This window comes from Chiroxiphia lanceolata, chromosome 6 (assembly GCF_009829145.1).
Source record: "Chiroxiphia lanceolata isolate bChiLan1 chromosome 6, bChiLan1.pri, whole genome shotgun sequence".
NCBI lineage: Eukaryota > Metazoa > Chordata > Aves > Passeriformes > Pipridae > Chiroxiphia > Chiroxiphia lanceolata.
The window spans coordinates 59860802-59931677 of record NC_045642.1 but is presented as its reverse complement, the minus strand read 5'-3'; the positions used below and the strand labels follow the sequence as shown (position 1 = coordinate 59931677).

General features: G+C 42.6%; 2 protein-coding genes and 1 long non-coding RNA gene across 13 annotated transcripts; 1 reads left to right on the top strand and 2 right to left on the bottom strand.

The window, feature by feature from the left end:
• Window positions 1-11385: 11385 nt before the first annotated feature.
• Window positions 11386-18238, bottom strand: LOC116788351. Of its 2 annotated transcripts, none has more exons than XR_004357609.1 (4): window positions 18062-18238; window positions 16945-17084; window positions 15372-15819; window positions 11386-12294 (listed from the first exon to the last, which is right to left on the bottom strand). It is a non-coding gene; the product is annotated as an uncharacterized LOC116788351 (long non-coding RNA). The 2 variants fall into 2 exon arrangements; XR_004357608.1 differs by having other exon boundaries at window positions 15372-15406.
• Window positions 18239-28261: 10023 nt separating this feature from the next.
• PCNX4 (pecanex 4) lies at window positions 28262-44486 on the top strand. Of its 9 annotated transcripts, XM_032691120.1 has the most exons (13): window positions 28262-28478; window positions 28947-29109; window positions 31044-31096; window positions 31738-32464; window positions 34122-34301; window positions 34390-34904; window positions 35726-35826; window positions 35975-36097; window positions 36338-36701; window positions 39861-39964; window positions 40417-41453; window positions 41985-42171; window positions 42524-44486. In XM_032691120.1, the coding sequence occupies exons 4-13, from the start codon at window positions 31776-31778 to the stop codon at window positions 42773-42775; spliced, it is 3552 nt and encodes a 1183-aa protein (XP_032547011.1). In that variant the 5' UTR covers window positions 28262-28478; window positions 28947-29109; window positions 31044-31096; window positions 31738-31775; the 3' UTR covers window positions 42776-44486. The 9 variants fall into 9 exon arrangements, with proteins under 9 accessions (XP_032547011.1, XP_032547009.1, XP_032547015.1 ...); XM_032691118.1 differs by lacking the exon at window positions 28947-29109; XM_032691121.1 differs by lacking the exons at window positions 28262-28478; window positions 28947-29109 and adding an exon at window positions 28516-28651.
• Window positions 44487-46363: 1877 nt separating this feature from the next.
• Window positions 46364-64665, bottom strand: DHRS7 (dehydrogenase/reductase 7). 2 transcript variants are annotated; one of them, XM_032691175.1, is made up of 7 exons: window positions 64512-64665; window positions 59542-59694; window positions 53841-53947; window positions 53284-53523; window positions 48914-49036; window positions 47289-47504; window positions 46364-46580 (listed from the first exon to the last, which is right to left on the bottom strand). In XM_032691175.1, the coding sequence occupies exons 1-7, from the start codon at window positions 64639-64641 to the stop codon at window positions 46545-46547; spliced, it is 1005 nt and encodes a 334-aa protein (XP_032547066.1). In that variant the 5' UTR covers window positions 64642-64665; the 3' UTR covers window positions 46364-46544. The 2 variants fall into 2 exon arrangements, with proteins under 2 accessions (XP_032547066.1, XP_032547067.1); XM_032691176.1 differs by lacking the exon at window positions 64512-64665 and adding an exon at window positions 60564-60609 and having other exon boundaries at window positions 46389-46580.
• Between the last annotated feature and the right edge of the window lie 6211 nt (window positions 64666-70876).

Below are 70876 nucleotides of genomic sequence, written 5' to 3'. Positions count from 1 at the left end.
ATTAAAAATATTAAGTATGGAAGCAGAAATGCAAGGGTAAAGCTGTTACTGTCATTAAATATATCTAAGAATTATGATATAAACAGCAATATCTTGCTACTACTGACTGTCAACAGCTGCAATGAGACAGAGTGTGACTGAATGCTACACCAGCTTCTTAACACACCAAATACTTCTCCACAACAGGGAAGTGAATAAACCTGGAACTTGGACTTTTACATTTCCATCTTGATTATTAATATTTACTCCCTAAAGAGATTCCCTCAAAATCAGCTGTGTAAGCCAGTGAGCTGATTCTTTCTGGAATCAGTCTGCATAGCTGCTTTTTGTGTAGGATTAATCTCAAAAAAGCAATTTTTCTCAGGTGTTTTTCGTACATTATTCCATCTATACACCATGGTATAAACTGCGAATTTTCCTTGCTAGAAAGATGTTTAAAAGCTGCAGGTCATATTTGCCAATGAAAAAGTGCTAATTAAGGGTTTGTTCCCAAAGGTATTTCTCCACAACCATCTTCAGACAGTATTTATTTACATAAGCACAGTGGTGATGGGAGCGGTTTCCAAAGGAACAAGTATTTCTGGTGACTGATACCACCAAACCTCTAGAGAGGAAACACTTTAAATAAACCTTATTTCAACAAAGCAGTGCTGTGCTGACTCAGATGTGGCAGATGAGAAAGCAGTGGTCAGAGGAAGCGATGTTACTCAGCGTGACCAATTTATACAGAACTCAATTCCCCACAGCCTTGACCTCAGCTGGTCTCTTCACAGGGCTGGGTTCTGTCTTTCCTTCACACTGTCCAGCATCCTGGTACAGGTACTTCTCTCAAGTATTTAAAATGTGGGCTTTTCTGGCTTAAAGTTCTGTAGGACTTTTTCCCTGTGTTGTAGATTGATCCTCACACATTAAAAAAACCCCAACATACGGATTTTGAAGTAAAGTAGACAAGCTGATGTAGTAACCATCCTCTATCAGCAGTAGCTTTGTTTGCATTTCCTCACATGGTACATGTGCTCTTTGATCTCCCACATCTCTCAGTCTGCTGTAACATTACAACACTGTGCTCAGTGTCTGGGTGTTTCCAGTTTAACTGTGATTTCTATTAAATCCTGCATGCTAAAATTAGGAGAACACCACAAAGGCACCTAGAGAGTAAAAAAAAAAACCACCAAAAAACCCCACCAGAAATGTTTGCCTTTGATTAAGCAACACTAGTCACATCAGGTAAAGTGATGTTTCAGGACAATTCAGACCTTTTTTAACTTTTCCCCTCATGGCATGTCTTCAGGCAGAGATAAACCTATTCAGGTGTCTTAACAGCCTAATTCTTACCTTGCCGTGGTTAAATTTATTTGAAGTACTCTGTTCCCTACACTTCTTAACTGAAATTATATTTGTAGCATCTTTCAGCATTTTACAGTTGCTCCTGATGTTTACTTATTAATTTCTATTTTAATTTTGTTTTTTTTTAATAATGGTAAATCTTGCACACAACCCTAAAGTAAAAATTAAACAAGAATGTTGTTATGTAATACTTTTCATAATTTCTGTTTACAGGATCTGTCTTTAAGCAGTACTTATTTTTTGTACTCCTGATACATCAAAGTAGGAAAACTACAGTAATCATTTAAGCTAAATTTATGGTTTCATTCCATCCCCAGAAACCATACAAACCCATGCATTTCTCTTTTATTCTTTGGTAGTCGCAGAGTTATTTTGCATGGTAATGCAAGTTCAACTTTGACTGTGTATTCTCTGTAGGGAGGGAGATCCCAGTTTTTCTGAGTCCAAAAAGTTTTCAGGTTGCTTCTGGTCTTTTGCCCACTCTCTTCCAGTGCCCAAAGTCAATTCAGTGTCCTTTGCTCCATTGATACTCAAAGTACCATGCAGCCATGAGGTTTCCTAGGACAGGAAGCATCCAATTAACAACTTTATGCTACTGAGCATAAAACACTTGGAAATATCACATGCAAATTAGCAGTGGAAGCCACAGCAGGAGTGGTTGATGGATGAATCCTAAGAAAGTCACCCTTTGGAGTTTACTGAATTTTTATCCTAGGTTTATGTGTGACCTAATTAACCATAACACATGAGTATTATTTGAATTAGTAACTTAAATTTACTGTAGACTAATTTATACAAGAGCACTCTATGTATAATATATAGATCTCCCTTGAAAGTTTGAGGCGCGTGTATTTTTCCTTTGCTATGATCAGAAGAAGAAACAACTCACATGGGAAGGCAAAGCTCATTGTACTTCAAAAAGTAACAAATGGATTTCCTTGAATTTTCTCATTCTATTAGAGAGATGGAAATGAGCTATTTAATGTACAAAGGCATGCACTGTTTAATGTACAAAAGAAGGAGTCTGGATCCTTGCTCAATATGGAAAACAACTTTGTTTTACCACTGGAGTCTTCCCTGCTTAAAAGAGAACGTCATGTGTGTCCGACTTTCTGAATATTAAGACGTTCCAGGCTTCGTTTTGTTCAGTTTTAAATATTTTAGTTGTGAAGTATATTTCAATAGAAGGCAAATTCTGGCAAAAAGGGGTGGTTTTTAAAAGGATAATTTGGACTCGAATGGAAACACCTGTGTTTGAAGAGTGTTGGGGTTTTATCCTTCAATGGCACCAAGCAGTAGGCTTGGAGTAAGTCATTCCACCCACCTGCTGCCTGTAGATGAGAGTGATAATGAGATAATATGTTATTATCTGACATGTTCCTTCAGGTCACCTTCTGGGGCACGTGCTCGAGTATCAGGTCAGTGCTGGTTTCATGTTATCACAGTTGGAACAGGGTTAAAAGCTTTCTCTTTACCCAGAGAAATCAAAAAGTTAGAGTGCAGCTAAAAGATGCAACAGGATGTTTATGAACCACTAACGGCACATTTCTCTGCTTGTTACTTGTGAATGATCTGTTCCTATAGGGAATATGATGGTTGATTTTCAGTAGAATTAGAAGTAGTAAGATATTGAGGCCTTGAAGGGCTCAACATACCAGGGTATGTTTATAAATCTGATCCTAAGGGAATTCAGTATTTCACAGAATCGTAGAATCACAGAATGGTTTGGGTTGGAAGGTTCCAACCCCGCTGCCATGGGCAGGGACACCTTCCCCTGAACCAGGCTGCTCAGAGCCCCATCCAGCCTGGCCTTGAACACTTCCAGGGATGGGGCATCCACAGCTTCTCTGGGCAACCTGTGCCAGGGCCTCAGCACTCTCACAGTCATTAATTGCTTCCTAATATCTAATCCAACCCTCCTCTCCTTCAGCTTAAGGCCATTCCCCCTCATTTGTTTACTACATGCCCTTGTAAACAGTTCCTCTCCAAATTTCTTGTAGCCCCTTTAGGTACTGAAAATTTCATCTTCTTTGTAAACAATCTCTTCTTTATAAAACAAAAAAAGTTCTAAAAATACTTGTAGAGGGATGTACTGAAGTAGATGGTGAAACCTTGGCTTGTCTGCATTAGCAGTAGAGCTCCAAGTTAATTAAGCAAAGTCCTGATTTCATCTTTGAAGGGAACATCATAAAGTTATTGTCATGGGGGTACATGATAGGACTGAATGTCATGTTACTAATGTATTAAATACATATTATTATGATTATTGCTTCTCTAAATTCATGGATTTTTTAAAAACAAAGTCTCTGTGGTTTGATGGGGAATTGTTTCCAGCATCTCCACCTAAATCAACCGTAAGAGTCAAAAAAACTGCAAAAATTAGAGAAATTCTAGAGGAAAAAAAAAATCTTCCTGATGATTGCTCCACAGACTTAAGTGGTGTTACCAAAGGGAGAATTTGGGCATTTGTACTTTCATTTTAATACAGTGATTGTGAATGCATAATGAATAAGCAATATCAATTATGTAATGAAATTATTTAATTCAGCGAAGCAACCATTTCTGCATACACAGAATACCTGTGAGGCACGGAGATCCCTTTGGTTTGTTCTGTTTTCACTCACCCTGGTAGAAATCAGCAATAAAATCTCAGAATTTAGTTTACAGTAAGTCTAAATTAAAATTATTTCCTCTGATTTGCACTGGAAAAATGAGAAGGCAGAATTTGATCCCCCCAATTTTACTACATAGTGAGTTGGTCTATTTTCCAAGAGCTTCATGATCTTACTTAATTTCTCGTATTTACTGAACTGGGAAAATACCATGTGAATTTTCATGCAAAGGTGAGGAAGAAAGAAAAACATTGCTACACACCAGCTCAAGGTTTTATGCTGGTACATTCACTGTGCAAGATTTTCTTTTGCTGTTCAGAAACAGTTTAATCACAAAAATTGCCACTTTGTTACACTAGATGATTCTTAACTGTATCTGCAGAGCCTTTCTCAGATATATGTGTGTGTGAACTGATGGAAGGAATGGCAATGAAACTACATCTGAATGTAATTATGGACTTTATTATTCCACTATTTTAAAAAAATAAATTTCACTTTTCATATTATATTTTTTTTAAAATATAGTGTTTGGGGTACAGTGTATAGGATTATATGGGGGGTTAACAAATATACTGGTATACAAAGTTATAAGCGTGTATCTGCTGATTTCTAATAAAATTATAAGTAGTTTAAAAGTAAATGTTGATAACTTACCTTGTTATAAAATTCCTAGAAGTTCTTAGTTCTTAGAAAACTTCAAAGGACTATCTCTAAAATAAAAGTTTGCTTCTAGATGTGATAAATATTTCACAGCATTCCCTTCGCCTATCAGGTCAAATTAAATTACTACTGGAATTATTGAGAGGGTTTTTTAATTTAATAATTTGAGCTCCCCTGCTAATTTGGAAGCCATCATCAAATTTCTTTGGATTATATTATTTAATTTTTACAATTCAGATAACGGGCTCAATTTACACGCATTAAGTTTTGTTTCTCCTAAGTGGTTTGAACCAGGGGTTGGTGTTAATTCTACTTACAAGTAGCTGTAGGCAGGAAGTGTGAAGATTGGTACCAGAGCAGACATTCCCCTTTCTGGCTGGTGAGTTCTTTGTCTTGCGTGTGGTTTGCAGGGCAGCCACGAGGTGTCTTTGTTGCACCACTGAATTTCTACATCAGGGACACCAACACACGCTAAGAGCGCACTGGGGAACAAGGACTCTCCCCTCACTTCAGCGGGGTTATGGCAGATTTGCACCAGAATAAATCAAATGTTTGGACCCCATTCTTGCAATTTTGGGTTTGTTTTGGTACAGACAACTTGAATCACATTGGTCACTCCTATGAACCTTTAGGTGTGTTCACTGAGCCAGGTCCTTTGCAGAAGGACCCAAAAAAGGACACAGTAGTGCCAGGGAAAACAGTTTGTACCTCTAAGGTGAGCCAAAAGGAGGGAGAATCACGAGTGTAGCTGAGGCAGAGGAACAACACAAATCAGAAGACAGTCCCTTATAGTGAACTGGTTGTAAAAATACAAAGTGGAGGAAAAAGGAGAGTAGAACTGCTCATGCAGCATGTGGTATCCATGGCCTTGTGTTACTGATCTCTGCACAAGGTCAGTCCCAGTCCCCTCAGGTAACAATGGGATTTTAAGGCAAGATTTAACCACTGGCCTTAGGTGGGATAAGGGGAAAGGGCTGAGTGAGCTCAGATAGTTCTCTGCAGAGATTGCTTGGAGCAGCTCTTTGCTCCTGTGCTGTTTGTGTAATTCTGACCCCTACAGAAAGCCCCTTGTATAATCCTCAGTAGAACTATTCTGTGCCTTAAAGAAGCCAAAGTTTCCTAAAGGTCTTGGAGCTTGGAGCCTGCTGCCTCCACTGCTCTGCCAGCCTGTTACAGGTGAAGAGCTCTCATCTCTGTAGGCTGCAAAAGCACAATGTGGTAAACATGAAATCTCAAATACGCCTGTACCCCCTATAGCTTGGCTTCTTTTTATTTCTCTGAACTTAGCTATGCTTTAATTCTCTTGAACTTATCTATGCTGCAAAATACTCTTTCAATTTTCCACCTCTGCCTATTGCCAGGGCTTCTTTAAGTGCAGAATTCTATAATGGAAGCCTATTTCTGTTGGGAGAGCTAACTGCACTCCATTTAAACACACTTTCAGTCCCTCCTGGTTTAGCAAAAGAAAATTTCCTTTGCAAATAACAGTGTCATCAAAAAAACAGTTAAATGCAGAAGCACCATAAATATACAGGGTACTCACATTATAAAGCTTTTAGAAGAGACGTCTGTGTGTCTAGAAGACAAAGTTAAAACACTGGATCTGGTATGTGAGTTCCAGGAAACACAGATTCAAGATGTGAGAAGTTTCTTAGCTCTTGGCTGTTGTTTCCCAAATTAAGTTAAAAGACTGAAAGAAAGGACATGGTGGGCTTGGCAGTGATGGGTTAGTGGTTGTACTCAATGTCCTTAAAGGTCTTTTCACCCTAAAATATTCTAAGATTCTATGTTTTAATAACATCTTGTTTGTTTTTGATTCACACTCCTTGCACACAGAGTAGCAGTGTGGCAGAGGGGTTGCAACAGGACACAGACAGAAGCCTTGTGGCTGTGGTCCTATTTCTGTGCTTCTGCCTTATTAATCAGGTATAAAATCCAACGTTATTGTAAGATTCTGTAAGTGATGTTGGAGCACACAGGATGATGGAGGTTTTCTCACCCCAGCTGACCTGCCTGAGTTCAGGACAAGCAGCTCCACCACAGCCTCTGCAGTGCAGAGCATTAGTCAGGTACCACCACCTCTGAAGCTGACAGTGCAGACCCAGACATAAGTGGCCAAACAGCCTGCAGACAGTTCAGCAGGCAAACTATCATTAGCTGACTGACAAGAAAAGGGATAAACCTTCAAGTAAAATCCCAGACAAGGATTTAAAGGCTCGCAACAGGGACATGATCAGTTCTTTGGCTGGGTTCAGCCAGGATTGTCTGCGTTTACTCATCAATCTCTTCTGAGGGAAGAATCTCAGAAGAAACAAAATGTTCTCAGAGCATCATTGTTGAACTTCACTCAGAGCTTACTTCCTGCTGGGAATGGAAGTGCCTCTGCACACAGCAGTAGAGTTTGGGCCCATGAACTGCACCGGGGCTACAGCAGAGTTCTGATCCCATATATGCATTGAAACCAACAGAATGCTTTGATAAAAGAATGCAGGAGTGGCCCTCGGTTTTTCTGTGACCCCTGACTCCAAAGAGCAGCAAAGTCTCTCTTTAGTACAAACACATTGTCATCCAGGCTTGCTGCATACACTCCCTGTAAGATACAAAATGAGAGCTTAGAGCCTGTAGAGCACAGACAGATCTGCTACAGAAGCCTTGCTTCTCGGCTGTCCCCTGGGCAGAACTGGAAATGCTGGAGTCTGTGTCTATTGCCACCTTCTTTAATTCTGTATAAAGTTGAATGTCAAAAAAAAGCAAACAAAACTTTGACTCTCCCCATCTGTGCATGCACACAGACATTTAGAGAGTCCTGGTACTGCACCATTTCAACAGCTTTTGCCTGCAAAGTGTCACGCTTTTCATCTACCATTTAATTCTCCTAAATGGATGTTACTCTTCTTCCCATTATGGATCTCCATTGCTTCCATGAAACATTATTTGCATAAAAGGAACTGAATAATTGATAGAGGATGTGAGCAAGAGCCAGCAGACAGCTTGGTAGGGGTTTGCTGGTAATCCCAGCGAGTCCAACACGTAGCTCATGGCTCGTTTAATGGGATGGAAGCTGACAGGGTTTCCTTGTAGCTCTGCCACAGAACTCAGTGCTGCTGCATGACCTCCTTGTACTCAGCTACTTTGCTTGTTGATCTCACTGCTCTTTCCCTCCATTAACAGGAGAATTCTTAAAGCAAGTGATACAGTCTGCTACTGTCTGCTACAGTCTGTGCTCACGTACACCATCAAACGCTGCCGCAGCCGAGGTCTGGAGCGTTTATTCTGTTGCTTTTATAAAATAAAAAGGAACAAAAATCTTAAATTCATCATATTATTAAAGGCAAAGCCTGGGAACGGTTGTTATTTACAACTTTTTTTTTATTCTGAATTCAAATCTGAGTTTGATTTCAGGGCTCAGTAGGTGTGGCTTTTCAATATTAAGATTTGGGGTTTTTTCAAACAGTCCTTTAAAACTGTAAAACTCACCCTATGCAGATTTTTTCGCTCCTGTTCTGCAACATAAGTCTTTTACTGAAAGTCTTCTGCATTTTAGATGTCTCCACTTAGTGAGATGACTGTCAGAATGAATATCTAAATTTCTGAAAAGAGAAAAAGCCATAGAAGTAATACATCTTGTAAATAAAACATGTTTGGCAGCTGTCTGAAAAAAAAATCTAAAAATAAACTAAAATCAAATAATTTTTCTTTTAGAGCTTTCCACATTTCTGTAAAGTCTGTACTTTTTAATGATAAGCAGCAGTATTAGGAGAGCCTGGAAACAGCTGGAACTATTAGTATTTTGTTTGGTGAGGAGCCGCCTCAGCTGCTCTGACAAGCAAGCTGCCATTTTCAGTGTAATCACTTTTGATTCCAAAGCACTTGCTTTGCTTTTAACTTTGTGCAAATCCCTCTTGATATTTCTCTTTTTAAAGCAGATGCATTTCCATATGTCCATAAAAGTTTCCCTGACAATTCAGCCCAGTGTTCAGAATGACTTCCCTGATTCCTGGTGGGGGATTCGTGAAATGAGGCTGCTTTGTTCATTAAGGATATGTGTACATAATGCAAAACATACTTTATATCCTTGACCACTGCACAGATGTTTTTGTTCTGAAAGGCACTCAAAGTTTCACCGACTTAATTAAGCTTTTTTTTTACCAATTTGTAGAGCAATTTATTACGAACTCCTCCTATTCCTGATGAATATGCTATTCCATGGTTCAAACGTTACTCTTAAAGAAAGACTTTACAGTATTCTTTGAAGAGAAATATTTGAGAGTAAAAAATATTTTTTACAACAGAAAATCATGAAAATAACTGATCCAGATATTCTGTTCATTCTGCAATTTTCTCTCTTCAGAACTGTGCCTGATGTTTTTTTGGAGAAAAGGCTTTCTGCAACAACAAGCCACTGCACAGCACATCTTGTTAACGTCTCAATATTTTATTCCTCAAAATGTTTTACACATGCTTTTTCTATTCTCATAAAAACAACTCGCAACAAAATACATATCAGTAGCATTTTTAAATTTCAGTTCTTATTCCCTCCCATCAATTTGGCTGAAAACAGGTATTTGCAAACACTGGTAGCCTAATTTCTTATGGCCTTTCATTTTTTATGAAGTGTTTTCAAAAGACTTCAATCAACCTTAATGGTGCGTTTTTAGTTAAGGAAACAGAATGGAGAGAAGTCAATTTAAGCTCCCCAATGAACAAGTGTGTACAGAAGAAAAAGCCATAAATGGGTTTAGAAAACAGAGCCAGTACAAGCAAAATGCAGCAAGCAGAGCGCTCAGGGAAGCCAAGATATAATGGAAAGAGTAAAATACTGCAGAGCTTTTTAAACTATATACAATTGGAACAATGGGCTGGACCCAGACATCCATGTTAAACTGTTAGGAGATAGGTGAAAAGCAAGCTGCAATTCTGTTAGCAGGGCTGGAGAATATGAGAATGAAAGGGCTTAAAGCTGAAGCAAATGAATGTGGGGTAGTTTAGCAGCATTAGAAATCAAGTCAAAATTGGCATATTTCACTGTTCAATGTACCATGTGAAGAATCATCTTCTGGCTTTCTGTATTAAAGGACTATTAGTACCAGGCTCCCTAATGAAGCTGCTTTTATGCCACTTGTGAAATAATAATATCTTTTTTTTGCACACTTATTTTTACCAAAATTCTGTAAAAGCACGGGGTAATTAAGTAATGTAGCCTCTGTGAGAACACAGTACGGATCTACAAAATACATAAAACAGAAATACACCTGGGAAACTATCACCCAGCGATCATTTAATTGTCTCTCATTATTTAAACATGGCATTAATAATACATAGAACATATTTTCTCAAGGCATCACAACCGCACCGGTAAAAGGGTAACTACATAAATATTAAAAATCCAGAGACTGAAATAATTCAGTCCTGCTAAACCAGAGTGATGCACTCTGTCTGGGCCCCACCACTGCTTTCAAACAAACTCCCGTACAGGGTCCCAGCGATTATCACCCCTTGTAGCGCAGCGTATCGGGTTATACGTGGCTTTTATGCATCTCACAGCTGAGTGCAGTTGTTTTCAGTGTCTGCCTCACGGTAGGATTCAATCCATTTGGGTGGCTTAATGCAAAGATTTCGTAATGTACACAGGGATGAGCAGCACTAAGGCAACGAACATCGTACTCATTATTCTTTTAACGGGAATGTCAACAAGGAGAGGAATTAGAGAGGAAATCGTTGTAACTCCAAAAGAACATCTGACTAACCACTACAGATGACATGTTTTTTCCCTTTTTATCCTCTTCATGATCCATAAAGCAGGATTTTTCCAAAACAATTAATTTGGTTGCCAAACCCTTCTTAATTCTAAGGAGATTTAAAACTCATCTACTTGGAGTCTGTCTCACGGAGTTAGACACAACCGGATTACAAGCTATTCCATCATATGGCTGGTGTTAGCCCAGTTGCTGCTATGTGGTACATAATTGGACTGTTTAAAAAAAAAAAAAAAGAAGGAAGACATATAAACCTCCAAGTCTTCTTTACACTAAGCCCATGCATCTCTGTATTTTATTATTTGTGTTACTTTCTCCTCAAAATAAAAGCTCAGCAGCCCGAAAGAAAGAGCTTCCAAGAACTTCCGAGTAATCTTGATATCCAGCTCCCACAATTAATTTGCTTTAAATTAAAGGAGCCAATCGACAGCACTGGGCTTTCCAATCCTACAGCAAAATGGAGGTTTAAGTGGTAAAATGGTCCTTCTTTGTGTCTAGTGTTGGAGAGCATATGGCAAATTTCCACCTAACAACAGCCTTGGTTTGCAAAACAAACTAATTCCCATGTTAATTCTTTTAATTATTGTGTGTGTGTGTTTGTGCACACACGAGTCTCTGTGTTGTTTTGTTTCTTTAAAGGGAATCAGTGACCTTAAAAAAGCCAAGGCAGACTTAAATCTCAGTTCACCCCTTTGTACCATCACTGACTTAGGGCTGGGGTCATGGTGGTGGCTTTGTCCTCTCTGCTGGTGGTGCACAATGTTCTGTGCTTGATCTTTGTGAGCCAAGATAGGGCCAACAGTTAGATAATGTCTATACTGGGTGCTGTGGCCTTGGGCCTCTGATGATCCAAACATGCTGAATACAACATGACCCTCATCTTGCCTTTATGTGGGAACTGTAGGGCCCAGGGAATATGGAGGAATATCCTGAAGTCTTGACCTGAGATGGCACTAGAAACATTGTCCCTTTAGTGCACCAAAAGAGACGAACCCAGCAATAAATCAGTGCTCTTACTTGGTAACAGTTTTCTGATTTATCAAACCTAAACCAATTCCAAAAACTAGAAGCTTGTGCCCTTTATCATTCCCTTCAATCATCCTGTCCCCTCCTAACTCTGTGACTGGACATGATACTGACTGCACTGGATGCATCCTCCCTTCTTTTTTTGGTGTTGGCTTTTTATGTCTGTTATTCCCAGGGTTAAACATAAACTGAATTCATAGGAGTAACACAAACAAAAGCAACCTGGAATGACCTGATTGCTTAATATGCATTACACTGGCAAAAAGACATGAGGCAGCCAAGGAATTTGAAAGAAATAATGAATCAATTACAGAGAATGGAGTAGAAGAGGTGTTTGACTTGCAGTTTGAACTGATTATTCGAAGATCGAATATGGTGCAGTCCAGACAAAGTATCTGCCTGGGAAAACCCTACCCATTTTGCAAACAGAAGGGATGAAATATTGTAAGTCAAGGGATGCTGATGCATGTGAGGACAAACCATTCAAATGCCAACAGAGCAGCTGAATTTTTACATGCTCTTGCATCATCTGTTTAGTTTGTTGTACAAGGAAATAAACTGCTTAAATCTGGATATTTAAATTTAGATAAGCTCTTTTAAACTATTTTATTAAAAAAAAAAAAATGCACTGGTAACAGATTTCCACCTTTGGGTTTCAGTTTTCCAGCTTGTAATAAAAGTTCAAGTTCTCCTGTGTCTACCCTTGTCCCAGGAAAGGAGTTGTCCCATAGTGCCTCTACCCCGATGCTGATCCTCCTGGGAGAAGAAGGCTGAAGTGTGAGTTTATGATGAATTCCAGCTCCTGAATCCAAGGTGAGATTTTTCTTCCCCATCTCCAATGTGCAGCTTTGACACTCCCTCTGCTGCTCTGCTCAGCAGAGATCTGTTTTGCCCTGACACAGGAAAACACAGGGAAATTCTATTATCATTTCTCATCCTCACTCTCTCCAGGGCTCAGAGGGAATGCCCCTTCCTCACTTCCTTCCTTTTGTGCAGCTCAAGCCACATTTACCAAGAATAAATAACAATACCCCTTCCCATCACTGGTTTGTTCAGCGGGTTACATCACCCAGAACCAAACAAACTGCGGCATTTCCCAAAACATAAACTGTTTTTAAAAAATTCAGGCTGGCCAGCTGTTTGGAATCTCTCAGCTAGGAATGCTGCCTTCAGAACCCACACTTGATGCTCCAGCACGGTCTCTGTGTTGCTCACCCATCTGTCCATCTGTCTGCGTGGCGTGTCGCCAGCTCTTAAGTTGGCCCGATCTTTATCCAGGGTACCAAAGCAACACGGATTTGGACTGACAGCCACAGTAACTGCAAGTGTCACTTCTTGTGCTCCAAGTCCCTCTGCAGTGACAGCACTGCCTTCCTTGCTAGACTGCTATCTCAGGTTGGTATTCTGCTCCCGCTGGCCTTTCTGCTCTGTTTCAGAGAGATATGGATGCAGAGCCACAGAGCTACTAGTGAATATAAAATAATAGACCCTGCATTTTTATACACATCATTTTTACGTATATAAATGTGTTTCTTATACTTAAAAGTTACATATTTGAGGTATACGGACACGTAAGAAAATTTAATTGTTGTATAATATGAAAACTCAGTCACAAAACTCCCATCAGTTTTATTGTGACAAGAATTTGCCTCTAAGGGGTAATTTTGCTAAAGCTGTTTTAAATCAAGCAGGTTAGGACCCAAATTTGCAGTCATTAGTTGAGTAGTACCATGCTCCAAGGAAGTCCCACCAAAATAAATGAAATTCTGCAAGAGACATTATCCACTGTGGTTCTGGGAACCAGGTTAAGGTTCTGAGTGCAGTGAGTGTGATTTTGCAGTATTTTTCTTTCTTCTATATAGTTCAATACGTGAATGATCTTGTTGGAGTTGTAAAAGGCTTCTTGTTGGGACGATCACAATTTATAAATAACTTCTAAAATCCCTGGCTCAGAAGCAGCTTGTTTTCTTTACAAATTCCTCTTAATTTCAGTGGGCATATTTGCTCTGCAACCCTCACAAAGCAACAAAGCACTGCTTTTTTTGTCTGAGATCTGAGCAGTTTATGTCTTGGGTTAAAGAGAGCATGTACAGATTGTCACTGTAACCGTAATTTATCTCTCAGACAATTGTTATACAGTGAAACATAAAAGTTTAAATCTTTAATCTGGAAATAACTGATTTAGGTCTTGTTTGCTATGACGACCTGGTTTATGCAGAGTTAATTGTATCTGAGTGGAGAGATCTCACAATAACTTTCTATCAATTAGCATTATAATTGAACATTTACATTTAGAGCCTTTTTCATTAAAATAAAAATCTTTAAAAGGAAGAAGTGCCCCATGGAAAGAAAACAGTAAGATAAGATAATTCCATGGGAAAGTTGCTGTCAGGGAAAGCTTCCATCACTTCTGTGGATGTACCACAGCCCCTCCATCTTACAGCTTTCATGACACTGAGCAGAGGAGTCAGGGCTGGTTCAGGGAAGGTTTGCTGGGCACCACATGGGCAGTCAGATGGAGTGCAGGGTCCCCCTGTGTCCCTCTGCACTCCAACCTGTGCTGGGGAACAGCAGCAGCTGGGCCAGTGTTCTCTACCCAGACAGGAGCCAGAGATGAGGGCAAGGCTCATTCCCAGGCACCATCACTTACTCTGGCAAACCAAACCAGCTACAAGAGCTCTGCAAGCTCACTGTACTCCTGTCTGTGGGAAGAAGGCTACAAAAGTGAGACCAACTCAGCACTTCAAGAAATTTCTGAGTCATGTACTGAAACCTTCCCGAGCCTAACAGAAAGTTCTTTAAAAAGTATCACTGGTGAGATGTGCTTTCTGCAGAGGGACAGGGGTATAATTAGACCTGAATAACTATTTCCAAATTTCCCTATTTTCATTCTTTCCATTTTTATGTCTTTGTTTTTATTTTCAGCTTGCTTGTATGCTCTGTTCTTTTGTTAGCACAGGGTCTCGCTGAGATTCTTCATCAGATTAAGCTTTAAGAGAAAACACATGCACAGCGTAGCTCACAGATTCTCTGCTGTTTCTGTAGAGAAACAACACAAAATCTGCAGTGGCACAGAGCCATCCTCAACCACCCTCGTCCTCACGCCGGCATTCAGGCTCTGTCAGTCTCCTTCAGGGGCAGTAATAACGTTATAATGGGACCCGGAGACAAAACTGTCAAATTCTTTCCAAGACAATCTTCCAGGCTCATCAGCATAGACAATCATTCCTTTCACTTCTGGAGTAATAGGAAGATTTTAAGCAATATCTTTTGATTTGAGTTGGACTTGAAAAAATGACATAGCTGGGGGCCTTATTTGAAAATGCAATGAGACTGAAATGTAAAGTGCAATTTCCCATGCAGTCTGCTGGGAGAATGAGGCACTTGTCCCAGTTCTCTTAATTGTCTCTGATTGCTGTTTGTGTAGCACAGTCACTTCCTCGTCTTCAAAATCACCTTCAAGGGCTCCAACATTTTTCACTTCACTGTTTTAAATCAAGGAGGGCTAAACGCCCACCCATTCAACCATTATGGCTCTTTTATGTTATTTGTGTGGTTTATGCTATTAGGCTTTAAAATTTGGTTTATTTAATTGGCCTTAACAAGTACTTAAGTAACAGGTTTGAGGACACATCAGTGGGACTCGGCACATGTTGATTAAGGTGTGCTTAACCTGACAGTTAATACTTTGTACCATTTTCCCAGCAGCCTGTTACTGTTATGGAAGAAGCGCTAATTTTCCAAAAATGGTTAGACCTTGATTATTATGTTGGTTCTTTATTCACATGGCTTCATTATTTTGTTGGCTCTGCTCTGTGAGAGATGAAGTAGTGCTATTATTTCTACTCCCAGCTCCTTTCAGTCTCTTGCAATCATTTAGGCACACGTGTGACATTACTCAGATAAGCAATTCTGTTTGCCTTCAATGAGAGTGGGCAGATGAATACACTCTGTAAAATGAGCTGCTTACCTTCAGGGCTGACCACAGGATTTTCTGGCGTACACCTGGGAATGAAAACGAGAAACAGTAAAAATCACAGTTGTATGTCCCACCAAATCTTCTGTGTTTAAGTAAAGAGCTTTCATTCACAAGAGATGTTCTGTCAGCTGGAAGCTCTAGAGCCTCTTTCATGTTTTGGGGAGCCTGAAGCAGCCAGGTAGTTAAAGGAGGAAAAAAGGTAAGGTATTCACAATGAATGGAAGCCAGAGAGGCCACTTTGGTCTCTAAAACTGGAAAGTCTGTTTCAGTCTGTGGCTGGAATATTAGAAGCTGGTACTTCCAAGTTAACCGACATAGCAGAAATCCAACTTAGCTTTTTACCTCAAATTATTCATGAAAGTCAGCAGGAGCTGGAGATAAACTATTCATTCTGTGCATATCTATGTGAAAGGGACTCTCAGGAGAGCTCCTCAAGGTCCTGCCAAGAAAACAAGTGAAAACATTTTAAGAATGGGAAGAAACATTTATAATTGAAATCACCAACAGCGTACTTTGATTAGTTAATTCTACCAGAATAAAGATGCCACCTTTCCTTAGATGAGGGGGTGGCACAAAGGAGAGCAGAGGAGGTTATGAGGGCAGGAGGAAATGTAGCTGTCACCCCAACATATTCTGCCAGCCTGCTTTTAAACATGACACCACAGGACCTCTGTGACCCTGATGCTCAAATCCTGACCAGAGAGTACCCAGGCACACCTACCACCTCCCTCCTTCACTTCTTCCCTTGCTGTCAGATAATACTATAATATCATCACACCACTGTCAGCATCACATGGAGATGCATCTTATCCAGCAACTCCTACCACCTCATACTCCAAAGAGTTTCCAAACCCATGTATTGAGTAGCCTCTGATTCCACAACAGAACAGTTGCAAATGAAAGGCAACACTACAGATGGAAGCCATCTCCTTTTTGTCCTTCTTTGCTGGAGAAATAAAAAGTGGAAATGGTCATTCAATGTTGCCTTATTTTTCCAAGGCTTTTTGTTATTATTATTATTTGTTATTATTCCAATTACCATAGCAATTCTGTCCGATCATGGATCTGAAGGAGATGACAACAACAGGGAGAAACCACAGATGGGCAAAGCCCAGCAGACCACAGGGAAGGAAATAATAAAATAAGCCTGGTTATCATGTGTTTGGGGAGACTCAGAACACCTGCAGTTTCACCTTAAAGAAAATAAAACTCCATCAGTATTAAAGACAGTGCCAGTTTCAGATCACTTAAGTTAACTTTGTTTTTTCCCCACAAAAAGAAAGTTAATGCCACATAAAATGTGAATTTTCTTTAAAGCCCCTAGTCTAGCAACAAGGAAAGCAAATAAAGATGTGTTTAAAATGAAAGCTTTTGCTCTAAACACAGCATTCAAAATGAAAAGTATTAACTGGTTTTTTTAATTTGTCTTAAATAACATGTTAAGGTGTTTCTTAGCAGTATTGGTGGCAATGCGAAGAAGTCAGGGTTAACTTAGCAGAAACCCCAACCCACACTTAGCTGTTCCCTTTTGTAACAGTGAACAAAGGTTTTATTAACATCTTACCCCTTGTTGGGCGCAAAAGTCCCTTTTCAACAAAACAGGAGCCTTGAGTCTTCAATTTGCAGTTCTGTGGAGGGGATTTGTGCTTTCAGAATCGGCATGTTGTTCAGCATTTGCTTACATTTATCCCCTTCAAAAGTTATCTATGAGAAGCAGAGATTTTTTTTAAAATCTGTATTTTTAAATAAATCATAGTGTACCCATAGCATGCTCTTCTCTAAAACTGGATGTCCTTGCCCCAGACTCTGAGCATCAACTCTATCCCAGTCCAAACCCAAACTGATTAATTCACTGCCTCTTGAGGGCCCACTATATTGCCAGTCCTTGCTCCTTGCTGGATTTAAGATGAGGCATTTTTGGAAGGATAATCTGCTGCCACCTGGCAAGAGATATTTCAAGACTGAGCATCTAATAGTCACTTTTACAGAGAATCCTGCAGTTTGCAGTCCTTCACAGTGAGGTGGTGATGACATTAAAGGCATTCAGACCTCCCTCACAAGCACAATACCCTCTGTTTGACTCGAGCCCTAAGGTCAGCCTTTCTCATGTGTCAAGGTTTCCTAATCCACTTTAATATCCAAACACGTCAGCATTTCCTGATGCATTTTGTGCTTTGCTTCAAGGGCACAAAAGCATGTTGTGGGAAATGGGTTCCCTTCCTTCATGGAAACAGCCTTTAACCTTGTTCATGCTCCAAGGAAATGCACCTTTGTGGCCCCAGGGCACTGTGAAGAAGCATTCCCTGTGCTTTTTGCATCCTTTTGAGTGCTTGATCTCACTGAAAAGATGGAAATAAAGAGACTGGCGTGCTTTTTTAAATGGGAATCAAAAAAATCCCACTTATTTTGCAAGGATTTTTACCAAATTTAATTTTTTTTTCGAAGCAAATAGCAATTTCTCAGCTTCTTCACTGAGGTCTGTGCTTCCAGCTTGTGTTCCAGCTGCTGTAAAACAGGGAATAAAAGGGGCTGCTCTCCTACCTCGAGAGGGCACCACGAGACAGTTGAAAAAAGGAATGGAAGCAAACAAGCTTTACCTCAGGCACCAAATATTCCTGTCATGAGGATGTTCAATTACAGTAATTAGCAATAATCACATAAGCAACAGGATCTTCCCTTACCTCCCTTCACCCCTCGGAAGAATGGAGTCAGCTTCATTAAAACCTCTGCTTCCTCCTTAATCCCAGGGACCCGTTCATGGGGGCTTCCTTCAGAGGGAAGGGAGGAAGGAAAGAAAACCGGAGGGCCGGGATTCACCAGTGCAGCTTCCCAGTGCTGCTGCCAAGACGCCGGGTCAGTGTGTTAACTGCAAATGGAAAAGAAAAAAAAAACGTATTAAGAATCATCTGACTTCAAAATGGAAGCTTTAAAAGAGGGGAAAACTGTTGAACATTAAGAGGACCTATTAAACACACTGTGTGACTGCGGCTACGCTTTCTGTAACGACTCTGACCCACTTACAAGAGATGAGCTCTGTCTATAAAGCAGGATTTGGAGTTTTTTTATAAATAATTTTGTGTTTTCCTTCCTACCACCTGGTATCCAACCAACTTAGCTGGACAGTACCTAATTTGCAGGGGGAAAGCTGAAGTTTTGGCAGATTCACTGAAGGTCACATGAAACCACATATGTTTAAAGAAAGGAATTTTTGACTTTTTTAGCTTAGGCACATCTCAATCCAGTATCTTAAACTCAAGGCCATTCTTCCACCCTCCAAATCAAAGTGCCCTGATGGGGAGGTGCAGGAACTTGCAGGGAATAAAGACAGAAAGGCAGCCCCAGGCAAGGCTGGGCTGTGTCCAGACACACAAGGAATGGAGCTAAGGGGTTCAAATCTGCAGCCCAGACCTCCATGAACCCAAAGTGAGTCATACTACCATGCCATGAAGACTTTCTGCCCTGATTTGCTTCAACAGTGAACTTAGGAGTGAGCATATCGTAAATACCCTAAATGAATTTCAGCAACATTTCTACTTTTTCTTTGCTACATCCCTTTATAAAGTTATTCTAGTTGTACACCCTCTTGACAAATCTAATTTTTGGTGCTATTGATAAATTTGCAGCATAAAACCTGAAAGAAAACCAAGAAATTTCAAATCAAAGGAAGTAAATTAAATAAAGTAAGTAAACTGTGTTAATTACTCTGTGAGTCTGGGTAAAGAAAGGTAGCTAGAAGGTTTTTCATGTGCTTAAATTTCTCCATGTGGATGAAAGAACAAGCCTGGATTCTCCTATCTCCAAACATTTGAAAATAAAGGCTGCCTCCAACACAAAGGCATTCTCCTTACTGACTTCCAAGAAACCAGGATTGTTCTCTTAATGTCCTTAGCTCATTGTCTGAGACATCCAATATAGACTGGAAAGTTTGGATTCAAGGTAAAGCCCAAAGTAACAAATTTCACAGTTGGGTGTAAATCCCTGTCATGAATCAATGACTGTCCCATGAGAATAGCAAAAGTAAAGGAAAAAAACAGGAGTTCTCAGACAGCTCCATTAGGCTCCAGGTCCCTTCTATCCCCAAAATAATATGCAACAGGATAAAGACAAAGAAAAAATTGGACATTTGGTAATCTGATGGCGATTCCAGTTGGTGACATTTCACAGCCAGGATTTTGCTGTATCCTGTGTACTCAGGACACCACATGGACACTCTGCTTCTCACCATTGGTGAGCTGAGGGCAGAGGCAGTGAGGCCTTGTTGTTGGAAAGAACAACCATGCAGAAAAAAACCAGGATACAGAGGAAACTGTGAATTCCAGTCATATAAATACACAGAAAATAAGTGGTTCATTCATAACCATGAGGATTCCATTCACACATGTTGCTTTTGGGGCAGAATTACTGTAATTGAAACAGAAGTGCTATAAATACAACATTTTAAGACTCAAATTACAACACAGAGAATTAAATAACTGCAGTTGCTCATTTCTGTACAGATTTACACAGATAGCACATGTATGGATTGCTTTTGTCCTCGTTTCAGATTTCTGACAGCTTCCAGAGCTCTGGATGATGATATGGTCTTACAGATGTGAGGGTCATGAAGTTAAAAAACTAGACAACTAATGATGTGTGCATTTGGTGGGGACCTCAGATACTTCAATCTCCATCCCTCCACCTCTGCCCCAAGCAGTTCTTTATAAAGATTTCCAAATGGGAAACAGCAATCTCATCAAGGGCGACTCAGAGAATTGCAAAGTCCTGCACACAGAGATTAACAACCCCAAGTACCAGTAGAGGATGAGGCCAACTAGTTGAAAAGGAGCTTTGCAAGGAAGGCTCTGGGGATCCTGGTGTTCAACAAGCTGCTCACGAGCCAGCAATGTGACCTGGCAGCACAGAGGGACAACAGCCTCCAAGGCCACATTAGGAAAAATACCTACAGCAGGTCAAGGGAAGTGATCCTTCTCCTCTCCCCAACACTAGTGGGGGTCACATCTCCAGAGCTGGGTCCAGTCCTGAGCTTTCCAGCACAAAAGATACATAGACATACTGAAATGAGTCCAGCAAAGGGCCATGATGATGGTTAAGGGACTGGAGAATCTGTTGTATAAGGAGAGACTGAAGGAGCTGGGACTGCTTGGTCTGGAGAAAGACAAGAGAATCATATCAGTGTATATAAACACATGATGTGAAGGAGTAAGAAGAGACAAATTCTCCTCTGTGGTGCCCAGTGAGATGACAATGGAAATGCAATAGACACTCGTGGCAATAGAGGAAACTCCATTTAAATATGAGAAGTTTATCCTGAGAGGGAAGTCAAACACTGGAAAAGGTTGCCCAGAGAGGTTGTGGAGTCTCCCTCCTTGATGATACTCAAAATCTGACTGGACACAGCCCTGAGAAACCTGCTGTCGTTGACTCTGCTCTGAGCAGTACTTGGACTAGACAACCTTCAAAGGTCCCTTCCAGCCTCAACACTTCTGTGATTCTGTAACTGCCTAGCCAGTTTTTTTTTCCCAAGTTATTGAAGTGTTTTGAAACAGGAAGAGCCACAAGCTGTATAAACAAACTTCTGCGCCTGGAAAAGCTGAATTAATTGCTAGAATCACACCAGTCAGCTGGAGAGAACGCAAGTTTCTGTTCCATGGCCTGCCAACATAAACATTATTGTTGCAGAATCCGAGCTGCAGCCGTGGGCCGTACGCCAGATTTCTTGATGTGTCTCTTGAACATCGACATTGTGAACCACGGTATCAGCTCCCTGATAAAGAGCTGCATGGGATAGCAGTGGGAGAGGCTGAAATGGGGATTGAGCCCCTGTCACCAGTTCCCCTGCACCAAAAGGGGTACAGATGCCTCAGCCCGGCCAGAAAATCACCCCGTGGCAAACAAGTGCCAGACATGGGAAAGAACTATGGAGATGGTTCCAGAGCATCCAACAGAGACACCTGGCAGAGCTGGCCTTCTTGTACTCTGGGGAAAACTGCCAGCAGCCCCCAGACCCTCCTGTTCATTTCTAGTCTTCCACCCAGCCCCTGGATGAGAAGCATTTCATGACCATTCATTTCAGCAGAAATATTGTGCTATTCTGTGACTGTAGTTGGAGTGGGAGCAATGGCCAGGCATCAGAGCAGGAAGAGGGATGAGCAAGACTGAACAGTTCTAGAAGAGGTGGGCTGGCAGTCACATGTATATTTGCTGTGGCGGGAGAGGATGAAGAGTTGGCTCTTGTTAGCACCACGTGGTGCCATGGGTGTGGGGGACAGCGTCCTGGGGACATCCACACGGTGGTGCAGCCATTCCCACCACCGTCAGGGCGGAACCATCCAAACCTCTGCACGGATGGAAAACAGGAATGGAGAAAGAACAGTCCCTCCCTTCCATTTCCTGGTTAAATGATGAGCTGTTTGGTCACAATAAGGGAGATTCTGTTGCCAGCTTTACTTGTTTGGCAGAGGGCTTTTTAAAGCTGCAGTTCCTGGAATACATATAAGCTTCTATTTTTTTTCAGGCCTAATGATTTCAGAAAAAGCAATCTAAATATAATTCCTAAAGACACAGAGCTGAGAAGCAAAACTCTTCACATCTCAAAATCATTCAGCCTAGTTTTTCAATCCATCATGTAAGTTAGGGGAGGAGGTCTACCTAATTATTTCATCTGCAAAGACAGATGAAAATACTATTCTAAAGTACGTGGAGTGTATTCCAAAGCCCAATTTTAGGTCTAATAGTGTGGTCTGTTACATCAATCATCATAGGGCTGTAGGTTCCATAGATTCAATTGCAATGCTTGTCTGCCCCCTTCTATAATGATGGCATGAAATGAAACAAACTGGAGATAGATACTAAGGAATTGTTTGTTTTGAAAAATGATTGCACATTTTTAATCATGTTCGCCATGGTTAGTTAAGTGGACTTGTTCAGGAACAAAATTAATTTTAAGGCTGGCTTTATTTTTCACTTTATAATATACTCTGTCTCTAAACGTTGAACTATAATTTATTTCTAACCACGGTGGTGTTTTTGTAGCGCACACGATAAACATCCAACAAAGCACGTCCTCTGCATTTTCTTACTGCTCAAGCAATTTTCACTTCAAACCATGTTACTCTTTACTCTTTGCTTTCTTGTCCAGTTCTGCACATCAGATGTCTATAATTGCCATCCCCCAAATTGCAAACACAGCCTGTTTATTTCTCACATCCAAAACAGAAGCACAAGAATAAAGGTTGACTAACACAACTATAATTGTTTCTCACTAGAACAATCCACCAAGATGCAAACCTAGCAAAGTTTGTAAGCATATATTTAATTTAAAACATGTTAGTATTTCCACTGCCTTTGAAAGAATATGTTTCTTGTTAAGGCTTCTCTATAGAAATTCTCACACTTGAATTATGCACAGGCTTAAAGACCTCCACTGAAGTCTGAGCACCTCACAAACTGAGCAGACCTACTTGCACAGAAATTAAATTCCTTTATTGTCTTTACACTGTAACAGACTCAAACTCCAATTTAAGTTTTAAAGTGGAGAATAGAAATATGACATACATGTTAAGTGAAATTTCAGATATAAGGGTTTCTGATCTGCAAAAAGCTTCACTGGAAGTGGTTTGTTCTTAGCAAATTACCTGTGACAAGTCAGGATTTCACTGATCAACCTCTCAAATATTCAGTGTCTGTTCAGAGGAGTATCTTAAAACTCATCATGCCCAGTCCTTGACGAGGAACAAGAATTCAATTCAAACTGAAAAGAGGCAGTGCTGGAAGAGGTTCTGACATTCAGAAAGGGTAGGAGGATAAAAGAGAGAGAAAAATGACAGACTCAGTCTGCACCATTACTAAAATTAGATCACTTCTTTTGTTCTCCTGAACCTTCTGCTCTATTTGCCAGGAATCATATTAGCAACAGAAACTGTGAGAATCTGTCCAACCTTATTAGAGAAGCTGGACACAAAGAAATTATGAAAATCTTTTCTAGATGTACTTGCACATAAAAAGAAAAAAGGCAGAGTTTTAGAATTCTGCAAGATTAGATCAAAACCCCACGTCAGAAAAACTGGACATCAAACTAACGAAGCTTAATTAACAGTATTGCAGTGTGCTAAGCACCAGCACGGCACAGGACTTTACCACTTGTCTCTCTATATATTGTTTTACTACTTAGGACAGACCTGGATAGCCTTAATCAGAGGCTGAGCTCTTCTCAAGAGCAACCAGTTCACCCAAAATGTTGCTCTCCTGTCTAAGCATACTGTACAATACCGCCACCCGAGAGAACTGTGAAGGGTCAGTTCTGCTCCTGGGAAGTATTGGGATGGTTGGCAGTGAATCCTTTCTCCACGTGGATCCTAAGAGTCTGTGATGCTGTAGGGACAAGAGATGATCCTGGTGTATACCAAGGCATCAGGGCTGAACCCCTTGATATTGTGGGAATTTCACCTGAGAATCCTCACACTGAGATCTTCCCTTGCTGCCTTGCTTTCTTGAAGACATAATTAAAAACAACAGGTAAGGACTAATTAATACTTTAAGTCAGGCACACAAGGGAAATGCCTGTCCTTGGTTGATGGGATCAGACTCCTTCTCTACTTTGATTGACTAGAATAGCAGATAATGGCTCTTCGATAGTTTTGTCCACAGCTCCATGGTTAGGACATTTTTCAGGAACAGCACAGTGAGCTAAGAAGGTCCTTGGCCTCCTTCCTCTTGGGGTGGGCAGACGCCAGCCCCCCTCACACAAAGCAGTTCCTGGCACCACACCACTGCTTTTTAGTATTTGTTAAGCAGGTACCAGCCCTACCAGGGGCATCCCTGCTCTGAGTGGATCAGGGTACTTCATGCACCACCACAAAACAGCTGCACTAAGACAGCAGCTCAGACCTGCTCCTGCAGAGATGTTCCCTAGTGACCCACATGGCAGCTCTCCACTCAGCGGGCATCCAGCTCCCTCCAGAGACACCTCCTTCACTCCATTCCCAATACTGCACAAAGCCCAAATGTCTTACGGACATCTCTGAATTTTCTTGGTCAAGAATCTTTTTAAGTTGTTGCGAAGTTGGATGCCTTACGGTGGTGACCCAAACCTGGTCTTTAACAAGTAGCACGTGTGTGTGTGACCATTTTTAATTGGGTGAAGCGCTCAAGGACACAGGACACGCTGCCTCGTAGGTGATACAAACATTCCTACTGCAATGGAAGCTACAAACTGTCCTGGAGCTCCAGCAGTAAAGGGCTGTGTGTCGCTGGGGCGGAGTGTCTCACACACGATCTGTCTCCGTTTATAACCACAACATCCGTGTGGCCACGGACTGTGGTGTAAATGACAACTGTGAAGGCTGCATGGCCACAGGACTGTTGCACCCTGTCAAACTAAAGATGCAGAATATCCCATAGTCAATCCTGGGCTGTCACTTACGATTCCAGTAGTACCACAAATCTGCAATTTGTAATTCTCTCTCTGTCCCTTTCTCCTCAGATCAGTGACAGATTCTCAAAACACAGCAATTGAAAGAGACTTCCACGGGAAGCGAGTCTTTCCCAAAACATAAAATATTTAACTAGATTGCTTCCAGAATCGAGATGTTTTCAGCACTAGATGCAAAGAGGGGAAAAAAAGGAAAACCTTGCTGTGTTTAACAACAAAAAGAATTCCGCTCCCAGATCCTGATTTTAAGAATATCCTACACAAACTGAAAGGAAATCTGCAAACTCAGGCTGCTTTATCCTTCACCGGGAAGAATACAGTTCTCATAAAATCCAAACCACGTTATACACAAAATTAAATTTATAAGAAACACATTCATATTTTAATATTGTAAAAAATAGCTAGATCGCAAGTCTGAAATGACTTGAAGCATATGCTTAGCTGCCAAACAGGGAGGGCAGCTGAATGGGAGCTGACACTTCAGTTGACAAAACTCATTACATGGATGTTCCCCTTGAACTCTTAGTGGTCACTCTTGAAAGTCATCAAAAGCCTTTGCCTTTGGGAAAACACAGGTATCTTCCACGTGTAGGAAAGGGGTACCTTTCCATAAAGTTTATTTTTAAAGGGATAAAGTCGCCCAGAAAGAAGCGAGCTCCTTTGCATGTTTTTCTGCCAGCCTAAGGCCACGTGTCAAAAGGCATTACTTCCAAGGGAGCCACAGGAAAGTAGTCATGGATAACATACATCCAGCACACGCAGCTTTCCACAGCTACACAGACAGATTCATCCCTGTAGGATGCGGGATAAACAGATTGAGTAAAACATTGAGTCAGACTCCACTCTGACATCTCCTGTTTGGGAATGCCAGCCTACAGATTGCAGTATAACAATAATTAACTTTGGGCATCAGGAAAAAGAGAATAAGCAATTCCATGATCTCATGTAAAAGTAAACTTTTTTTTTTACCTAGCACTAATTATCTTTAAAAAATAATTTCCTACAAGCTCTCTCTTCCTTAATAATCAACAAAAGCAAGAAAGCATCTGTTTCTCTTACCCCTATAGCTGCACACAAAGATGCATTCCAAACAGAAATCACTTTTTTTGTTTACCTTTAAAGAGAGGTCAGCAAGAAAAATATTTACACCTGCACTCATCACTCTAAACAAAGTAAACATTAAAAATATGGAAATGTGCATATTATTATCATTTGGGGAGTCAGAACTAATAGCTTTTTCACAAACTAAAAATAAGCAAGCCAAAAACAAAGTCCCAAATCTGGAAATAATTGCGTCATAACCAGCAAAGGACAGCTGGAGTTTGGCAAAATTCACCTAAAACAGTTTACTCTGTTTTAGCAGGTTTTATCTTATTTTATATGACCAAGAAAATTCTTAGAAGTCTTAAGAGAAATAAATTACTAAGCTCCATTCGCCACTAAATATCTTGGAGTTTGCACTGACTGAAATTCTGATTTATTCTTTTGAGCAAGAGTGAAATCACAGAAAATGATTTCTCAGAGTTTTGAAGAAGCTTTCTCTGAGTTCTGAAGCACAAGTGACAGAACTGGCAAAGAAACAAATACAGTGTCTGCCTCCCCCTGCTAAAAGTGTTATTTAGGCTTTACATATTCCAGAAAGGAATCATCATCTTTACAAAACTGTAACTGAAATGGGAAACTGGGACAGGATGAAACTCGCCAACCAAAAAGTAAATACCTGCTACCAGCCTTGAGGGAATCGCACAGAGATGCTATTTAATGCTTGGAATACCTGTGAGATGTACAAATAATTTTAATAGGATAGCAACAGATATATTTGAAAGACAGGATGAATAAATATTAGATCAAAAATACTGAAAAAAGCCTTGCATTTTTTTTAGATACCTTTATTTGTCTTCCAAAAGGAATCATTTGTACCACTGAACTTCATTTAAAAGAAATTCAGTAGAGATAAATGAGCATTTTCCTTTCGTAGTGTTTCCAAGGTCTTACACTGAATATTCCAACCTAACAGCCTTTTTATTATCTCTGAAGAATAAAGATATACAGACCTACAAAAAGGTTATGATGCTTCTGATAAGACCTGATTGCAGTGAATCCTTTGTCTATCTAAAATGCCAAGCACATGCCTTGTGTGTTAAATTAGGCATTCACATTAAAGTGGATATAACTTTTATAACAATTTGTATGGTGATTTTTTAACAGGTATTAAGGTAGACATGAATGCCCTGGTGTTCTAATGAGTACAGTGAGTTATACATTTTAGTATTATTGGATGTAAATTATATTAAGCATGATGACTCCACTAAATATTCCTAATGTTTAATAGGCATAATTTGAAGTAGTAAGTAGCATTGCAGTATTGGGATTTATATTTCAATTTCCCAGAGAGTGCTCACGTTTTAATTAACCTAGAAGAAAACTGAGAATGCATTTTGTTCTACCTGAGGTTAAAACCAGTGTCCTTATCTTGAACTAGTTAGACATAAAGGAAGGTCATTAATAGCCAAGATTAAGGGAACTGTTAAGTATTTTGGTATTATGTCAGAATGCTGTGGATTGAGTATTTGTGATTAATGTTTTAGTATCATATTAGAATGTTGCGTATTGGATCTTAATGTTAAATGTTGCAATAATTAAAGAAAAAACTAATGTGGTTGGGTTTGCACTTTTGTTAATGTGGGAAGATTATGAATAGGATCAAAAAGGTGATGAAAAATAAAGGCTCCAACACTTCCACACCAACTTTCAGGCGGGTCGGAAAGACACTTGAGGAAACCCAAGCTGCCTGGGTGACAAATTATTCACTGAGGGGTTTCCCTTGCCCTTCTCTCCGCTCCGGGAGCTGCTGCTCCGGCACAGCTACAGAGACGCCTCTCACCGCATTTTACAGCACAGGGACGATAGTTGTGTGTGGAAGCCGAGCTGCGAACGCCCCACCTGGAGGGGGCTGGAGCACAGGTCCCGTGAGGAGCGGCTGAGGGAGCCGGGGGGGCTCAGCCTGGAGAAAAGGAGGCTCGGGGGGGACCTCGTCGCTCTCTGCAGCTCCCTGACAGGGGGTTGTAGCCAGGTGCGGGTCGGGCTCTGCTCCCAGGGAACAGGGACAGAGGACATCGTCTTAAGCTGAGCTAGGGGAGGTTTAGGTTGGGCATTAGGAGGAATTTCTTCACAGAAAAAGCGATCCGCCACACCCAGGGAGGTGGCGGAGCCGCGGTCCCTGGAGGTGTTTAAGGCGCGACTGGATGTGGCGCTCAGTGCCATGGTCTGGTTGGCACGGTGGTGTTGGGTCACAGGTTGGACTGGATGATCTCAGTGGTCTTTTCCAACCTAATTAATTCTGTGATGCCGCCGCGGGACGCGCGGGGCGGCGGCGGGCTCGGGGCACAGCCCGCAGTGAGGGGGCTGGAAGGCGATCACCCCTCACCGCTCCCGAGGAGCCGCCCGGGGCAGCCCCGACGGCCCCGCGAACCGGAGCCATTTCCCGCAGGCAGCGGGTCCGCGCCGGGTGCCTCAGGCGGGCAAAATGGCGGCGGCAGCTGAGGGGAGGGAGAAGGGGCGGGGAGAGCACGGCCGCGCTCCGCCATCCTCCTCCTCATCCTCCTCCTCCCGCCGCCGGCTCGGCCCGGTCCCTGCTCCCCCTGCCCCGCTCCGAGCCCCGGCCACAGGTAGGTGCCCGCCTCGCTGAGGTTCTTTGTCGCGGGTTTGCCCCCCTCACCCCCCTCCGGCCTGCTGCCCGGCGACCCATCCTCTCCGGAGCAGAGATCACAGAGGTGTTTTTTGTGGTCGCTTGGTTGGGTCTTTTAATTTATGTGCCATCTGCAGATGAGGTGAGAGCGAGGTGGGTGCGTGGGAAGAGTGACGGCTGCGGTGGGAGCCCGCCTGGTCAGGGGCAGAGGTGCTTCGGGAGGAGGTGGCCTGTGACCTTTCCCGAAGGTGGTCCTGGGATGCTCATCCCAAAGCTGGATGGGGAATGTTGTCCCAAAATGCTGCGTCCCCAGCCTCACTGGGGAGTGGCATCAGCGCTGCTGAGCAGAGGGCCCCAGCCTGCTCTGGCTGGCTCCTGGCTGGAAGTTGGCCTGTGGAATCGTTAACCAGGGATGTCCAACCAGTGGAATCTCTGACCGGGGGTGCAGGTGTCCGGGCACACAGGTGGGCACAAGGTGTGTCTGGGTTTGCCTGGACAGGGGATGCCACAAACTCTTCTTTATCTTCCACCACCGTCCACCCTCCTGTGCTAGCAGGGGGTTTGTAAATCCTCACTTACCCTCACGTGAAAACACCTGGAAGACCACCGAGGTAAGTATTTTTAAACCTTATGTGTTTCAGCTGCTTAGGTGGCAGTCAGCCGTACACGTATTCTGTAACCTGCTGGAAATAAACCCAAACCAAACTGAACTGACCCACCACCAGCGTACATGAAGGATGATGTCCATTTAGACCAAAATTCATGCTCTCCTGTGAATTTCTACCTAAATTTGAGGTGAGATTTGCTTTGTTTCCTTCTGTAATAGGGACATAGAGAGGATATTGCAGGGGAGAACTGGTTAAGTGACTTTATGGTGTTGAAGCCCTTTTGCCATCCTTGTTGTGGCAGTATCCAAGTCGCATGGATCCCCGCTGGTGATGACAGACTGTTGTGTGAATTGTTTGGGTAACCAGGCAAGTTGTCAAAGTGGGACCAGGCCTGTATGTCAGGAATGTATATTGAAGCCAGGTCCTGTAAACACTCACTGATCTGTGGAGTCTTGTTGCTAGGGCTTTGCACTGGAATAAAGAGACACATACGAGTCCCTCTTTGAAGTCCTCATGTGCTACCTCACTATTTGGAAGCCAGGAGGATGGCTGCGGGTAGAGTTTCCATAGTTTGTGAGCTTCAGTCTCAGGATTTTCATTTATAAATAAATTCACGTCTTTCCGTGGCTCGTTTTGGAGTGGAGCCAAGCAGAACTATATTGTTTATGTGTGTAGATTTTTGTGTCTCACACAAAGATGCCTATTGTTTACCCAGAAACTGTAAGAGGAATGTTTTGTTAACATTTAGTTAGCAATATAAACTGACAAACACAAGCGCAGACCAGAAATCAAAACAAAAATAGCCCTTCTTGGAACAGAAAAACACAGCTGCCTGAAAACTGTTTTTTCAAGGAAAACTATGCACCTATTGGTTCCAGGTTTGTTTTAAAACTCAGGTTCTGTCATTTATGTGCCTATAAAACTTCAGTTGCCTGTAACTTTCACAGCAGCTTAGTCTCATATCCATGTACCCTCTAAGCAATGCTTATTTTTCTAAAGAAGATTGGCTGAATTGTGATTTTTTTTTTTTAAATTACATTTGAAATTTGTTTTTAGTTGGGTGTGTCACTGTTACATTTTCAAATTCCTGAGCTGACTGGGATGAATTCCCCTCTCCATTGTCAACATGTGTCTTTTCCGTTAGGACTTGCTGCCTTCTCCTTACTTTAAGAAACTTTCAGTGGCTTGAAATACTACGACCAAAAAATCCCTGTGTTTTAAATATTTTATATTTTAAAAAAAATAAATTCCACATCCTACGTGGAGAGTAGTTACAGAGCCCGTGGGGTCCTGCTTTTCATGGTGGAGTGTATTGAATTAGTGGACCCTGAATACAAATTTCCAGTTGTGATAATGCCTGTGAATGACCTTTAATCTCTCAGTTGTGCTGTTTCTGACTTCATTCCATGATGACCAGCATCTGCCTACAGTCAAGTGATTGATACCTGTTTAAATAAAAGGGGTAAATTGTTCTTAGAAGAGCCCCGAAGCATTTGGTATTTTAGAAAGAAGGGATCACAGCAGTTTGGCAACTCCATGGCAGCAGGGTGTTTAATTTTTAATGCCATGATGGCAATAGGTGTTCATCAGACTGCACAAGTCCAGCAGAAGAAAGTCAGAATTTCAGAACTTGCACATCTCCTAATGCACACCAACATCTCTTTTTTTTAGAATTATTATTAATGAAGTGCTTTGGCACTGCGTTTCTGTGCTGGTTTTTTTCACCCTCTTTCTTAGCTTGAGTATTTCTACCTGTCCTTCATAGACTCTTGCTTTCATGACTAGTAGCATAGAATTATATTTTAATATCATTGGTACCACCTTGCATTCATTATTTCTACACTGCCTGATCCTCTCGAAGTGAGTATTTGTACCCGATTCCAGTTTGATGGGTCATTGTAAGTGTTTACAGATTATCTTCTGTTTCCTTTTTTCAGCTTTCTCCACTGACATACAGAAGAATATATGCTGACTCTGCTACAAACCACAAGTACTGTATTTATTTTTTTAATTTTATGTGTTTGAGGAAGCAGAAAGCAAACTCTTTAGTTCATTGTACTGCTGAGTACAGTGAGATCCTGTTCTGCAACTGGGCTGTGTAGGGAGGACACTAACAATGCTGATGTGGAAAGTAATTTTTAATGCTTTTACTAATATTTTCCTTTATTGAATTTATTACATAAGGCTTTGATTTTTACAGGGACCTCTGTGTGCCTGTACCCTTGCACTTATGTGGCTACTCACTGAAATCCCTGACCCTTCTGTTTGTAGAAGGAGATCCTTAACAGGATTATTTGGAATTAGAGGTCTGTGGCAAGATGCAATTGGAATTAGACCAGGTGGGGAAAAGTGTCAGTTTTAGGAAGGTGTTCTGGTGTGGAAATGAGCTGCTTTTATCATCTCCCAAGAACAGGTTATTTGTTTTATTCGTTGCCTAAAGCTTCAGATTAAAGAATATGTTCACGTTTTAAAATAGGTGTTTGCTTAGTAGTTGTATTCTGGCAGATTCTAACCCTGACGTGTCAGAATTCCACTGTAACTCGGTAAATAAAAATAAGGCACGAGAATCCCCTGGGTTCTGAGCTGCAGAATCAGTAATGTTTCCGTATTTTCCTTTCTGTTCCCTCACAGGAAAGATGGCACTCAGCCAGCGTTCCTGAGTCACAAGGATGGGGCCAGATGTACCTCTGCTCAACGATTACAAACAGGAGTTCTTCTTGAAGCGCTTTCCTCAGACTGTGCTGGGAGGTCCCCGGCTCAGATTAGGCTATTGTGCCCCTCCCTACATATATGTGAACCAGATCATTCTCTTTCTGACACCATGGGTTTGGGGAGGAGTAGGAACACTCTTGTACCAGCTGGGAGTCATGAAGGACTATTGCACTGCAGCACTGTCGGGAGGACTGATGTTTGTCACTGCACTTGCTCTCCAGATGACAAATCTACATGCAAAGCAGAAAACAGTGACAGTAGAGAGAATGCAAATTCAGAATACCCTGACAGATGAAGATGAGTTTGAATTTTCCAGCTGTGTAGGTTCAGAGACAGTAAAATTTATTATTCCTGGCAAGAAGTATATAATCAACACTGTATTCCATTCCCTTCTGGCAGGGGTATTGTGTGGGCTGGGAACTTGGTATTTGCTGCCAAACAGAATAACCTTGTTGTATAGCAACATTGGAGGAACTGTTGTGATCTTTGTATTTGGATGGGTGACCATATGTATAGGAGAGTATTCATTAATCATAAACACAGCTACTGAAACAGCCACTTTCCAAGCACTGGATACTTATGAAATCACTGCTCTGATGAGACCTTTCTACATTTTTGTCTTTATTGCAGTGGATCTTGCACACAGGTAAACCTAATAATGCATTTAGCTAATTTAAGTAGTGGTTGTTCTGCGTATTTTTGATGAGAGAGATGAAATTATTCTTCTGAGGAAAATTTATTTTGGGGTTGTAATCAACTGTAGAAACTTCAAAGAAAGAAGACAGATATGTATATGGTAAAAACTGAGGCTCTGTGCTGTGTATAAAAGGTTCCTAAATTTTTACAGCATTCCATGTAAATTAGGAAGAACAGTTAAAGCAGTTTGTACATATGATACAGGTAAAATTGTCTTCTACCATGTAGTTTTTAGTATTTTTGTACCAGAGCATTTCCATCACTATCCTTTTAAAAAATGTGTTTTGAAAACACATGTTCCTCACCTGGAGTTGTAGATGTGAACACTGCAGACTTCAGGAATACTGGATTTATGTCCAGATTTCATCCTGGAGTATATTCTCATTTAATCTCTGCAAAACAATTGCAGAGTGTTTTAGACAACAGGCAAAAAAAAAAAGGACTCTGAATTTGGTTTTAGTGAGTGGATAAGCAAATGTGAGCATTGCTATATCGTGGTTGTATGGATTTTGAACTTGAATTTTTAAATGCTCTTGTAATACAAAAGAGCTGTGTAATTCAAAAGAGCTACAAATAGGAGACTTCTATATTTCTGTTTTTTCAGATGGGTTTTTCTTAACAAGTATTTGCAGAATCTCTTAAAGCAAGATGCTTTTAGATTTACTCCATGCATTCATTCTCCCTGTCGAGTGATATTTATATCACTTTGTCACATGTACATATTTTATGGTTGGGGTACTTCAGATGCATTAAAAAAAAAAAAAAAGCATGTTTGATTTTACTAGTTTTGCACTTGGAGATGTCTGTGTTAAAGATTTACCCTCATTTCCACTTCAGTTAAGTTAGGAGAATTATACTCCAAATTCTTCTTTTAATTTCCTGAGGAGAAAATTCAGACATTGTCTAAATTCCTGATAAAATTCCTTTGAGGCTTACTTGCTTATTTATTAAAAAGTAGAGAGAAACCAAATATCTTGGCAGTCCACCTTTAACTGAATTAGCTAGCTGGTGAACTACATATGACATAGAATTTATGCAGATTTCTGACGCTGATCTTTGTGTTTTTACAGGACGATTTTGACACTTTTATATAGAAAATAATATTTTATATTCCTAAAGAGAGTTTAGGTGTACAGGCAACATGCCAGTTCTTCCAGTGTTAAGACTTACCTCTTGGGTCTTGGACTGGCATAAAATTTTGCTTTTGTGATTCTGAAAAAATACTTTGCACTTTTTTTGTTAAACTATTGAGGTTTTGGAACCTGTGGACCTTTCTTTTTGCACAAGTATTTCTTCGATGTATTATCACAGCAGTATCCAAACAACTGGGATAATTGCATCACTGGATTCATCTGCATAATCCAAAGACTTCAGATCTCTTAAATGGAAAATTAGGCTGTGTTCTGATGTTCTAATTAATGTGTTACTGCCCCAAGCATAAATGTATGTCCTTATTTTTCCCTTTAAAACATCGTAATTGAGGGTTTGTAGGTTCAATATGTAATGGTTTTGCTTTGGGATTTACTGTGTATTTAAACGAAAAGTCTTCCCACACGTAAGTTACCCTTTCCTTCACAGAAGTCAAATCCATTTCTTCTTTTATCCAGGTTTGCTGCCAACGCACCCATTCTAGAACAGACAAACCAGATTTTGCACATCCTATTTCTTTTCCTGCCATTCTTGTGGGCAGTGGGAATTCTGCCCCCGCTTGACGCACTTTTTCTGTGGGGAATGGAACAACTGTTGGAGTTTGGACTAGGAGGTTCACCTATGTCAAGTAACACAAAGTAAATGTTTATATGATTGTAAAATATATCAGTGTTGTTCATAACCTTTTTCTTTTCAAGCAAATCTTTTTTATTTTCTCCTTCACAGGTTATTAGTAATGTTTCTCATTTCTGCTGGAACAGCAATAGCATCGTATTTCATTCCCAGCACTCTCGGTGTGATCCTCTTCATGACTGGATTTGGGTTCATACTGAGTCTTAACCTAAGCGAGATTGGTTTTGCCTTCAAACACACCATGATCAGCCATTTAGCCTCCAGCAAACCTAAAAATATGCACAGAGGTCTTAGGATGCAATTTGGGTGGAGGGAATTTATTTTCTATTTGACTGTGTTGACATTTGCCCTCACGGAAGCGAGTCTGCTGCACCGATTTGCAGGCTCTTCATCATTCTCCCAGGCCAGTCCTCAGGCCATAGCAAGTTACATTCTGATCCTATTACTTATAATTATGTGGATTCTTAGAGAGATTCAGAGAGTGTACTTGTTTGGAGTCTTCCGAAACCCCTTTTACCCAAAGGATGTCAGGACTGTGACTGTGTTCATGGAGAAGCAAAGAAGGCTAATGAAAGTTGGTGTTGTCAGGAGGATTTTACTAACACTAGGTAGGAATACCCACTGTCTGTTGTTTGTGAGATGATGCTTGTAGGGAGATTGAAACAACACTAGAACTGCTGTGTGTGCAAGATTCTGTAAATGAACTGAAAAACCAAATAGCTTGAAATACTTTTTGATGTCTTGGTAAATTGTGCATTGAGGTCAAAGCTACTGGTCCAGAATATTTGAAGATGATTTTATTTATTTCTTTTTTTTCAGGGGTGAACCTAAAAAGTTCAGTTTTTTAAAAGCCCAGCTCAGAAAGCAAGGCCTTTTAAAGGATTTTAGTTATGACTTAAGTACTCACTTTTGAAAAAAATGGCACTTGCAGATTTTTTAAAAGGTTCTCACAACAAAGTGATCTAAGAGTTTTCAAGCTGACTAAATATTTGGTTCTTACAACTTGCTAGGAAAGGGAACCTCCTTTCTGGTAGGTCAGGGAAAAATGCATCTGCTTTGAGGGAATAAAAATTTGATTTAAACTATTTCATAAAGAAGCATTAGTTTGGGAAAGTAGCTTGATGACTGCTATTCCATGTTTATTTTTACTTATTTGAGTATTCCCATTCTCTTGGAGAAACAAGTAAAGGCCAGAAAAACTGTAATAGCAAGTAACAACTGAGCACTGATGTAAATGTTTGCTGTCCTGGGCCATTAGTGCAAACAAGCTGTTCAATATCCTGAGAGAGTAACACAAAGAGGAGTTTGATAATGAAGGGAAGAGTTTTTTTTTTATTAATATTTCCATTCTGCAATAAGACTGCTTACCTCTGTAGACTTTTATTATGTTTCTGAAAGGAAATCAATGATTCTTTTATTTCAATTCCAGTGTCTCCGTTTGCTATGATAGCGTTCCTGTCACTAGACCGTTCGCTACAAAACCTTCATTCTGTGTCTGTTTGCATTGGATTCACGAGAATATTTAGGATGGTAATTTGAATTTTAAATCTGTTAGCCTAAGAAATGCTCTTCTGCGTGATTTAAGTATTAAGGTGGCTTGGAAGAAACGTTCCAGGTCATGAAAGCAGAGATAAATAGATACATTTTTAAATGTGTGTCTAACATATCTCTGTTTTAGGTCTGGCAGAATACAGAAAATGCCTTATTGGACATTGTGATTGTGTCAATAGCACAGATGTTGGTGTTTAATCCAGACCTCTGGTGGAACAGAAGCCTTGATACAGGAATCAGGCTCTTGCTGGTAATTGTCATAATGTAAATTTAAGCAGGTAGTTGTCACTTAAAGTCCTTATTTCCTTGCTTTCCCCTATTAGAGAATTACAGAGCCCAGAAGCTAAAAACTGTGTACTAAGATAAATAGTAACACCAGTCAATGATAGCCATGCTTAATTTTCATAAAATCATTGTAGCCAAGGCAGCTCTGGCAGTGCTGAATATGACACAGGCTACAAATGACGTGCTTGTTGTCTGTACCCCGCAGATCGGTCTCCTCCGGGATCGGCTGCTCCAGTTTGTGTCCAAGCTGCAGTTTGCCTTGGCCATTCTCTTGACGTCGTGGACGGAGAAGAAGCAGCGCCGGAAATCCACCGCCACCCTGATCACCCTCAACGTGGTTTTCTTCCCCCTCCTGCTGACCCTCATCGCCGTCTCCGCCCTCCTTTCCTCCCCGTTGCTGCCGCTCTTCACGCTGCCCGTGTTCCTGGTCGGGTTTCCCAGGCCTGTCCGGAGCTGGCCGGGACCTGTGGGTGCCACGGCCTGTGTGTGCCCCGACACCGTGTACTACCAGCAGCTGGTGCCCAGCCTGGCTGTGGCCCTGCAGTCTGCACTGGCCACTGGGAGCCTGGGTAGGTGCACAGCAACACTGATGAAGATAAATACCTTAGGAAAGGTGATTTTGCTGGAGAATGGGAGAACCGTGGTTTAAACCGCGTTTCACGGCGTGGGTTAAATCTGATGCTCAGAGATTGTTCAGTTGAGGAAAAGGGGGGTACCTTGATCCTTCTTGTACAGTCAACCAGCGATAGGACAAAGGGAAACGGCCTCAGGTTGCACCAGGGGAGGTTTAGGTTGGATATTAGGAAAAATTTGTTCACTGTAAAGATTGTCAAGCATTGGAACAGGCTGCCCGGGGAAGTGGTGGAGAAAACAAGCAGATGTGGCACTTGGTGCCCTGGTTTTAGTGGACATTGTGGTGTTCAGCCAAAGCTTGGCCTCTGATGATCTTGGAGGTCTCTTCCAACCTTAATGGTTCTATGACCTCTACTTGTTACATTCCCATAAAAAAAATAACTGTGGTTTGTTCCCTTTAAGGAGAAACTAGATGGTGATGAAACAGTCTCAATCCTAATGTTTTTATACTGAACAAAAAGGATGGAATGTGTTCATCCCACCTAATTGGAGGCAATAAATTGAGTTCTCTTGCCAGAGAGCACAGAGGAGGATGTGTGTCAAACTGCTCTCTGTGGCCGTGTCTTTCTCTGCATCAATCCCATTGCTCAGGATCCAGAAGCTGGCTTTGCTGATTTGGTTCTGTTAATTGGTTATGGTGAATATGGACTGGATGTTTGTAAAATACATGATGCAGCACAACTAGCAGTATTCAGTTGAGAACAGAACCAGTTGATAAAACTTAATGTCATATCTTGTGCAGGCAGTCGGGGTAGGATTGTAACAGCACTTGTGGGTTTACAGCCTGTGAAAGGCATCGTGAGGGGGATTTCACAGAATTACAGAAACAGAGGTGAAGAAATGCCTGGTCTTTTTCCCAGCTGGAGACAGGATAACTGTTAAAATTGCAAGCTCGTTGTCTCGAGGAGCAGCCTTTGTGTAACCTAAATAATCAGAAGATTGCTGCCCTTAGACAAGAGGCAAGTATTTACATAAGCCTCTTAGAAAATGGCTTATGATTAGACAAAATGGACTAATATTTGAAGGCAGTGGAAGTTAGCCTTAATCATGCTTTTTTGAAGAATATAACCAAGTGCTTTACTTTTACATTTGCTGCACCGTTAGTACTGATTAGAGGGAGGTATTAAACTAGGAAGTGTTTTTCCTCTAGAGAAAGACACTTCAGTTTGCCTACAGCATCAGCCCATCTGTGTTTTATATATACAATAGATATATTTATATAATATATATATATTTATATCTCTCTTCTGTGTTATGTCTATACATATTTTTATAGGGGTTTTTTTCCCCTTTGCCATAATGACTGTGATGGCATGTCTGCCTCAGAATAAATAATTTAAAAGACTAGTCTTGAGGGGGGAGAAAAAGTCTCTTCTTTAATGGGAAAATCTGTGAATGAATGTCTTCAAGCAAGAAAAAATGTGGTGTTCTCAGATGAGTTCAAAATGAAGCAGTACCACTTTGTGTGTCACTAATTTAAACCCATACTTTTTCTCTGTGTAGAGGAGTTTTAGTAGCTTTAACAGCTAGCAAGAAAGGAATTAAAATCTTTGCAAAATGTTAGCAAGAAAATGCACTTCATTAGCTCAGTGGGATAGAAAAGGTTACTTAAATTTTAACTACAGCTTAATGGTTGGTTTCACTCATTTCATCTTACAACGTTCTAAAACTAAAATTCTCTGTGCAAGTGAGTGGTCACTGGTCATGAGTGACAGCAGAAGCAGGTCATAAACTGGCAGCAAACTCATGCTTAAGGATAGAACAATTGTTTTAGGAAAGTTGACATTAGGCTATAATTCAAATACAGTATAACAACCAGTTCTTAGAAAGTTTGGCCTTGCACTTTTTATCGAAATAGGTAGAAAAGAGAAAAGGTACCTTTTGTGTGGCTTTTTTGGACACAAGTGTCACTGATTTTTGCAGTGGGATTTTTGAGTACTGACTACTTTGATGTCGTTCAGAACCCCATTTTCAAATTCCGGTTTATTTTGTGTGTCTGTATTTTTGGCAATGTCAAGCTTAATACAGTGGGATCAGATTTATTTATGCACAGACACACAAAGGTGTTTCAGATTGACTGCAGATGATTTCCTCTGTATCTGCTGTTCGTGCTCAATGTGTCTGATGTTGATGCACAAATATTTAAGGATGAGCAGGTGCTCTTGCCCTGCCTTTATTTATGTGTCAGTAATATGGGTGTGGTGTTGTGTCACTGGTGAGCTGACACTTGGCAGAATCATTTACACTCTGGATTTCACATTGTAGGAGATATTTTAGGAAGAAATATAGAAGATACTTCAGCATATTAGGAAGAAATTCTCGCCTGTGAGGGTGGTGAGGCCCTGGCACAGATTGTCCAGAGAAGCTCTGGTTGCCCCATCCCTGGAAGTGTTCAAGGTCGGGTTGGCTGGGGCTTGGAGCAGCCTGGTCTGGTGGAAGGTGTCCCTGCCCATGGCAGGGAGTTGGAACTGGATGATCTTTAAGGTCTCTTCCAACCCCAACCATTCTGTGATTCTGTGATTTCCTAATAATGCTGGAATACAGACAATCAGTTTAGGAACTGGTGCTGTAGGTAACAAATCCTGATTAGTTATGTATTTATTTCTCCCATAACAAATTAACTTCTTACTCCACAGCAAATTGGGCCATTAGGGTACTCATGTGCTATATCATGATTCTTTAATGCACTCAGTCATAAGAATTTTAGGTCTCCAGAGAACATCAGTGGGCACTGAGTGGTTGGAAACACAGCCAAAGATGACCTTTAATCATGAAAATCATCTCTACAAAGGGAATTAAGAGTGGAGTGGCTTAACCCTAGTGCAGTATTAATATTGTAGCCTGCAGTTGTGTGAGGGTTTCCCAGTTTTCCACAGCTTTTTTCAAAGTTAACACTGCAGTTTCAAGACCCAGCTTTGGAGCTGGTTTCTTTGGGATTCTAAGGTCCTAGTTAGCCAGTTTTAACTGGTTGTGATGTTGATGCAGAAATATTTTGTGTTTGCAGTTGAATCCTTTCACTGGCAGGGAGAAAAGGTTTTCATCACTATGATACCAAAGTAATACATAGTTTTTGTTGGGTTTTTTCCCTTGTCTAGGTCTCTCTCTACCTGGATCACATTACTTGTGCCGCTTTCAGGACAGGCTGATGTGGATATTGGTGCTGGAAAAAGGCTTCACGTACTGTGGTGTTAACATTAAGGTAACTGTATGCTGAGCACTGAGATATTCATGTTTGGAAATCATGAATACATCCTGCTGTGTAGCATTTCATCAGTGTAACTGATTTACCTGATGCTACAGTTAATTTTTTAAGATGAGGGTGATACCAGCCAGTCATGTGTAGCAGATGTGGAATTTATCATGCAGCTTGTGACACAGTACCTTCAATAGAATGGCTAATAAGATCTGCATGGGGCAAAGATTCATTTAAGACATTGATCTGTGTCTAGTATTGCAGTGAGTGCTCTGTTATTGCATCTGCTCATCTAGCTGTTCTCTCCAGTTAGATTTATAGGTTCAGTGCTGGAAAGTATTGACAACAGAACATGTATTTTTATTCAGAAAAAATGTTGTTGGAAGCAAACAGCTTGCTAGCATATAAAGACATGTCCTGGTGAAACTAAGAGGAAGTTGTTTTCATGTGTGCTTTAGGGGCTAGAACTGCAGGAAACATCCTGTCACGCTGCTGAAGCTCACAGAGTTGATGAAATTTTTGAAATGGCCTTTGAACATCAGGAGCGCAGGAAGATTCTCTCTCCCAATCCCCATTTTGGACACATCCTGACTCCTTGTACTGTGGTACCTGTGCGGCTGTACTCCGATGCCAGGAATGTGTTATCTGGAATCATTGACTCTCATGAGAATTTAAAGCACCTGAAAGATGATTTCATTAAAGTGCTTGTGTGGATGCTTGTCCAGTATTGTTATAAAAAATCAAAGATGTGGGAAAGCCCAGGCAGTGCCAACAAGAACAAACAAGGGTCATTTCCAGAAAGTCAGCACAGCAGTGCAGTAGGAAGATCCAGGGCTCCAAGGGAAGATGACAGCTTTAGTATGGATACAGTGGAGGACTGGACTGATGATAGTGACATTTTTGATTTTGAACCCAGTGGCAGAACAAAAGACAGAAAAGAACCTGGGCAGTTGGGACTGACACCAAAAGTGCACCTGTCCATTCCAGGGTCTGTGGAAACACAGAGCCAGGACTTCACAGGAGAAATGTCACCAGAAGATAAATTGTACAGGGCTGTGGTGCTTGGGCTACCTGCTGTAGACAAAGGGAAACAGCCAGAGGTGTTGCCTCGGGTTGAATTCAGTTGCTCTTACTCGGAGCTGTTGAGCATCCCTGAGGAATGGAGAACAGCACCGGTACCGCCTTCCAAAGTCAGTGAGATGAGGCAGAGGTTTCCAGAGGAATGGTACCACTTCGTTCTGAGTCAGCTGGACTTTTTCCATCTGAAAGAAAAGCCTTCCAATTTACTTGCAGACCTCATGGAAGATAAAGCTTTGAAGGACTTGTACATCCAGGGAGTGCTGTCGTGTTGCTTTGGTCTGTTTGGCCTGGATAACGCTGTGCCTGCCCCGAGCCACGTGTTCAGGGCCTACACTGGGGGCATTCCCTGGTCTGTGGGTTTGGACTGGCTAACAGGCAAACCAGAGCTATTCCAGCTGGCATTAAAAGCATTCAGGTAAAAGAAAAACATTCCCTCATATATATGAAAAAATTAGAGAGTCCTGTGCTTTGGAAGTGAATACCACTTCATTGAAGTTACGTTTAACCCATGTCATTTAAATGTATTTGTAGCTTCTCCCTACATAACTGTTGCCTGTGACCCCTGGCAGTGAAGCCTGTGGTATGGAGTTTTCTTCTTTCCTCCCTTCCCCACAGCAGCTGTCTCCAATCTGCTGTGTTAAGTGGGGAAAAAACAACCCATTTTCATTGTCCCCACATCTAAGAGAATTGTGATGGATTTAGATTTTGGCATTTTCCATTATCAGGCAGCAGGAACGGTGTTGGAGGGGAATGAGAGAAGCTTAAGCTGATGTGTTTTAGATCTGGGTGGGCTAAAAGCACAGCCAGACCGACTGGCCGTGGCTCAGCTGACAAGGGTAACTGACAGGGTTTGGTGGAGCCTTCTTCCACCTTCTGTGGCCTGAAGAGCCTTTCTCCCTCCTGTCTTTGCTGCACAAGTGATCATGTGGTGTTCTGCACCTTTCAGATACACTTTTAAACTTATGGTGGACAAAGCCAGCCTGGGTCCGGTGGAGAACTTTGAAGAGCTGGTGAATTATCTGGAGGAATATGAGAGCGATTGGTACATTGGGCTGGTGTCAGACCTGGAGTGGCAGCAGGCAGTTCTGCAGGAAAAGCCATACCTTTTCTCACTGGGGCATGACCCAAGCATGGTAAGAACAAAAATTACTAGTGATCAAGATCTAAGTTTGGTTTTCTTTTCCACTGCTCTTTCTTTTCCCTTTGTAATTGTGTTCCCTAACGGCTGTGCAAAGTTTATGTTTGTACTAGAGAGGAACTGACACCACTGTTGTTGAAAATCACACCACAGATGCAGCAGTATTTCCTGCTTATCTCCCTAGATGAAAGAGTCAAAACCAGGAGAATGCTTTATATACTTTGCTGTGTTTAAAGGGATGATATTCGTGGCATGTAGCCCCAAAGTTTCATTGAGCTTTGTAACCAAACTGCTCGTGTCTTGTCTCGGAGAGCGTGCTGGACACCGTGACCTGTTTGTTCTCACAGGGAATTTACACCGGGCGAGTCCTCACCCTTCAGGAATTGCTGGTGCAAGTGGGAAAGCTGAATGCTGAGGCTGTCCGAGGTCAGTGGGCCAACCTGTCCTGGGAGCTGCTCTATGCCACCAACGACGACGAGGAGCGGTACAGCATCCAGGCACACCCGGTGCTGCTGCGCAACCTGACGGTGCAGGCTGCCGACCCGCCCCTGGGCTACCCCGTGTACTCCTCAGAGCTCCTGCAGCTCCCTCTGCTCTAGAATGTCCTTTTCTTTTTTTATTATGACTGTTGGTATTTTGTATTTTTCACCTGCATGTTGGGAATCAAATGCTCGTGCTCCATTTGTGCACTACAGATCAGGTTTTTGTCTCGGTGGCGATGCCAGGCCGGCACATGTCCTTGGCACAGAGATGGTGCTGGCCAGAACCTTCAGCAGGCAGGAAGCTTGGAATTGTTTTCCTGCTGCTGGAATGTGAGACACCATTGCCTGTGTGGCTGACGAGCCAGATGCTGAAATTCTCTTCTCCAGTTTAGAGAGGAGCAGCACGATTCTGATCATTAACTATTTTTGGTGCATTTTTACTTTTTTTTTTTCTTGGACAGGTGACTTGCACTGCCAGTCAGGTTACAGCTCCCTGTAGTACTGTCTACCCCAGAGTTGGCAACCAAAGTGTACATAGGACTATTTATATGAGGGGTTTTTTATTCTGGCCATTTTTTATTGGACTGAGTTCAGTTCTAGCATTTGTTATATGAATTTAACTGATCTTCCTTGGTTGTTTTAAGTTCTCAGCCATGCTTTAACAAAAGTGAGTTCCAAGGGGCAATTTTTACAAAAGTATTTGTTTTGGTAAAGAGAGTTTATATAAAAGTGTGTGCTCTAACACACTGATAACCTGTGTGACCTACTGATGAAAGAAGTAAATGTGTATAATTAGGAGAGTACAAATGGGATAAATTTCATCTCCTTCTTCCAGTATCCGTATGTATGATGTATATTATATATATTATGTTATTTGCAACCTATATCCACCTCAGTAACCAGTCTTCCACAAATACAGTGAGAGCTTGATGATGGAGGGGGGGAGGTGGAAATCCAACTCTCTATGCCAGAAGTAATTTATTTTTTTAACCTTACCACGTTGGAACAGACTTTGGCAGCTAGTTTGCAATATTAGTCTCCTTGAAAGCAGGTCTGGGTCCAGTCTCCAGTGGCTCGTTGATCCTGTTCACTACCACCACTTAGAACATAAATGTGCTTTCTCTGTAGGTCAGTAGTTACAATGTAGGTACTGCTGGCAGATGCTGAGCAGGGAGTAGGTAATTATATTTCCTTAACCTACAGAATGAATTTAAATCAGACCTGCTCCTTAACTGAAGTAGAACTGGTTTAGAACACCCAGCCTGGTCTGATTTGGAGAATGTTTATTACTTTTACTCCTCATTGTCACAAAGCAGTGTACTTGGGTGCTGGCTGTTTCTTCTGGTCAGTGACTATAAATGATTTTTAAAAACTATGCACGTGGTGTAGTGGAATTCCAAAGCAGTCAGGAGACACCTGTTTGGTGCCATGCTTGGCCCTGAGCTGCATCTGGAAATTCAGAGTCATGGAAGAGATCTGGAAGGGGCTTGTAGAGAGAACCTATTTCAGCTCCCTCAGAAGGAACTACCCTGGCAAATGTTTACTCTGATTTAAAACTTCCAATACCAGGAGTGCCACGAATCCCTCAAGTAGTTCACTCCAGTTCTCTGCTGTTCTTGCAGCAATTGGAAAGTTGGGAGTTATTTCCTGAATCTAATTAACCCTCCCTGCCTCATTGTAAACCTCTTAATACTTGTCTTCTGTACGGTCACAGAAAATTCAATGACCTTTTTTTTTTGCAGCAATCTTTTATTCAGAGATAGCTGTGATTTCTGCCCTCATTCTTTGTCTTTTGTAAACTGAATAAAGTAGTTGAGAAGAAAAATGAGAGCTGTGATGCTTTTCCCTTGGTTTCCTCGGGTTCTCTCCATATGGTACCCAGTCTTCTTGAGGAGTGTTGCTGGTAACTGGCCCTGGAGTTCCAGCAGAGATCCTGATTGGTACCAGATGGAGGAGCACAATTAGTGAGGGGCAGAATTCCTGTTTGTGCACAGGAATGTGGGGCTGGGCTGTAATGCCCTGCAACATCCTGTCCCCTGCTGTCACAGGCAGTGTGTCCCACGCCCCTGACTCACTGCTGCACGGAGCCATCAGCCCATCCCAGCATTTTTTGCAGCAGCGTGATCCCAGTTCCTGATGCCCTTTCCTGTTACACTCTTTTATATTCTTTTTTGGCAGAAACAAAGGTTACAGCCTCTTGTTCTGTGCAGCTGACTGCCCCTGTTCAGTGTGTTGGTTTGTTGTGTGCTCTTGAACCGTGTCCTGTTTGGTTTGGAGCATTTCTTTGATTTACCAAGAATTCAGGAATCAGGGCACCTTCCAGCCTGGTCCTGTCTGTGTGCACAGGCTCCTGTTGAGGTTACCACTGTACTGCACTCAGGATGCAGGACTGGGCTTGGCACAGGCCACCCCACCACTTCCCCCTGTGACTCCTGAGAGCTGCTCTGCTTTGTAACCACGTGTGTGCACCAGCTGTACTCAACTCCAACCAACAGCTCCTTGCTTTAGAGGCTGTGATGTTCAGCACACAAAGGTAAGTGTAAGACACCTTCATCGTGGCTTTGGAGAACCTTTATTTAAATGAGATCAGTTTTACATCCTTACTAGAGGCTTCTCATCCCCTTTTTTGAGGGGGAAGAGAAGGTGGGAGGGAGGTGGGAGGTGAGGTGTGAGGTGGGAGCTGGTGTGTTGCAAGTGGAGTGAACCCTCCACTCAAGACATTTGCCATTTGATTAGGGGTTTTGGTTTGGGTTTTTCTTCCTAGACAGTACTTTCCATCTTTGTCATGGCATAAACATGATTTGCTCTGGTTGGAAACTTCCCATAATTTACAAATGGGTTGTTATTCTTTTATTATCACTCAGTGAAGTAAGGATTTTTCTTACCTGGATAGTGTGTGGCCGGAGGTACGTCCAGAGATTACTGAGGACTTTGTCAACAGCAAGGTCACCAAGGGTATAAGAGCAGGTGAGTTAACCAATGCAGAGGAGTGGTAACTTAGCCAAGGGCTGAATTAGGTGTCAGTGCCATGGTAAACATTTCAAAAGTGAAGTTCTTGCTTCCTCATGGCTGCTGCTGCCCAGTGCACCACCAGTGCTGCTGAGATTGGCCTCTGCTCTGTACAGGAACTAGAATTCAGCTTCTATTTCACACTGTAATTGCCAGAGGCTGTTCTGCTGCAGGAACATTCTCTGCTCCTCGCTCCTGCTGCTCTGTAGTTTTAACAAGTGCCAGGTTTAGCACAGGGCTAAGCACTGCCTAAAATGGGTTGCAAGAACAGCATTGCTCCCTCCCTTCCCCACTGCCCCATCCACTGTTAGCCTTCACCAAAAGCCACAGGACTGAGGCCTGTGGACCCTGGAGGGGTGCCAAGACCCAAAGATTAAGTAACTTCTAAACATTGTTTCAGAACTTCAGGGATTTAGCCCTCAATACCATTTTCCTCAAGGAACATTTCACAAGCACAGACCAGACATCCCAACCTACAGCAACCTACTTGAGGGTTTGTTTTTTTGCTCAACAAGAATTAGGAATGAAAGTGAGGGAAACAGGATCCTGGGGTATATAATTTTTAGGCTGCTCACCAGGTATTTGCCAATGTCATAGCAGCAGAAAAACAGCATCACAGCAGCCCAGCCTCTCGTGTGCCTCAATGCTTGTAAGCTTAAAAATTCAGCCTGTGGGAACTTTGACATGAAACAGGTATGTTTAGAAAGATTTTTATTTACTCAAGTGTGGCATCAGCTTGATAGATTTGTCAAGATAGAGGATGATAAAGATATAACAAAAAAAAAAAAAAAAAAAAAAGCTGTTGCTTGCAGTCACACAGTATGAAAAGTTTCTCAGCCTTAGCACAAGAACAGCACGATGTTGTACAGGCCCATCCTTACTTATTCTTTCTTGTGTAAGAGGCATCAGCATCCTGAAGGGAGAAGACATTAAATCAGTATTTCACCCCCCACTTTCTGCTCTGTTGAAGTTCTTCACTCACAGTGTTTTTTCTTTGAAAGAGCTTGTGACAGGGGGCAGTTACACTGTGGAAGTAGGAAGTTTCATTTTCGCATTTCCTGCTTCTGGAGTACTTTTAATGTGGGGGGGTTTTTTGTGCCAAGTTCAACAAAAACAGAGTAATAATAAATAGCATCTACCAAGCAGTACTGCAGGGACAGAAGGCAGCACATCTGCCCCCGGGGCTGCCAGTGTGGGTGAAGAGCCCTGACAGACAATAGCACTGTGTCACACCCTCCTGGGAGGTGCTCAGGTTACGTGCCTGACACAAAAACTAGACACGACCAAGGGAGATTTTTTCCACAGTCCTAATTCTAAGATGCATTAAACAATTTACACCAGTGACTTATAACTCTGCATTAAGGGTGAGTCCTGAACTTGCAGCCCGTGTGATGGAGATCAGAGCAAGCCCTGGGGCACTACAAGATGTTCTGACTTTGCTGTGCTGTGACCACACCGTGTAACTCTACACTAGCAGGCTGCAGGGATGGACTCTGGCCGGGCATCAGCTGCTATGGAAGCGAGGAGGGGAAAAAAAAAAAACCCACAAACAAACCAACCAGGAACGGATCCAAAATGCAATCCCAACGTTCCCTTGGCCAAAGAGTCAGTCAGCACTCACCACTCCGCTCTTGAAGTTCTGTATCCTCCTCTTGCCCATCCTGTTCATGAGCCACCAGGCCCAGGTGGGCGCGTACTGCCACAGGTAGCACACGGCCAGGTAGGGGTGGTCGCTGATCCAGGCCTCCTTCAGGTCGTTTGCCGTGCTCACCAGGGTGAGCCGCGCACAGCGGTCAGTGGGCATCTTGTGGGACTGGTCACCGCTGTTCTCCAGGGACTGGGCGGGAGAGAGGGCAAGCAGGGATTAGAGCCGGAGCCCAGGGAAGGACACAGGCCAAGCTCTGCGTGACAGGCATACTCCTCCCAGCCTCCCCAGCCAGTACGGCAGAGGCTGGGGCTGGTCTTCACTGTGGGAACACTTCCCACCTTCCTTTGGCTTAATTAAAGCACCCTTTTAATTAATGCCTTGATTGATGGGTCAAAGGTTTAAAAAAAAGAAAAAAAAAAAATGGATCTCCAAGTTCTGCCCTGCTTCAGCACAGCTTCTACTGGATGGTGACACAGATTATTGGAATAGGTTACCCCCCTTCCTGCAGCTCCAGGAAATGGGAACACCCCATGGGAAATGGGAGCATTCCCAGCTTTCTGCCCCCTTCTATGCTACAAGTTACTCAGTAACCAAGTTAGCTGATGAGGACACATTCCCCATTAACTTAAATATTCCTGCCAACTCTCCCTCCATGGGTAATCTCAGCCAAGGGAAAAGCAGGAGGCTGCCTTGGAGCAGGGATGTCTACCCCAGGTCTTGTCCCCATGTATCACTGAGTGAACATAAAACACCCCTGTGAACTTACACACATTTCACTGCAGCACAAACACACTTCTCTAGCAATCTGTTCTTGTTTCCCAGGGCAGAAGCAGTTCTGGTCTAGATTTGCTCTTCCTCCCTGGTCTTCTGCCACGCTGAAATCTGAGGAATGTGTTTTGCAAGCTTTCCCCATTGCTCAGAGTACATCTTTTCTTTCATGCAATTATCAAGCTTTGCAAGCCAAAAATCCTTCCAGAACTGGATTCAGCAATGGGAGAACCCCTCCCCCTCACTGGTGGGTTATCCTGAGCTTCAGATTGATTGAATTTAGGGCAGATTACAGTTTGATGTATCACAGTGGCAATTTTTTGCCAGCTGCTTTGTTAGGACAGCCTTTATTAAAGGCCACTGTGCAGCTGGAAGGTTTTGCTTTTCCTCCTGGAACAATCCCTAACAGGAAAGGAATGCACAGCTCCTGTCAGCTGAGCTGAGGCTGTGCCAGCAGCAGCGTCACCCACCAGGGCACAGCGTGACCAGGGCAAACAAAACCCTACCTGTGCCCAAGGACAGTGTTCTGCAGGCAGAGCTGAGCTGTGTCCAGAAAAGCCTGGACTTTCCCCCAGAACTGCAGCACAGTGGCTGTACAGTAAATTTTACCAGACTTGGGTTGTATGTGTTGGAAGAGAGAAGGCATAAAACAATTATCAAACTCAATTTTTTTATCATACAGACTTGACAGTTCTGTACCACTCAAAGCACTTCTTGGTAAAAAGATGAGGTCAGTGTTTGCTGGGAGGAGAAAAAGAAAAGAAAACCACGAAAGGATCACTGGCCCTGCAGCAAAAATTGGATTTATAACAACAGAACTGAGTTCTTACCTTTGCAAGATTCTCTGTAAAGACATTTTGGATAATCTTGGACTGCACAGGCCCTGGGCAGATGTTGATGATGCTGATCTCAGGGTAGTCAGTCAGCTCAGTCCGCAGGGAATTAAAAAACCCCTAGAAGAAAAGAATATAATGAAATCTTCCTTTTACCATGTTTTTGCAAGGTTTAACTGACTACATCTTTTCATACTAATTCATGCTGTAAAAATTTAACAGTATTCCACTAAAATTCCTCCTACTTTCTTTGACTTTCCACAATCAACGGCTAATTTAACATCTTATCAGCAATCACAGACATTGACATACAAACCAGTGTGCAGTGTATTGTCTGTTTGGGAAGACAAGGATAATTTTGCTGAACCACATCCAGATTCTGCTGTCCCTGAGGACAAGCTTTGCTATTCAGTAGTGGAAATGCCACCAATTCTAAGAACTACAATATCATGGAAATTACCTTTTCTAGGTGATTTGCTCTTTGTGGTGAGATTAAAGGTTTCATATGGTTTCTATCAGTTAAGTGGCTTTACGGAGTAAGTGGCTGGTTTTATGGCAGAGAAGGAGGAAAACTTTTCAGCACAGCAAGTCAAAGGTGCACCCTGACAAATTTAGAGGGGGCAATTCTGCACCACTGAATTCACTGCAAACTTTGAAATCTGCATCCACACAGATATAAATCTTATTTCAGCTCAGGAATATGACACCAGTGTATCCAAGTTAAACTGTAATTACAAAAACCTGCAAGTACTTCTTTTCTTTAAGCTAACAGGATACAAGTTCTCTGAATCTGGGTAACATTTCACATTTACATGGCAACTGTTATGGGAAACACGAGCAATTCTGGAGGGCACTGGTCAGGCACTGGTCAAGTACTGATGATTTAGCCAACACCCCATCATGTCTTATCTTTGATCTGCTTAGTAACAGTTCCCTGTATTTATTCCAACATGAAATTTTGTGTCACAGCAGAGACAGAGAGTGAGCACAGGCTGATAAACTACCACTGTAGTAAAATGTTATCACTTGTACTCCCCTCCAGCTTGGGAAGAGGGCTGGCTGACCCAGAGCAACTCACTGGGTAGCAATACAGGGTTAAAACCAGCCAGATAAGAGCCTGTGATGACACAGAAGCATCAGCTGGGACAAGCCACAGAAGCTTTTGCACACTCTGACCAAGAACATGAGCTCCAGTTTCCCAATTGCTTGTGGCTAATTCCAGTGTATGGGTTGCACACAGGCTTTGCAGCTCGGTTCCCTATAAAAACCCTGACAGCATATTTGAAGTCATAAGTACCTGCAGGCCCCAGAGCTGGTGTCAGACCTTCCTTCACAGCATGGCAGCAAAGCCTGGAGAGGACTAAGTTCTAATGTTAAAGACACTTATGTGCCCAGAAATCTGCTCCTGGACCACAGGAATCTGCCAGCCACCCAGATTTTTTGGATTAAAAAGCCAGGCCCTCCCTTGGATTACCTCCTGCCCTGAGAGGAGCCTCCTCCAGCCCACTGAGCACCTTCAGATGTGGCACCAACACAGCTGTGAAAACCAGAATCTTACATGTACTCAGGTCCCTCTGGAGGCTCTATATACAGCTTGTACATGCTCTCTAATTCCAGCACTTATCTTTGATATCCAAAGATAGCTGGTATCAAATTCCTCCACTTCCTCCCAGGAGACAAGCTTTAAGTTCCTAAGAAAGAAAAGCAGTTGCTCTCTGAATTCAGGCAGGGACAGACCCAGATTTGGGAGCAGTAAAGGAACTCAAGTGCAAGAGGAAGAACCTGAGTGTCTCCACCAAGCCCAGACTGCAGCCAGCTCTGCCACACAGACACAGGGTGTGTGGGACAGGAACTGCTCCCAGCCATCCCTGGGCCTTTCCAGCTTGGTGAACAAATCCCAGAAGATGCTGAAGAAGGCAAGGCTGAAATGACTCCTATGACAGAAACATTTACAGATTCCACTGATGACCAGAGAACTGAACAAAAAGAGGAGTTTTTGCTGCTCAGTGCAGTCTATGGACTTATTAGGCAAGTTCCTGATGAAGGGACACTTTGAAGGCCACTCCACACTGATCCACTCCATGTGCCACCAATTAGATGAATTACAGCTGGATGAATGGCACAGGATCTCCATGAGCATCACCTCACCAAGAGAGAAACTGCATCAGTCAGATGCAGACTCCCATGGACTCAACTCAGACTCTTACAGCATTGAAACAAAGGATAATTTCATCACTAGAACATTGTTATGAAGAATTCCAGTTGGCATGAATCAAAGCGTGATTGTTTCAAGAACAAATTCTAATTCTAAGCAGAATTCCTTCCTTCCTCCTCCAACTGCCATTTAAAAGAATTTAAAAAACAAAACCAGAACAAAACCAGCAAAAGGAGGGACTTTTCCACAAAAAGTATGATTAAGATTGCAGCATTAAGGGTGTCAGCTGTGATGGACTCCAAGGCATGAATTAAAAAAACCAAACCAAACCAAAACCCATAACAGATGAATTCATGTGAGACAGGCTCACATACTTAATAACTAGTGGCCAAAATGCAACCTTCATTTCAAGAAGGTCTTAAAATACAGGTGGATACATGCTGGGAAAACACAACAGGAAGAGCATCACTTTAAGCTTTGTCTTATTTTTCCCCTCCCTTCTCTCCAGCTTTGTGGGTCCCTTCCAACTCAGAATATTCTGTGATATCTGTGATTTCTTCTTGGTCACCATCAGAGATGGGCTACAGGGCTATCTGAAGAGGGCTGCCACTCTTGCAGACTTCCCTTACCTGAACTGTACTGGTGAAGTTCAATATTCAAAAAAAGCTTTTCCTAGTTTTTGGGGCTTCCTGCCCTCACTTAGCCATAGCTCCAGACCAGGAGAGACTCTCAGACAGAGTCTTTTTGAAATCTATGCTGCAAATCACAAGTTTCAACACCTGCAATTGGTATTTGTAGAATTACTGTGAAAGAAACAAGAATGGAGGTTAAAGCCTGGCCTGGTTGAGCAGAGGGAGAAGCTAACGAAGATATAAGCAATTCAGAGAGCATATTTTAATTAATTTCAGAAATCTATCTCTTTAAAGCTCTGTCCACGCTCTCAATCTTAACATGAGATTCAGAATTCCGAGTATTTTTAAAGCAGCACATGAATTCCTTGTGCTCTGCAATTAATTAGCCCTGCTTAGCCCAACTGCACCACACCCAGAGATAATTCAACCAAAAGAAAATTTAATAAATAAAGGAGCATGAAGGGGATCCAGGCTTCTGCTCACTGCATTCTTCTAATTTAAATCTACTAGACTTAACCCAAAAGTTGGCCTCTGATGGGCAATGTCAGCACTGCTACTCCAGTGAAGAGCAGCAGATCCCTCCCCACCACTAAGGGAAAACTTTGTCAGCAGAGACCTGTCACCATCGTCTACCCCTCCATTCTTTCACGTAGCTTTGCAGTGTCAGCCACTTGTTACATTTTTGTTGTTGTTAGTCAAATTATCAAAAAGATATTGATCCCCCAGGTTAAGCAGTTATTTACTCTGTTGACGTGCTTAAATGCAGCAGGGAGGGCAAAGGTGCCAGTTATTTAAACCACCACTGAGCACAGCTGAAGTTTGTTTTACTGAGACCAAAATGTACATTAGCAGGAAGACAAACAGTGGTGAAAGAGGAATATGTCTAAACAAATTTACCAGTTAAACAAATGATTCCTCAACGACACAGGCAGATACTCTTCTGAGCTCCTCTTTTATGTTTTTCCACTCAAGTGACACTACTTTCAAAAACCCTTTCCAAGCAATACTGAAAGTTAAGTGTTAGGCAGAAGAAACTTCCTAGGACACTGTGAGCTGCAAGTTCTTCACACCAGAACAACATTCAGAACTGTTGGGAAGATTTGTTCAGATATTCCCAGATAGATCAAAAAATTCTCCTTTTCCTAGGTAGTTTGCTTTACCACTTACTGTTCTCACTTCACTGCCCTAAAGGCTTCCTGTAGTCTTAGAACTCTCACCAGTGACTTTTCCTCCCTCACTGAGTTGAGAACTTCTATACAGAATAATCCTCCTCTTTAGGTATTCCCTCATCTGAGGGCCAGAGGTCAAGGTCTTGTGTTTCACAGTGGAATTTTACCCAGGTAGTGGTTAGAACCAACTAAGATGGCACTTGAATTCTAGTCAGAAAACAGATCTATACTGGGAGCTGAGATATTTTGCATTTCAGAGCAAATTAATTTCAGGACTTTCAATACCTGAGGATGCTGTGTTTAATTTCCTGGGAGATTTGTGTTTTCTGCACAGAATAAAGTCCTTTGCCATAGCACTGATGCTGGTCTATTACACAGCAAGACTTAATTAACTTCCAAAATTTAACTTACCTGCAGAGCGTGCTTGCTGGCACAGTACCCAGTGGCAAGAGGAGCTCCCATGATACCCATCACACTGCTCACAGTAACAATCTTTCCTCTTTTCCTCTGGATCATGTGATTCAGGACATACTTTGTTAAAGAGATTGTACCTAGGTAGTTGAGTTCTATGATGGCATTGTAGACATCCAGGTTTGTATCCACAAACAAGGAGCGCTGGGAGCGTCCTCCGTTGTTGACCAAAACATCAATCTTGGGAAAGATAAAGATAAATTAATATAATTTATTTCCTTTAGTTCTTGTGCTTCCTCAGCCAACTCAGTGACACCAAATTAGTTTTCAGTTATGCCCAGGGATTATTTGTTTGTTGTTGCATCTCTGCGAAGCCTGCTGAAACCCAGAAGGGATAAAAATTCAAGGACTTTTTGGCAAGTTTAATACTGATACTGAATAAAGATGTAGACACCAGTGAACTTATCATAAAATAAAATAAAAGTAGAATAAGAACATAAATGCAGGTCCAGGAGGTAGAGAAGAAAAAGCAGTTTAACCCCAGAAGCACACCTTACCTTGCCAAAATGCTTAAGAACACTGTTGGTTGCAGCTTCATGAGAGGATCTGTCAGTCAAGTCAAGACGTAGAACAAGGATATCTTTTTCACTCAAGCTGCTGATCTCTAAAAACAACCATGGAGTGAATGGGAACCAGTAAGAAACTGCTAATGTAACAACTGTAGGAAATGTAACATGCTTTTAAACACCACATTTCAGGAAAAAGGCACCAAGAAACTCTAACACCAAGTTGGAAACTAAATGCTTGCTTTGTTTTCATTTTTATCTCCACCAAGAATCCACTTTTAACCTGTTCCTACCAGGTCCTTCTTTTCTCATCATTATGCTTTTGTACACAAAAAACCTGACTTTACCAAAACAGGCTGGTGTAGCTCCATACAGACAAATCAATTCTCCAAATAAATTCCAACAGTTGGGAGTAACGTGCATCCAAATTTTTCTCTGAGCCAGTCAGAAGCACAGCACATGGGCAGCCCTGACATTCTGCTTGGATGTTAACAGGTCAAGCACGTTTATTCCTGATAACAGGACTAGTACAACTTAGAGCCAAAACACAACATCCATACCTGAGTAGCTATGAGGCCAAGTCTAGAGGAGCTGGATTATTGGGGCATTATTGGAGGAAGCAGGAGGGTTTTGTTTAACTGGCAGTTTTAACACATCTGTCTCCTGAAATAAAAGTCAGCTGCCATCAAGTTCCAGCCCTCATGTTGAGTGCTTCTACCACTGTCTCTTCAGAACAACTGACCTCTTCCATAGAAGGCATTTCTTGAGCACTGATTTCTTACCCTGGGGTTTCAGGACAGATGACTCACAAAACCAAAATATTCATCACTTCACCTTTTTTAACTACACACAGCATGATTTTTTGTTTTATTTACATTAGCTTGATAGTGCCATTTTTGTTTCTAAATCATTTCCCAGCCACAGCTAAGTGTACCTGCTCCCCTTTAAGCAGCTGAACTCTACAGAGAGCCTCAGGCCTTGATTTTTTAATTACTACTTCTTGCAAATACATGGAAGGTTAAACTTTGTCTTAACAGTGATGAAGAAATAAAGAGGTTACTTAAAGCCACCAGCTGCCTCTGTTCAAAGGTCATTAGTACTTAAGCCACTGGTTAAACTGTCTGGTTTAATGCTTCAAGTATTTCCATTTATTGCTCCCTCCAACCCCTCCATGTGTATTTTCCCTTCAGTTTCTTCCAGAAATACAGCAGTAAAATCCATGTAGTTTAAGCTGCCCTCTCAGAGACACAGCTCCACCTCATGCTGCCTCAAGCAGATTTGCAGGGCTGAAACCTTTCAGGGTGTGGAGTGTTTCTGCCTTGGATTAACAAGACCACACACTCAATCCAGCCACAAAAACTACAGGAGGAGAAACAAAAGAGCAGAGGAAGAGACACAGACTGCTGATAAGGAAGGAAGCGCTCTTTTATAAGATGTGAGAAACTTCTGACATCAGGGAATTTCAAACAAGAAACCTTGTTTTGGAGCAATCCAGAGTCCAGTTTGATTTCCACTCCCCAAAGCACTCAAATTGTATCTCTCTAGCAGTTTCCTTAATTCTTTTCTAGGGTGAGGAATCCTTACTCTAGGCACTCCTCATAGACAGCTTTCACAAAACTTCAAACATTCCTGTTCCCCTTTTTCTAAACTACTTCTCCCATTCACTCATCCCATGTTTTTCTCTGGCTGGGCACAGCACTGTGCCCAGTGCCAAAGGCATGGGCACGTCCCAGTTTATACACTGCCAGAATGATGTTCTTCATTGCTTTTACTAATAACCCCCAACATTCCACTGCCTTTTTTTTGCCTGCTACCAAACTGATGTGTTTAAGGGAACAATAATGACACCCAGAAAAACACTTGGTCCCAAGTGGGAGACCTTAGTTCGGAGTTCATTGATCAGGTTTCAGATCAACGAGACTTTTCAATACATGTGAACCCCAGATCTCAGTTTCTCATAACATGACAAACACTATTGCTCAGTGCAGTGTTTTCCAGCTCTTCAGCATTTCCTCTTCTTTTATTTCTCCCTTGTGTGATGCCATTAGACAGAAGTTGAGCTTTTAGCAGAGGCTGATCCATGTGACCTCCTGGGGTCCATTCCCCAACCTCCATTACTGCACCATTCTTGAACTCACAGATTGCCTGTCACTCATTTGGCCTATCCATATTTAAATCATATTTGAGCTCTGTCAAGCCAGGAAACATCCTGCTTACTTGTATTCTTTTTAGGGTTTTTGAGAGAAAGCAGCCTCCAACATTTCTGATAGAATTCAGCTCATGTTGCAGAGAGTGGTTGGGGGAAATAGAGCAGCCACTTGCAGGAGCCTTGTAAGTTATACAAGTTGTTTTCTCTCCCTCCTGCACAAGTGCAATGAAGTGTTGAGTTGGCATATGCATGACTCAACAGGTATTACCATAGCTCTTACAGGGCTTTCCTTCTCTCTCTCCCTCAGCTTTTAGGCAGTGTAGAGTGCATAAACCTGTATCACAGGGTGGTGTCACTAAATTTTGAACGAGATACATGTGCTTGTTTCTGACATTCAGTTCAGTTGCTGCTGTGTACAGCCTCTCCAGCAGCCATGTCACAGCCCATTAGCTCCAATTATGCCCCATAATTCAGCCAAATTCACGTTGATGTTACATGTTGCAGCTCAATCCTAATCCACCCCACGCTACTCAGACCTTGCAGAACAGTCTTGAACTCAACTGCAAAGAGAAAACATGCAGGTGGAAGCAGGGACAAGCCACTCAGGAAGCACATGGACCACTGCCCAAGCATGTAGGGATGGAATCAGGAAGATCAACAACTAGATGGAGTTGAAACTGGTGAGGAATGTGAAAGGCAACAAAGGCTTCACAGGCACAGCGGCAACAGAAAGGAAACCAAAGACACAGTGAGCTCACTGCTGAGCAGGGATGGTGAGGGGGAAGTGAGGAAGGGCACAGAAAAATGTCAGGTACTTATTGCCTTCTTTGCCTTAGTCTTCTCTGGCAAGATCTCCTCTCAAGTCTCCCACACTCCTGAGGCTGAACTCTGGGGGAAATAAATGCTAACAGAGTCAGAGGAAGACAAATTAGGGACAAATCGCACATATAAGCAGGGCAATATATACATCCAAGATTTACAAGAGCTGACTGATATCACTTATCTTTGGAAGGTCCTTGGTAAGTGCAGTAACTCCCCAGTGACTGGAGAAAATGAAGTGTCACACAGCCTAACCTCAGCCCTTGGGAAAGTTATGTGGCAATTCCTCCTGAAAGCAATTTCCAAGTACATGAAGGAGAAGTAGGTACATGGGAAAAGCCTGCATGGATCTAGCATGGCCATATACTGCCTGACCAACTTAATTGCTTTTTGTGATCTGTGGTATCTCTCCCTGATCAATATATTTTAGTATCTTCATTAATGAACCCAATGATGGGACAAAACACAGGTTTTGAGAAAATCTTCAGTTAATATCAAGGTCAGAGGAACAGCTGCTCTGCTGCAGAGCAGGACTGCCATGGAGAGGCATCTTTACAAGCCCTAAGAACAGTCTGACAAACTTCATTAAGCTCAATAAAGTCAAATGACAAACTTCCCACCTGGGTCAGCACAATGCTCTGCAGTACTGCAGGCCAACATCCAGCTGGTTACAGATCAGCTCCCCAAACAAGACCTGAGGTCCTGATGAAAGGACAACAGCAAGCTGAGAGTAAGTCAGCGATTGGTTCTGGCAATTACAAATGCTAATAGGATGCACTAACAAAAGCAGACTGAGGGAAAGTGATTTTTAAGAGCCTCTACACAGCATTCTCAGACTGCATCTGAAGCACTGTGTCCAGTCTTGGACCCCCCTAGTTCAAAGAAATACACATACACCAGAGATAGTGTAGAATAGGGCCACTAAGATGGTCAAGGAAAGGGGTAGTAGCTGGATTTACGTGGCCTTGAGAAGCAAAGGATGAGAGTGAAGTGTGTTCAATTAGTCTGGAAGGCTGGTGATAGAAAACATGAAGTAACTGTCATAGAATCACAGACTCAGAGAATGGTTTGGGTTGGAAGGGACCTTAAAGACCATCCAGTTCCAACCCTCTGCCACTGGTAGGGACACCTTCCACTAGACCAGGTTCTCCAAGCCCCATCCAACCTGGCCTTGAACACTTCTGGGGATGGGACAGCCACAGCTTCTCTGGGCAATCTGTGCCAGGGCCTCACAGGGAATAATTTCTTCCACATATCTAAACATGTCCTCTGTCAGATTAAAGCCATTCCCCCTTGTTCTATCACTTCATGCCCCTGTTATGTTTCTGTGTTACTGAAGAGTTTCCAATATTCCTATTCATCAGACCTTTAGTTAAAGGTTAAAGTTTAGCAGCAAATATTTGCAAAGCACAGGGCTACACAAGACTTTAAAGCTCACACATAGCACAACTCAGACATTCACAGGGTCACTTAAAAGTTGACAGAAGCAGAAATCACCTCAGAGAAGTCTGTACTCTTGGTGCACATAAATTGAAATAACATTTCTGAATATTCCCTTGACACATAACCCTCTCATACAAGTATTTCCTGAAAATGCCTATCCAGGATTAGAGCTCCTGCCAGCCCATCTTGTGTTATCAGTTTTGCAATGATAACAAACAGCCACAGATGCAGATGTAGTTGCAGACTCCTCCTGACCACTAAACACAGCACTGACATTCTGTCACAACTGCCACCCTGTCATCGCACGTCCCCTGCTTCTTTTTAAATGTAAACCTCTAAGTGGCTGCTTTTTGGAGCCATCAGTAAACAAAACTGAGGAGTTGTGCATTTTTGAAAGTTCCTTGAGAGATTTTCTGAGTAGGCTGCTGCAGCTTTTAGCTTTCTAGAAATGTTTAGGTGATAACCCAAGAAAAACATTTCAGTGTTCCCTAGCACACGTTCCAAGTAGACTGTAGACATTCTATCAACATTACTAGGAAGGAACTGCTGGTGTGATAACAGATTCCCTATAAAACACTGCATCCTGAGCTCTAGAGGATAAACAGCCTGGAAGAGGTGTAACATTAACCATGTTCAAAACCTCTGTCAGCATGAATTAACTGTATATTCCTCTCCCTGCCAAAACAGAAAACAGGAGGGAAAAAGAGAAACAGGAGAAATGAAACCAGACTACTGACTCCACAGGCATATGAAAGACAAATGGAATAGTTAAACATTCCACTTCACATTTGTTCCTTTTGATCTACAGGAGATCCTTTTTCTTGCACATTCTTAGAACAACTTCTGAACATTTCTACTCGTTCCTGTTCTAAAGAGCAAAGTCAGTCATCGCTCTGCCTGTAACACACACAAACCTGAAGAAAGATTTCTCAGCAGGGTGCACCTACATGCTTTGGTTCTTTACAGGATGATACCCCTGAGATTGTTTCCACCATTCCCCACAGTATTTATTGCATTTCTTAATCTAGTATCTTACAAGACCACTTGCAGTTGATAAGGAGATTTTTAGAGGCTTATGAAGGAACTTGTAATGCAAGTCCACACAAAGGCTTCTCACTCAAAAAAAAAAGAAAATACCAGCTTCAAAGGTACAGTGAAGCCCTGTATAAAGCTGACTTTCACCATTAAATTTATTCCTATGACATGTGGGTTAGTGTGTCTGTGGCAATTCCACCACAGTAAGAGTGGAGCTGTCTGCATGAAGTAGTAAGTTGTACTTACCAAGGCATTTCTTTTTCACTCTCTCCAGCTCATCCTCCCTTCTTGCAGAGATGGCAAGCAGGGCTCCTATCTTTGCCAGCTGGTAAGTCAGTTCTTCTCCAATTCCACTTGAAGCTCCTGTCACCCAGACAACTTTGCCACGCAGCTCATTTTCTGTCAAAGGAATCAAGACAGCAGTTTACACATTGCCAATGCCAGGATAAACATCTAACTCACTGCAGGAGTACAATCTGATACTGTTTTTAAGAATTCTGATACTGTTTTTTAGAGATATGCTCCAGTTTGGGGGTATTACAAAATCCTGACTTCTTTATTTTTTAGTCACATGAAGTTGTGAAATTGTTCATAGCTGTCCTGTTGCCATTTGAACTTTGTCCCAAGGGTCATCTGAATAAACATGGGTTATTTACCTGATGGAAGAAATTTGATTGCATTTCTGCAAGCCATCCACACATAGCAACTCCACTAACCTCATCAACCAGAGCTTCAGAGAAAAAGGGGGAAGAGAATTCTTGGAAGTAACAGGAAACAGTTACTGTATTGCAAATCCAAAGAAAAGCCTAAGCAAACCCTTCCAAATAATGTTTCATCCCAATAACGTTCCTAAGTAACTGCTGACAGAACAGAATCCTCTGAACAAAGACAGCAGATCATAAAAACCCAAATGGGTGTTAATTCACTTTGTTTTGTATCTGATGCAGGTTAATTCCTGCATTGGCCAGAGCACAGCACACAGAGTTCCCAAGGTGTAAGTTCACATGTGAATTCCCCATGTAGCCACAGTTCCTGCCCTGACACGCTTTCTTAACCTGTAGCAAAAATAAGAACATCTTACTCCTCTTACTCCTTTGCTGATAGGCCTGTTCCCCCTTGTTTACAATCATTCCCATTCCATGGTACACCTGGGTACTGGGAAAAGGCTCAGTTTTCCAGACATGCATCCAAAACCATCAAGTACAACAGACGGTTGAAAATCACCCATTTAATTCTAGAACATGATTTAAGGATGGATGATCACTCACTAATATCGCAGCACTTTCCAGAATGTACCATTGCCTGACACTTGTCTGTGTTCTCCAAGATCAGTTTTAGTGAACAGTAGTCTTGGGGAAGATCTGTCTCACTCAGAGCACTGCTGACAGGAGCTCCTCTTTCTCTTTCTCAAGTTCATGAAGAGTAGTATTTCAACATCTTGCCAACCAATAAGATGTCATGGCACAATTCAAACAGCAGAGCCAAAAGCAGTTCCTGAGACTTTAGGCCAGTTCCACTCTGAAAAGTGCCACAGTAGCATTTTTCAGCTTTTTAAGCTGAAACTTACCCATCATTTAATTTAGCAAAAGTACTTCTTTTTCATGGCAGCTGGTGGCTGGCACTGCTTTTACTTCCTGCTTACTCCAGGGATTCATTTCCTGGTTTTCTCTACACCACACTGTGTTTCAAATTTCTACTTCTGGAGTCTTAATGACACAAAACCCACAAAGACATCAGCACCAAAACCTTCTACTCTTTTGACAAGAGCAGAGAGCACTCAAGACTGACTGTCAGAGCTCAGCGTGAGTTTGTGGGACTGGCAGTGAGTGGTATTTGTCTTTTTTTAAGCTGACTGTATTTTAGCCAAAGAAAAATCCCTCATAAAAAACAAGCTTTTGCGGTTTGGGTTTTTTTTTTTTTGTTTCTAAAAACACTAACAACAGCAACAAGAGTCACTTCCCAAAGGAGAGATGTATTCTAAGGTTATGAGCTTGGGAGGTGGAAAGAGAAGTTGTAGGAATATCCACTGTATTCATCATTATACCAAATGGCTGCTGCCTGTAAAGCTTATTCACACCCTTTTCTTACAGTTTTATTCCAATATATTCCCAATTCATTGAACTAATGACAAGGAACAGGGGGGTTCACCTCTCCTACTACATTTTTTTTTGACAGAAAACACAAGTAGACAAACACTGCATGAACAAAACAACACATGGACATACTTTCAGCCCTGCTTACCACACTCATTCCTCTTGCTACTGAAAACAAATCCGCTTCCTCCTACCCCTTAGTTTCCCAGTTCCCAACCTGTCTTGGGCAGCTTCACAGCAGTTATTCAGGATCTTGTTCTGTGAACAGAATAATTAACTGAGATAAGGCAAGTTTTCCACCAATTCCCCAGCGCTGAGTTACCCAGCACTGAGCTACTGAGAGTTACCATAATGGAAAACCTGAAATCCTGGTGCAGAACAAGTATCAAACCATCAGATTGCTCCAGAGTAAGTGTCCTGTTGTTACTGGAAGTAAGTTTAAAAATTAACCGTGCGAAATTAAAAAATAAAAGCAGATTATACTGTTACTGACCATTAACTACTGTGTTACCAGGCATAACAAATGAAAGGTCGGACAGTCACACTGCAAGTAATCCAAAAAGTGGGTTTGTAGCTCTATTTAGAGGGGTTTTTTTTTTCAAACATTGTATAGCTCTTATAGCACAAGGCTGCCATGTCATTTCCTTCAGAAAAAATATTTGAGGTGGGGAAGTTTACAGCAGAACATCCTCCCCACAGACCTAAAGAACCACACCATTATTCCCAGATTTCGGAGTAGGCTTTCATACATAAACAGATCCCCTTTAGCTTGATAATACTGGATTGCTTGTAAAAAGCACAGGGTTTAGAGTGACTGTTGTCCAGCTAAGGAAACACAACACACAAGGAAAGGCACCCAGCACCCAGAAATCCTTCTCTCCTGACCACAAACATACTCAGAAAGTGGGAAGCAACCCAGCATCTGCCAATTAAAAAAAAAAAAATCCAGAAGTCAATTTTCTCTATAGAATTGAATCACTGAAATGGAACCAGTCGTACCTACCTTGAAGCCTTTCTCTGTAATTACAGTTTACAGCACAAGAAATATACGAGATCAGTCTGCTTTCTGCCAAATATTTTCATGTCCAAAAACTTCAACATCTATAATGATATTGTAGAAGTGATAACACGATATAATGACTGCAAGAGTGACAGCTCTAACAACAGCTTTAGCTAAAAATCAAGGGATTTTTTATGGGATCCACATGTAATTTATGTAGACACACTCCATTACATGCACAATATCGGGATGAGTAAGAGAAATTTATTTAAATAAACATATTTTCCAGTGTTTGTCACTTCTGTTCTCCTACCTGATTTCCCAAATGGTACCATTTCAGCTATATATTTTACTTACTTACAAGCACTGAGGCTGGGGGTAGGGTGGGGTGCCAAAGCACAGCTCACCTCTTATGCAGTCAAATTTCTGCCTGATTCTTATATTACATGTTGAAACAACTCCATCAAAAAATGACTACATTGCTCTTTATATGGTAACTTTCAGACACTACTTAAAAGTTTTCCAGGCTTCCAATAATTCTCAAGGCTACATTCAGTAATGCTGTCTACCTGAGAGCTCCTACACCTTGGTGTGCACTGCACGTAGATCCCTCAGGACAGAGCTTCAATTCCGGTTGTACTAGTCAGGATTTATCTTGTTTCTCTGTAAAGGTCATGGAAAGACTCAGCACAAAGTCCACACATGAAGATTTTTTTAGTTTTCTTACAGCAAGGGAACTATCTTCCTGATGGAGTTAGTATAAAACCTTGGGCTGCATATCCAAAGAGTTACACAAGATTGTTCACACTGATTTAAATTTAGTAATTTTTAGAGCTTTATTACTTGTGCTAGTCCATATAATGGAGAACAGAAAAGCATGTACATTTGCAGAAGCCTTCTACTGAAAGGAAAACACAGAGATGTCTCAAAGAGTTTGTCCTTCTCCTCTCTCAAACCATTCCTAATGCCAAATTTCACCTGCACCACCACCACCAAATCACAGTCCCAAGCCAAACCTTACTCCATCGTTCCTGATCCACTTTCATTTGATGCAGTCTTATCTCCCTATCTCAACCCAACAACCACTTTCAACTTCCACATGGGACATCTTATAGTGTCCCTCATCCCACCTTCTTTCAGATCAGCTTCCGCCCCCACTCCCTGCTTCCACCTCAAGCACCCACACCCAGAAGCTCACAGCAGCCCCAAATCACCACTGCTGGCTAGGCTGAGGGGGGATATCCAGAAATTTATGGCTTTTCTGAAAAAAAAAAAAAAAAGCCTCTATTAAGCAAACAAAGCCTATGACTTCCAAAGATCTTTGTCCAGAAGTGGGAAGAATTGCAGTCGGATTAGAAAGATCAACACTTGAAGAACATAATTCCTCAAGAGCTAGAATTGAAAGTCCCTGTTTTGGCAGCATTTCATCGAACTTTTGTACCCACGGCTGACAAAGGCAGCACCGTACAGAAACACGCAGAGCCCCTGAGAGCATCGCGTGGGGCTGGTCCCTGGCACCGCTCAGGGCACAATCCTCGGAAGAGGAAACCCCTTTAAACCCAACATTAATATTCACGTTTACTTCGCAGTAAACACTTTCAACACCCCTGCGAAACCGAGATCTATTTGCTTGGAGCTGTCAGGACAAGACGAAGCAGAAGCTAAAACAGACGACGAAGCCGCCGCACGCACCGGGCACGCCCGTCCCCTTCCCAACCCTCCCCTCGACACCACCCCCGCTCCCCGCGGGCCAGGACTGGGAACCTGCCCAGAAACTGTCCAAAACAAGCAAGTTTTGGGGCAAACGCGCCAGCCCCCGCCACGGACCCGCGGGGACCCCATGGAGGCCGCGGCGCGGCTTTTAGGGAGCCGCTTTATCGCCACGGGAGGTCTTATCCAGGCATAGGGGTAGGTAAATTTGTGGTGTTTTTCTAGATAAGCCCACGGGACAGCCGGCGAGGGTTGGTGCCACCGGGCAGCGGCGGCTCTCCGGGGACTCCCCACACGCTGCCGCCACCCCAGAGCAGCAGCGCCCCCCGCCCACGCACCCCGGGCCACACCGCGGCGCGGCCGCCCCGCTCCCCCCTCCCCGCCCCGGGGGCTGCAGGCAGGGGCGGCATTACCTGGCTTCTTCCCCCGCCACTCGGCCCACAGCAGCGTGAGGTCCCCGTCGGCCCGCAGCCAGCGCAGCAGCTGCAGCAGCAGCGCCAGGAGGGCCCCACCCGCCAGCAAGAGGCACAGCGTGCACGCCATCGCCTCGGCCGCAGCCCGCCTGCCCGGGGCGCCCCTTTATCGGGAGCCGCCCCCGCCGCCCGCTGCCAGCGCCGGCCTCCTGCCCGCCTCCCGCCTCCCGCCTCCCTTCCACTCCCGAGCCCTCCCTTCCACGGTCGCTGCGCTCCCCCAGAGGCCGGAGGCGCTGCGGGCCGGGCCGCTGGCGCGGTCAAGGCTGCGGCGATAAGGGCGGGGTTTGCAGGGCAGAGCCCGCGCGTGTGGCCGCGGGGTGAAGGTCGGGTTCTGGGAGCGGGGCGCTCTGTTTTCCCCTCCCCGCCGTGCCCCCAGGCGAGCGGGGGCTGCCCGGCCTTCCCCTGGGGTAAACAGCGCTGCCCGCCGGGCATCGGGGCGGCCTGCGGGGCTTGGCGCCGGTCTTCGGGGATCGATCAAACACTGGTGCTCGGAGGTCAGACACTGGTGTTTCAAACACCGGTGTTCGAAGATAAAAGAAACAGTGGCCGTTTTCCTGGAAAGCCCCATGGCTGTCCCTTGAGGAACCCGGCGATTAATCTCCCCACGGGGGCTTCCAACTCACCTGCAGCCAGCCCTGGCCCTTGTCACAGACCACAGGCTTTCCAGGTTCCTGCGGGAATGCTGCCCTTGGATGCGCCTCCTGCTCTGCCACCTGTGAACGCAAACCTAGTTCTCACATGGACCCAACATTGCACACCTTGGATTTAACCCCCAAGCTCAAAAATCCGTGGTAGTGGATACTCACAAGTGCTAAAAAACATGGGCTGCGACATCTCTGGTCATCACATCACTCATCTACAGCTCTTCACTTACCGGTGCTTATGTGCAGAGGGGAAAAACGCCGTTCTTAATGCTTTGATGTACCAAAGTCTTTCATAACAGGAGGTACAGATGCAAAAAGGAGGCTGGACGGGGACTTTCTGCAAGGGCTTGCAGTGATAGGACAAGATAAATTGCCTTAAAATGAAAGCAGGTAGGTTTAGATTAGGTATTAGGATGAAATTCTTCCCTGTGAGGGTAAGTGAGGCACTGGCACAGGTTGCCCAGAGGAGCTGTGGATGTCCCATCCCTGGAAGTGTTCAAGACCAAGTTGGATGGAGCAACCTGGTCTAGTGGAAGGTGTCCCTTCTCATGCCAGAGGTTTTGGAATGAGATGATCTTTAAGATCCCTTCTAACCCAAACCGTTCTGTGATTCCATGATTTTATGAAAAGGGTAACTCATAATAATTCCTGCCTTCTTGCCAGACGCTTGACACAAATGCATGCAGAGCATATGTAGGACAGGACACACAGCCAGTTCCCAAAATCATACAGGTTAAGGCCTGTAGAAGACTTAGCACAGGATGGTTGTGTTTACAACACGCAGCTGCCTGATCTGTTCCAGCTCCACCAATGACCGAAGGTTTCATGAATCAACTCCTAAATTAACACATTTGCATGACAGCTTTTTGAGGCAAAACACAGCCATTGTCTACCTTTGAACCTTTAGGTTCTGACTCACTTTTCAGCAAATCAGTCCAAACCTAATCCATACGACAAGGGAACGGTGACAGAAAATAAGAACACACTGCCAACATACTTTCTGTCTGTAAATAATACCAATCCTCAACCATCTCCAAAACAATAATGGTAAATTAAATGGTTGTGGTGTTTTAGAATAGAAGCAGGCCTTTGGAGGTTAGGAAGGAAGTCACAGGAACTATGACTGTTCACATTTACACAGCTAGGGGTTACAGCTATTCTTTATACTTCTCTGCTTTCTCCTGTTTTATGAGTTGAGAACTATTTATTTTGTGTTAATGCAATGCATATCATAATAGAACCTTAATGTCATACAGAACATAAATATTATAAACAAATAGCAAGTAATTTAAAGTGTTTTCTGGGTCTTATTTCCTCCTTGTGCTAAGTGCAGGCGGTGCACACACAATGATGGAGCTTTGTGCCACAGCATACCCGAACAGGCACTACAAAGTCAGAAAAGGATGCACATTGAACCTGCACAGTATATTCCCAGTGAGGGTTTTCCCAGATATCCCCAAAGACAAGGTATGTAGCAGCTCAGGCTGAGCACAGAAAGGAGGAGCTCATGAGGTCTCAGCATCCTGTGATCGGTGAGTGGTGAGAATTTATCCTGTTCACTCTGTACTTCAACCCTTTTACAACAAAATGAGTAAAACGGATTTCTCCTGTTTAAAAAAAAGGTTCAGTTATGGAGTTTTTGTGTGTTTGTACACCTGCACAGCTGCCATCAGTGGGGATTTTACTGCCTGCCCCCAAGACAGGCATGAAATTCCTGCTCGGTGCATGAAGGAATGCTCAGTATCAATCTGAGCTTGGGAAGCAGAGCACTGGGAAAAATTGCAAGGTCCTTTACAAGGTGATGTCCATTTTTGCAGTTTTCCAACTTATGAAAAGCAAATATGCTCCTCTCATAAGTATTATCTTAATGATAGATAAGTATACTGAAGGAAATATCTATTCAAGTCTATTCAAAAAGATTTCTTTTGAGATCCCCACCAGCAGTGAAGTTACCACAGGCTGCAACTTTTACACATGGCTGCTGTAAGACATGCAAATCATGCCAGACTGCCTGAGAGATTTCTGCTTAACCCCAAAGCAATTGGCAAAAGATTGATGGGCATCCAGGATTGCCACTTCCAGTCCAACCTTTATGGCCAGCAGTGCTCTGGCTTTCCTTGTTGAAGTTCAACATTGAGTGTGGACAGTAATATAAACTCATTTTGTTGCTTCAGGGAAGTAACTACTTAGAGAAGAGCTGTTTCACGAAATTCCAAAGCAAAGTGGAACATCTGCCCAAGAAGGGCAATGGCATCCTGGCCTTTATCAGCAGTAGTGCAGGCAGCAGGACCAGGGAAGTGATTGTCCCCTTGTACTGCGCTGATGAGGCCACACCTCAAGTGCTGTGTCCAGTTCTGGGCCCTTCACTGCAAGAAAGACATTGAGGTGCTGGAGCAAATCCAGAGAAGGGCAACAGTGGAGAAGGGTCTAGAGAGTAAGTCCTATGAGGAGCAGCTAAGAGAGCTTGGGGGATTTAGCCTGGAGAAAAGGAGGCTCAGGGGGGACCTCATCACTCTCTACAGCTCCCCAATAGGAGGTTGTAGCCAGATGGGAGTCAGTCTCTTCTCCCAGATAACAAGTGACAGGACGAGAGGACATGGACTGAACTGCACCAGGGGAGCTGGTGCCCAGGGAAGTGGTGGAGTCACCATCCCTGGAAGTGTTCAAGAAACAACTGGACATGGCACTCAGTGCCGTGGTTTAGTTGACAAGGTGGTAATCAGTCAAAGGTTTGACTTGAAGATCTTGGAGGTCTTTTCCAACCTTAATGATTCTATGACCCTATGACCTCTTAAAGGATCACATCATAACGAAGCCCCTGGATTTGACTAATGTCTGAATTCCCAAGGAAAAAAAAAATATTTCCCCTTTTAATGCCTGACCTTAGTTTCCACATGAGAAGTTAATTTTCACTTTCTGAAGAGGCCATTGCTGCTAACAGTTTTTTTAAAAGTCAACCAAGGTCAACCTGAACATCAGCAGAATGTATGACGGTTCTGTTGCACTTTGCCCTGTGGCTGATGCAGAGAGCACTTTGGAGTTCAGCAAACATATCCCAGTATCTGCACAAAGTACTTAACTGTGGTTGGGAAGTGCAAGAGCCAATGCAAAGCTGAAGTACAAGGCTCTGAAAACAAAATCACGAACAGTTGCTAATGTGGGAGGTCACAGTCTTGCTCCACACCCTGCTGTGACCCTTGCTGAGGTTCCTGTGTTTCCTCGGTGGCAGCAGATAGCAGAACAGTTAAACTCAGCACACAGTATGATAACATGCCTTATTCTCAAGAGTTACACTAATTATATTGACACAATTAGTGTAAATAAAAGCAAGATAAGCTGCCTTCTGTCTCTAAGGCAATATGGCAGAAATAAATATTTGATTGGATTGCTCTTTCTATGTATTTATATTTTACTCCAGCTGTGCAGTATTGAGAAGACCTTGTGCAGAAGAGGAACTGGAGGATGGAAGGACTGAGAGCTGTCCTGCAGAGAAAGACCTGGGGATACTGATGGATGAAAAATTGGGCATGAGCTGGCAATGTGAGCTTGCAGCCCACACTCCCCCTCTACTCTGCACTACTGAGACCCCACCTGACATACTGTGTCCAGCTACAGAGTTCCTGGTCAAAAAAGATGTGGAACTGTTGGAGCAGTTGAGAGGAGGGCCATGAAAATGGACAGAGGGCTGGAGCACCTCTGCTATGGCAAAAGGCTGAGACAGTTGCAGTTGTTCAGCCTGGAAAAGAGAAGGCTCTGGGGAGACTTTATTGTGGTCTTTTAATATATAAAGGGGCTTTTAAGAAACATGAAGTCAGACATGTTACAAGGCAAGTAGTGACAGGACAAAGGACAATAGTTTTAAACTGACAGAGGCCAGGTTTAGATTAGGTATTGGGAAGAAATTCTTGACTGTGAGGGTGGTGAGGCCCTGGCACAGGTTGCCCAGAGAAGCTGTGGCTGCCCCATCCCTGGAAGTGTTCAAGGCCAGGTTGGAGGGGGCTTGGATCAACTTGGTCTAGTGAAAGGTAGATGGCCATGGCAGGGGGGGTTGGAACGAGATGATCTTTAAGATCCAACCCAAACCATTCTGTGATCCTGTGATTCTATAAAATGAGTAAATTTTCACAGATTTATGGGTGAGGTGCTTCCTCTTGGAATGTTCACAAAGTGGGCCTCATATGACTTGCTGCCAGCCCTGCTAATAGTATTGTGAGAGCATTGGGTGTAAGTATTTTCCACAGAACTGTGATGCAATTTCTTTGATCCATGTTAGAGCAAATAAAGCTCCAGTGCAATTATCTGAGATTATTTCAGTGTCTGTGTAAAACATAGATTTGATAAATGCTCTTACTTCACTAAATTATTTATGAGGGTACAATATCACTAAAATGAATTGCAGTAAGTAGAGCAGCACTGTATTCCCTGTTCCTGTATTTCCTCTTTCACTGTGAGCACAACAGAATAGTTTATAAGGAGAAAAGCTCTTTGCTTAGTTTATGAAAACAAAACTTTAGGGAGAATCTGTCATAAAATGAATGATGAGTGAAGTAAGGCCATGCCTCCAGGCTCTCAGCTTCAGAACATTACCTGTGCCATATGGTTTAGTGTTTCTAGAAGAGGAGACATAAACACACATCCAGGCAAAGACAGTCCCATGTAAATGTAACAGAGTGCCAAAAATACTTCTTACGTCCGTCTGTCTGATCAGACAGTGGGTATGTACCTTCTTTCTATTGTTTTTATTTTATACCTGGTTTAACTGCAAATTCTTATTTAAGGAAGTGTTGTCTCTGTTGTAATAGCATTTACTGAAAGCCTAAAACTGTATCTTAGTTAAGGGACATCCATTTGTGCCTTTTAAATGTGGCAATCACTGTGATCTGACACTGATTTGAGGTACAATGCTGCTGACACTATGTCAGTGAAATCGTTCCTGTTGCTTTTAGCACGTTGTTCCATCTTCATGTTGTTTCACACATACCCACTTCTGCCTGCTGCCTTTTTCAGGCAATTCAGAGACTCAAAGGAAATAACTTCCATCTTTTCTTCCTTCAAATCATTCTTTATTTTTACTTACGACTTGCATCCATTTCATTTCAGTTTGTTTAGTTAAACTTTTCTCTGTGAGCTCCCATCAAGTTAAAACTCAAAGTCTAATTCCAATTATCGTAGAATCACACAATGGTTTGGGTTGGAAGGGACTTTCAAAATCACTCAGTTCCAACCCCCCTGCCATGGGCAGGGACACCTTCCACTAGACCAAGTTTTTCAGAGCCACATCCAGCCTGGCCTTGAACACTCCTAGGGATGGGGCATCTCTGGACAACCTGTGCCAGGGCCTCACCACCCTCAGAGTAAAGAATTTCTTCCTAATACCTAATCTAACTCTGCCTTCTGTCAGCTTAAAGCCATTCTCCCTTGTCCTGTCACTCCATGCCCTTGTCCAAAGTCCCTCTCCAGCTCTCTTGGAGCCCCTTTAGCCACTGGAAGGTGCTCTAAGGCCTCCCTGAAGCTTTATTTCTCCAGTTTGAACAAATAGGACAAGCTGAACTGCTGTGTCTTCTATCCCTTTTTACAGCAGTAAATATAACTGTCAGCACTGCTTCCTGGCCACTGCTTTACAGTTTAGTACAACCTGTTCCCAAGCAATAGAAGGTAAGC

Bases quoted from the DNA above. Each gene is read 5' to 3' on its own strand.
- PCNX4 (XM_032691124.1), top strand. From the start codon at position 31,776: ATGGGGCCAGATGTACCTCTGCTCAACGATTACAAACAGGAGTTCTTC. The intron at 34,905-35,725 runs GTAGGAATACCC...TTTCAATTCCAG, and splicing joins GAGGATTTTACTAACACTAG to TGTCTCCGTTTGCTATGATA. The intron at 41,454-41,984 runs GTAAAAGAAAAA...TGCACCTTTCAG, and splicing joins CTGGCATTAAAAGCATTCAG to ATACACTTTTAAACTTATGG.
- DHRS7 (XM_032691175.1), bottom strand. From the start codon at position 64,641: ATGGCGTGCACGCTGTGCCTCTTGCTGGCGGGTGGGGCCCTCCTGGCG. The intron at 59,695-64,511 runs GTAATGCCGCCC...TTCCTTTGACAG, and splicing joins GTGGCGGGGGAAGAAGCCAG to AAAATGAGCTGCGTGGCAAA. The intron at 49,037-53,283 runs GTAAGTTAAATT...CTTTTCTTCTAG, and splicing joins CCAGCAAGCACGCTCTGCAG to GGGTTTTTTAATTCCCTGCG.